Source organism: Phoenix dactylifera, chromosome 3 (assembly GCF_051530095.1).
Source record: "Phoenix dactylifera cultivar Ajwa chromosome 3, Ajwa_hap1_PhDact_Kaust_v1.1, whole genome shotgun sequence".
NCBI classification, from domain to species: domain Eukaryota; kingdom Viridiplantae; phylum Streptophyta; class Magnoliopsida; order Arecales; family Arecaceae; genus Phoenix; species Phoenix dactylifera.
Genome location: NC_143192.1, coordinates 810950 through 883038, shown reverse-complemented (window position 1 = coordinate 883038; position 72089 = coordinate 810950). Strand labels below are relative to the sequence as shown.

At 37.6% G+C, this 72089-nt stretch overlaps 2 protein-coding genes and 1 long non-coding RNA gene across 3 annotated transcripts; all 3 read left to right on the top strand.

Moving 5' to 3' along the window:
• Positions 1-49713: 49713 nt before the first annotated feature.
• Positions 49714-59017, top strand: LOC113461444 (LRR receptor-like serine/threonine-protein kinase FEI 1). The gene is made up of 4 exons (XM_088717273.2): positions 49714-49936; positions 54673-54806; positions 54971-55141; positions 58668-59017. Exons 1-4 carry the CDS (start codon positions 49735-49737, stop codon positions 58992-58994), a joined length of 834 nt encoding a protein of 277 aa, XP_088573399.2. The 5' UTR covers positions 49714-49734; the 3' UTR covers positions 58995-59017.
• LOC148714181 (uncharacterized) lies at positions 50600-52293 on the top strand. Its single transcript, XR_015976867.2, has 3 exons — positions 50600-50722; positions 51165-51270; positions 52160-52293. It is a non-coding gene; the product is annotated as an uncharacterized LOC148714181 (long non-coding RNA).
• Positions 59018-61137: 2120 nt separating the features above from the next.
• Positions 61138-71321, top strand: LOC148714180 (uncharacterized). The gene is made up of 2 exons (XM_088717339.2): positions 61138-61382; positions 70882-71321. Exons 1-2 carry the CDS (start codon positions 61260-61262, stop codon positions 70966-70968), a joined length of 210 nt encoding a protein of 69 aa, XP_088573465.1. The 5' UTR covers positions 61138-61259; the 3' UTR covers positions 70969-71321.
• Positions 71322-72089: the final 768 nt, after the last annotated feature.

The window sequence follows — 72089 nt, the reverse complement described above, 5'->3', positions numbered from 1 at the left end:
AACACTCTCCGTCTGGATCAGTAATTGTTAACAAAAAATTGAATTAAATAATTATCTAATATTTTTATTGGTTTCTTAAATATTTTATAATACTTGAAAGTTTCAGACGACCATATAGTAAACACCACGACAATAAACCCAAATATTTCAGACAATATAATATCCTCTAAATTATGTTATACATGATCCCTTTTATTTTTCTTATTTTGGCATTTTTACCTATTTTTTGGCCAAATCTCTGAAACTCAAGCGGGAACCCACTGAAATTGCTCTAACTGAAACTTCGCAGGCTCTGCCACAACTGAAACTAAAGCCAAGTTTTCAAACCTTGTTTCATGCTCAGCACCCATGTTAGTATATATATGCTACTTTTTCCTGTAATTATTATGCAATCGCTTAGTCTTATGTTGATGCATTTTGTATGTATGTTAGTCATAATTGCATTCACATGTTATATCAGATGCTATTTCTTGATAGTTGATTTTAACTTCCTTCATTTCCATATTAGGTCTTCAAACTAAATTACGATATAATTTATCTTTCATTGTCTAGATATAGTGTTCGTATGCTCTTATCCTAAGTATTGCAATGCAAATGCTGATAACTTGATTTCTGGTGCTTCACCTTTCAAATGTCATTAGTTCCCAAGTATTGCAGCGCATGTCATCACTTACGCTTCTCCTCCCTCCTCTCTTAGCACAAAAGCTTTTCATACAATACAATTCTAGTTATAAAATACATACATTTGTTGCACCACTGATCCTCAGTCCCCATGTTTCCTGGTAGGTAGCCTAATGAATTTAGTTTGTAGGGATGCAGTTCTTTCGAAATGCTACTTTCTTTTATTTATAATGGTTTTCATAATTCAAATTGCGAATTTTAAAATCATTTTGTTCCTTGCAGGCATATGCATATCCAGTAGAGTAGATGAGCTCTCTTTGAAATCACAAGCTATTATGGACTTTTTGCTTTCTATAATGTCAGGGACAGAATGCAGTTAATAGACCTAATATGTATGTACCAGGGTTCTTAGGCATCGACCTAATATGTATGTACCTAGGTTCTTAGGCAAAAATCACAGCTATATTTGTATATAGACATGGAAAGTTGTGTTTCCAGTAATCATCTTTGCTCGAATGGTATGAAAATGCAGTATCTTTTATCTTATGCCTTGTCTGATTGTGGTCAAATTTACAAAGTACATGCAAAGTGGCAGGGCAACAGAAAAAACAGATTTATACAGGTTTGGAGTCTTGGTGCTGGAAGTTTTGAGTGGGAAACGACCCACTGATTCATTATTCATTGAGAAAGACTTGAATATTCTAGGATGGGTAATTCTCTGATTACTTATTCTTTCTGCATGGAATTTTAAGGGGAGATAATTTCTTAAATATCTGATTTGATTTTCTCATACTGTCATATTTTTTTCTCTTTCTTTCTTTCTTCTTCTTCTTCTTTTATGAGGTGTCTTTCTTTGTTTCTATTTCTGTTGCAGTTGAATTTCTTGATCCTTGAGGACCGTCAAAGAGAAATAATTGATCCACACTGCGATGGCATGCAGATTGAAAGCCTGGATGCTTTGCTCTCTGTTGCCATTCAGTGTGTTTCCTCAGCTCCAGAAGAGCGGCCTACAATGCACAGAATGGTGCAATTATTGGAGTCAGAGGTTATGACACCGTGTCTGGGTGACTTTTATGACTCTAACTCAGATTAGTTGCATTTCATTTAGTTGTCAACTGCTGGTTCATATGATGAAGATACATTTGAAGGAATACATAAAATGTTTTGGACACATTTATTTTCATTCATTTATTCTTCTCCGCACATTCTGTAAATGTGTTTCCATCTGTGAACTGTTTAGCCTCGTCTCTTCTTCTCAATGGTAGAAGTGAGAAGCTTTATCTTTCCACCTCAGCATATTTCTGATTCAGTACCATGGAATGTTATTTAGTCTATTGGTCGTGAGCGGTTGAAATCTCAATCTCTCTCTCTCTCTCTCTCTCTCTCTATGCCTGCGAGCTTGTGCATGTTGATATAATGTTGAATACCAGTGGGGCCTTAAGTTTAGAGTTTGGAATTTTCCAAGGCATTTCATTATGTGTATCCAAAAAATGGCCGCGGGTGATTGAACAAGACAGTAACTAGAGGGAGATGTTAACAAGGTGAATTTGGGGAATTAGATGAAGTGGTAAGTTTGAGATGGAGGAGATGGGATTTTGAGGGATAGAGGCAGACGAGCCAGGAGGGAGAGAGAGAGAGAGAGGGTTGGGCACCAGCTGCTGACTGCTGTGGAACGTTTAAGAGAGAGAAGCACACAATGCTAGGGTGGAACACCTTTTAGTTTCCTTTCTTTTTATATTTTCCCTTTTTGTTTGGATAGTTTCCTCTCATTAGAAAGAGCAATTAGATGCGAGTCTGGATATCTCAATTTCTATTTACATTACCTTATAAAATAAAAGAGAATATATCGGATGGTTCTTGCCTGTCAAAAATTTACTGAAAAAGATGCACTTGGTTTTTCAAAGAAATTTTGTTCAAAAGAATCATATTATCAATTATATTTTTAGTAGATACCTAAAAAATATGCTTTATTTTCTATCATTCTCCTTAGTAACTGCAGAAGTCATTATCGCTCTAGTCTAACCGTTCTTCTCGCTAGTTTCCATTTTAAAATGTTTTGAAGTTTGAAGTACTTTTTAACCCACCAAGTCCATGTCCCTCTACCTATCCTCTGATACCGATTTCATGCATTCAGTTTATATTTACTATTTTTATATTTAATATTTAATTTTTTATAGTCCTTGTTTTTATTTTATTTATTTATTATGATTATTATTACTTCTTAATCTCCATTGCAAGTTCCGAAATGGCAGTATATCTAGAACATAGTATACACCCCTGCGCCCCCCCTCCCCAGCGAAAGAAATAATGTAGTTTGAAATTGTGTTTTTTAAAGAGTCTTTGGCTTGATGTGGCTTGTGGCCTGGGTTTCGACTGATGCTGGGTTGGGTGAGTAGGGATCTAGATATTCTTTTGGCACAAACCTGGACTTAGAGTGCCTTCCAATCTCAAAAATAAATAAGTAAATAGAAATAATAATGATCACTCTTGGAAAATATGTATATTCTTGTCTATGCTCGGCTGATTTTAATCATTTTTCTCATTTTCATCACTCGCTAGATTTCAAAATCATCTTGATTGAGGCTAAAAAATGTTTAGGTAATCCTCTGATCGATCTAAATCATGGTCGACTGACTACAAGGGAAAATCAAAAATATGCAAATAAGTGCATGGCATTTATTATTGTTGCTATAATAATAGATGGTTGCAAGATTATGTTGTGGCCAGACAACAAGTCTAAATGGTTAAGGCAACAAGATGTTGGCCGTTTAGGTTCCTTATTCCTTGCGGTCTTCTTGGCCCAGCTTTTCCTCCCATACTTAGGCTCTACCCTCTCTCCCCGAATGTTTCTCTCATCCACAAGCTCTATCCTCCCTTCCCGATGTTTCCTCACATTCACAGGCTCCATCCTCCCTCCATGGTTCATGCGTGTCCGCTATTCATGTCATTGCCTATATTGTATATAACACAGCGGTCGTGAATGGCATGAAAGCAAGTTGGTTGCTTATAGGTCATCCGCAAGATAGTGCAAAAGAAAAGGTATTGCGTACTAAATTTTCTATATTAAGCTTCTAAGAAGAATGAATGAATGAATGAATATATGCTTTTAACTCCTTTTTCATTCATTCATTCATTCATCCATCTATCCTTTCTTTCTCTTTTTCTTTCCTTACCTCTTCTCTCTCTCTTTTTTTTTGTATTATATTACAATAGAAGCGTTGCCATTTGTCTTCAAATGCCAAACCTCATTTTAGAATACGTACTATAGGGATGGTGACAACCATCGGTCCAATTCTATTGAAAAGATATAGTTTGTTATTTTATATTTCATCTAACACATACAATCAAGGAAATTTTGCAAAAAAAAATCTACTTCACTTTTGATTTTCCAAAATCAAGATATTTTCTTAATAAGAAACGCTTTATTTTTGCATACCTTGTTTTATGACTACTTAAAAGCTATTTATATATGTGCATCAATGTGTATTTATTTGAAGCTCATTATTCATTATACAGATATATCAATATTTGTAAGTCATGTGTTCAACCAACATTATTTAAGGCATATTTGATGTCTATATTATGTTGTAGTTTTTAGTCTGACAATAGATAGACTAATAGTATATCAATGAGCAGAAAGTAAAGTAAAATATATTATCTGTGTGGAATTCCTCCTATCAATCTTTAGAAATGATTATGTTCCTATTATGAGAAACAACAAGGCTTATATTCTGTAAACACAATTGAAGTACAAGCTATGTACCTCTTGGTGTTGAAGATTACAAATGGGTCTTGCATGCATTTCATGATCAGCCAGCAAGAAATAACATAGAAAATTATGTAAAAAATATCTTCCTCTTTCTCTTTTTACTAAATATACTTACAATCATGATCCATATCTTGCTCGTTCTAATAGAAAATGGAAAATTTTTTACCACTAATGATCGTAGATGATGTTGTAAATATTACATATTATCACAACTTTCTATGAATGTTATACTAATCATGCCTCGGTACTTGAGTTTCTATTTTGCTAATTAAAGATTTTCATTGGAAAAGTTTCAAAAAAAGGCTCTTAAGATCAAAGCAAGTTGTATCCGTGACCATAATGATCAAAGTCATTCCACCTATTTTGAAATTCCCTCATCTCCAATCATTCTTACAAAGGCCACTAATCCAAGAGGACTACATTGTTCAACTTTTTTATTTTAATGAATGAGATTTCTTATAATCCTTTTTTCTTCCTGCTCATAAGCTAAGATGCGTAAATGACATTTTTCTCAGATGGCTGCAGTCCATGCATGGTTATTGATGGCATTACTCGCAAGCATTTGCTTGGTGAAAGAAAATAATGCAGAAGATATTGGTTACGGCACTATTGGAAAAGGTGGTGGTGAAGTTCATTGTGGAGTTGGACATAAGGGGAATTGTCGTCCTCATGAAGCAGCGCCTTACCATAGACCTTGCCAGAAAAAGGATGGGTGTAGAGGAGATCCACCGAACACGGAAAAGATAGTTGAACATGATGGAAATTTGCCGAAGCCCAAAGCAGGGAAGAGAATTAAAGATGCTGAACAGTTGCTTCACTCACTTGGGCCAACTCCCATGTGAGTTTGTCAAAGTATGCAAGAGAAGGAGATAAAATCTCTTTCCTCGTTAAAAGAAGAGAAGAAGATCGATGAATTCTCGCACTTTGTCGAGTTATGTTATATCTATTTGTTGCATGATGTGTGTAGTACGTGTTGCTGGGTCATTTTGTTTACATTCTCTAAGCTACCTTCTAGGGAAGATGATGGCCCTACTGAATTTCTTAAGCTTAATTAGCCAAATTTCTTCGCATTATGGAGGAACTTGGTTTGTGTCATGTTAATAGAGTGTTTTCTTTTTATCAATTATGTAATACTACCTTGATCCACAATAAAGTACTGCTTCCTCGCAGAGGCAGCTTATTTCTTTATCTGTATCTCACATTAATCCATGTTTTAAAACCACCAGCAAATTATGCAAGAAATTAATGGGGGGGCATGACCTTTGATATTTTTTGTTCTTTTGCTTTCTTTTTAATTGATTTTGTAGTCACAACAAATATAACCCAAGCGCTTGAAAAGGTGGGAGCAAGTGGGAGCACACAAATATAAGGCTATCAAATAGTTAATTAATGCTTTAGTTCCTTGTGTTAATGCGAGCTTAATTAGGAAGGCTCCTCTCTACTGAAGGCATGCATGCAAAAGAAACTGATCTACTTGTCCCTCGTTGACTTCCATGAATTTGAATTTCCAACTGGAAACTTGTTGACAAAATCTATGCTACTTTTGATGCATCATTGACGGGATGAGGTTTGGGTGAATACACTGCCATCCCTCGTGTAAACTGCATTCAACTACTCTTATGTCAACTCTAGTTACAATAACCTCCTTGATAAATGGAGCACCATATAAATGAGGTTAAAGAAAAAAATCAAATGTTTACCGGTCATGACTAAGATATTAGGGTCGAAATCGGATCGGATATGGATCGAATACTAGTATATCCGGTTCGAGCTGGTACAGTGTACCATGAATTTGATGGTTATTGTGTGGAAGATTTATAATCTCGAATGCTGGGTTTAACTTTTCTAATCATTTTTGCGGTTGAATTTGTGTTTTTCATGGCCAGCGGTTTTTTTTTGGCACAAAATTTAGCTTGAGTACAACTTGCTTGATTTGTAAATAAGTTGAATTAGAGGTATTCTTGGTTTGTTCCACCTCAGCTTGATTCTATAGCCTATTATAAAACCGGGAAGGGAATATTGCCTTCTTGATTCTTTGTTCTAGCTAGACTTTTGGGTCCAGCTGGGATTGTTATCCTCACCCATCCCCTCTCTCTTTAGGCCATAATAAATGGGTGTAAGCATCATGGGAGACCATACCGGTTTTTCATAATACTGATAATGCCCAAAGGACCCACCCTTACTGTATTTGTCCATATAACAGAAACTTCAACCGTTATTTTATCCAAACCTGTTTGATAATATTTTAGAATTAAATAATTAATTGTATGATGGTTATAAATTATTAATAACAAAAAATAACAAATTTATTTTCTTAGATCATTATTCATTGAATGAAAATGTTAAATTCAATAACCAAGCAAGAGACTTGAATTTAAAACCCATGCCTTTTCCTTATGAATACTCTTTTATTAGGATAACTTGTGGTTTTTTTTTACATTTGTCATGAATAAGTTGAAGGGTTTTTTATTTTTGAGAAAATTTTGTGACTAACCACCACTTATTGCATTCATCTAATGAAAAGGATATAAAAGTGGCAAAAATATCACGAAGAAAGCTACAGAAAAAAGGAAAAGCATATTTTTTCTAAAAAGTTGTTACTACCACAAACATATATAATTTTGGAATTTGTACATTTAATTTTTTTATTTAATGTTAATCATTTTATTATCAAATGAAATTATGTTAATAGTTAATTCTAAATAATTAATTATAATTTGATTGTACTCAATGTAGAACTCATAATTTTTGTATGATAATATAGGTGTACTAGCTAATTGCTGATTTGCAATTGGTCTCTATTTGCAGTAATTTCAGGCAGTTTGTCGTGCATTAAGATGCTTCTACTGAAAATTTTCTAATCTTTTTCATTGTGTCTGTGCATTGAATATGCATACTTATATATTAGCCATTATAATTGGAAATCATGGGTGATGTTATCAAAATTGTATAATAAATGATTTTACATCTTTGCAGTAAATAATATTGTTGTATTTTTATGGAGAATGTAATATAAAATTATATTATATTTCCAAAATAATGTGAATATATTTTATTATTAGAGGGTGGGCTTTGGCGCAGCAGTTAGGTTGCTCCATTGTGAGCTAGGTAACACAAGTTCGAAATAGGAAAACAGTTTCTTTGCATGTGATGATAATGCAACGTATATTTGTCCTCTACAGATCTCTCAATGGAAGGAGCCTTGTGCAATGCCCTTTTTTTAATCTTATGATTTCTTGTTAAGAATGACATATATATATATATATAAAGTAATCAATTAAAAAAAAAAACTTAACATATGTATATGTTTTATGGTTTAAAACCTTGAACATCCATATCCTAGTGCATGCTTGTGTCTTCTCACTTGTTTTAATCCATTTTTCCTTCTTGTGGAGCATTCAATTGGAAAAAGAAAAAAGTATAATCATGAGATAGGCAAGATATAGATAGAATGTGTATCATCCTAATATATCTACAAATAAGTCTGTTTTATAGCATTATGAATGCAAACTTCAGTTCACAAGATTTAGTATTGTAGTTATTGATTATGATTCATTTATTGTAAAATGCAATATGTACATGAATGCACATCCCATCCAACTAGTAAGCTAAAAAAATGAATAAAATGAATACTTATTTCATAATCTATATTATTTTAATTATTATTTATAAATAAAAATCTAACTTTGTACTTTTTTATTAAAGACTAACATAATTTATGTAAAAAGTATATTTTCTAACTATAAAATTGTGATATAATTTTGTAAGTTAACTCGAAATATATATGAATTTCTTAGTAAACCTTAGGTTCTCGCAATATCCCTTAAATGAGCTGTTTATGAACACCTTGATTTCTGCTCAAATATAAATGAGCTGGCTCTTACTCAGCTTGACTTCGTTACAAGGTCAAGCAGCAATGCCTGGCTTTTTTTGAGCTTGGCTCGTGCACACTCTTAATCTCATGCGACTAGAAGAGTAACCCTCAAAGGTTCTCTGGACATGGAAATAACCTTGACAAAGAGCATTGAAAGGCAATGAGCCTCGGTTCTTCATGCGTCTAATGCTGCAACCACATATTTTGTTTGATCTTTCTATGAATTTCTTGCAAATGTATTTAGATTTAGTGTGGAATTGGGTGGCTATGCCTTGTTGGTCTTCATACTGGAATTTTATGGGCAAACCCCTTCCAAGCTAGACTTTTCCAAGCAATTTGCTTGAAACTATTGGGTTGAAATAGGGAAGAAAGAGGAATGAATTTATTATTTATCCATATTTGTTTTAGGGGACCTTTACATGGACTGTGCAAACCCTATATCAGCTGATTCAGAGTTGATAAATTGAGACATTTTAAGGTAATTCAATCTTAATGTATTGAATATTAGAACTGAACTGATGCAGAATTTTTATTTCCTATGTGACTGTTTTAGACCTGATATTTTAGAAAAATATGTATCCTTTCATTGTCTTGACAGAAAATTTGTTTTTTTTTCTTAAAAGAAAAATCCTTACATAAAAAATTCTTTAATGTATGGTGGCATAGGCATGCTACTTCAAAATTTTCAGCCCTAGGTCCTTTGATAGCCACTGAAACTTGTTCTGTTGAATGTCTTTTTTATTTACAGATTTGACTGGTAAAACCTTGCCAGACTCTCCTGTGTCCTCTGTTGTTTAGACTGTGTTTGTCATGTATTATTTTTGTCATTTGATCATATATAGCAAGCTCGGTTAGAAGTTCTGTCATTGTGGTACTATATTCTTGGACGTGTTTATGTGTTATACTAGGTATATTAATGGTGTGGAATCAGCTTTGCTGATTGGGCAGAAAGATCTGAACAATTGGAATGGGATGCGCGTCTTAATATTATTATGGGAGCTGCAAAAGGCCTTGCATACTTGCATCATGATTGTTCACCTAGAATCATACATCGTGACATTAAATCAAGCAACATATTACTAGATGGAAATTTGGAGGCTCATGTGTCTGATTTTGGACTCGCAAAACTATTGGAGGATGAAGAATCTCATATCACTACAATAGTTGCGGGAACATTTGGTTATCTTACTCCAGGTATGGGAAAACTGTGCATCCAATAAAATCAAATTGATTTCAGAAAATATAGATGTAACTTGCATCTATTCTCTTGGAAACTCTAGGGCCTAAATATTGAAATACTTGCTTTAATCTCTTGGAAGCTTTAGAATTTAATTGCTCAACTACTTGCTTTACTCTGTTTGTGAGCTCATATGATTACATGCTTGCAATTAAATTTTTTTCTAGGGGCATCATCGCAACGATGATTTTCTGTACCAGTTAAGTAGTTTTTCATGCAGCACTCTCTCACCTTCCTTGTTTTCTCTTCCTCCAACACAACTAAAACACACCTATTTGATGTTTGGTTTATTATGTTGCTAGTTGGAAGAAGAAAACAAAGGGGAATTGACAAAACATCGTACATCTTGGACTGTTCAAGCCTTCATACACCTTCGGGTACAGCTCACCTATCAATGGGACCCATAAAAACCAAGACATTAAGAGGGGCCCTTAAGTTAAATGCTACAATAACTAATGTTGGGTTGTGACCTTCACTTCCTTTTGTGCTCTTCTTGCATCAACCAATCCTGTACATGGGAATATTTGAGTTAACAGGTGGAAGACTTGGCTGGTCTTGACTGATAAGCCTCACGAATGACTAAAGAACTCTACTCAAAGCACACCATTCTTGAAAATCATCATGTACCACTCGTTTATTTAATAGTACTGTGTTCTCCTGCTTAACAAAATATATCATCCTTGTTACTTATATTGGTATGGAGGGTGAGCCTAGGTGCAACCGGTAAGGTTGCTTCGGTGAAAATTTTTTGTAATCCTTTTCATTGTGTGTGCATTGAGTATGCATGTTTATACATTAACCATTATAATTTGAAATCATGGGTAATGTTATCAAAATTATGTAATAAATAATTTTATATCTTTGAGCCAAATAACATTGTTGTGCTTTTATGGATATTATATTTCCAAAATAATGTTAAGATGTCTAGTTATTAGAGAGCAGGCGTTGGCACAGTGGTAAGGTTTCTCTATTGCGACCTAGCGTCATGGGTATGGAACACTTAACTAGAAGGCTGCGTGCATCTGATCTACCCCAAATCTTGCAATAGTGGGAGCCTCGTGCGATGGACACCATTTTTTCATTAATATTTGTATGGATTTCTCTTGTTCGTCTGCATATGGCATGCAAAATTAGGTTCCGTGTACTGGAATTTTGATTTAGTTTGCTAGGATCCATCCCATTTTACTTGAAGCAAATTTTATTTATAATGATTCCTTGGATCACTACCATGCAACCTTCGGGACCAGCACTGCAGAGACGTGTGCTTGACACATGGCCTCCTGATTCAACAAAATATGGCCTCTTATATTTCACATCAAACCATCAAAGCAATTTTTTTGTGGTTAAGTTTCAGCAAAAATGATCAAGAGTAACATGAATGTTATGCATACCCATTAGATTGGTATTTACGTCCTAAGATTTGAACATGGAACACTCTCCGTCTGGATCAGTAATTGTTAACAAAAAATTGAATTAAATAATTATCTAATATTTTTATTGGTTTCTTAAATATTTTATAATACTTGAAAGTTTCAGACGACCATATAGTAAACACCACGACAATAAACCCAAATATTTCAGACAATATAATATCCTCTAAATTATGTTATACATGATCCCTTTTATTTTTCTTATTTTGGCATTTTTACCTATTTTTTGGCCAAATCTCTGAAACTCAAGCGGGAACCCACTGACATTGCTCTAACTGAAACTTCGCAGGCTCTGCCACAACTGAAACTAAAGCCAAGTTTTCAAACCTTGTTTCATGCTCAGCACCCATGTTAGTATATATATGCTACTTTTTCCTGTAATTATTATGCAATCGCTTAGTCTTATGTTGATGCATTTTGTATGTATGTTAGTCATAATTGCATTCACATGTTATATCAGATGCTATTTCTTGATAGTTGATTTTAACTTCCTTCATTTCCATATTAGGTCTTCAAACTAAATTACGATATAATTTATCTTTCATTGTCTAGATATAGTGTTCGTATGCTCTTATCCTAAGTATTGCAATGCAAATGCTGATAACTTGATTTCTGGTGCTTCACCTTTCAAATGTCATTAGTTCCCAAGTATTGCAGCGCATGTCATCACTTACGCTTCTCCTCCCTCCTCTCTTAGCACAAAAGCTTTTCATATAATACAATTCTAGTTATAAAATACATACATTTGTTGCACCACTGATCCTTAGTCCCCATGTTTCCTGGTAGGTAGCCTAATGAATTTAGTTTGTAGGGATGCAGTTCTTTCGAAATGCTACTTTCTTTTATTTATAATGGTTTTCATAATTCAAATTGCGAATTTTAAAATCATTTTGTTCCTTGCAGGCATATGCATATCCAGTAGAGTAGATGAGCTCTCTTTGAAATCACAAGCTATTATGGACTTTTTGCTTTCTATAATGTCAGGGACAGAATGCAGTTAATAGACCTAATATGTATGTACCAGGGTTCTTAGGCATCGACCTAATATGTATGTACCTAGGTTCTTAGGCAAAAATCACAGCTATATTTGTATATAGACATGGAAAGTTGTGTTTCTAGTAATCATCTTTGCTCGAATGGTATGAAAATGCAGTATCTTTTATCTTATGCCTTGTCTGATTGTGGTCAAATTTACAAAGTACATGCAAAGTGGCAGGGCAACAGAAAAAACAGATTTATACAGGTTTGGAGTCTTGGTGCTGGAAGTTTTGAGTGGGAAACGACCCACTGATTCATTATTCATTGAGAAAGACTTGAATATTCTAGGATGGGTAATTCTCTGATTACTTATTCTTTCTGCATGGAATTTTAAGGGGAGATAATTTCTTAAATATCTGATTTGATTTTCTCATACTGTCATATTTTTTTCTCTTTCTTTCTTTCTTCTTCTTCTTCTTTTATGAGGTGTCTTTCTTTGTTTCTATTTCTGTTGCAGTTGAATTTCTTGATCCTTGAGGACCGTCAAAGAGAAATAATTGATCCACACTGCGATGGCATGCAGATTGAAAGCCTGGATGCTTTGCTCTCTGTTGCCATTCAGTGTGTTTCCTCAGCTCCAGAAGAGCGGCCTACAATGCACAGAATGGTGCAATTATTGGAGTCAGAGGTTATGACACCGTGTCTGGGTGACTTTTATGACTCTAACTCAGATTAGTTGCATTTCATTTAGTTGTCAACTGCTGGTTCATATGATGAAGATACATTTGAAGGAATACATAAAATGTCTTGGACACATTTATTTTCATTCATTTATTCTTCTCCGCACATTCTGTAAATGTGTTTCCATCTGTGAACTGTTTAGCCTCGTCTCTTCTTCTCAATGGTAGAAGTGAGAAGCTTTATCTTTCCACCTCAGCATATTTCTGATTCAGTACCATGGAATGTTATTTAGTCTATTGGTCGTGAGCGGTCGAAATCTCAATCTCTCTCTCTCTCTCTCTCTCTCTCTCTCTCTCTATGCCTGCGAGCTTGTGCATGTTGATATAATGTTGAATACCAGTGGGGCCTTAAGTTTAGAGTTTGGAATTTTCCAAGGCATTTCATTATGTGTATCCAAAAAATGGCCGCGGGTGATTGAACAAGACAGTAACTAGAGGGAGATGTTAACAAGGTGAATTTGGAGAATTAGATGAAGTGGTAAGTTTGAGATGGAGGAGATGGGATTTTGAGGGATAGAGGCAGACGAGCCAGGAGGGAGAGAGAGAGAGAGGGTTGGGCACCAGCTGCTGACTGCTGTGGAACGTTTAAGAGAGAGAAGCACACAATGCTAGGGTGGAACACCTTTTAGTTTCCTTTCTTTTTATATTTTCCCTTTTTGTTTGGATAGTTTCCTCTCATTAGAAAGAGCAATTAGATGCGAGTCTGGATATCTCAATTTCTATTTACATTACCTTATAAAATAAAAGAGAATATATCGGATGGTTCTTGCCTGTCAAAAATTTACTGAAAAAGATGCACTTGGTTTTTCAAAGAAATTTTGTTCAAAAGAATCATATTATCAATTATATTTTTAGTAGATACCTAAAAAATATGCTTTATTTTCTATCATTCTCCTTAGTAACTGCAGAAGTCATTATCTCTCTAGTCTAATCGTTCTTCTCGCTAGTTTCCATTTTAAAATGTTTTGAAGTTTGAAGAACTTTTTAACCCACCAAGTCCATGTCCCTCTACCTATCCTCTGATACCGATTTCATGCATTCAGTTTATATTTACTATTTTTATATTTAATATATAATTTTTTATAGTCCTTGTTTTTATTTTATTTATTTATTATGATTATTATTACTTCTTAATCTCCATTGCAAGTTCCGAAATGGCAGTATATCTAGAACATAGTATACACCCCTGCGCCCCCCCTCCCCAGCGAAAGAAATAATGTAGTTTGAAATTGTGTTTTTTAAAGAGTCTTTGGCTTGATGTGGCTTGTGGCCTGGGTTTCGACTGATGCTGGGTTGGGTGAGTAGGGATCTAGATATTCTTTTGGCACAAACCTGGACTTAGAGTGCCTTCCAATCTCAAAAATAAATAAGTAAATAGAAATAATAATGATCACTCTTGGAAAATATGTATATTCTTGTCTATGCTCGGCTGATTTTAATCATTTTTCTCATTTTCATCACTCGCTAGATTTCAAAATCATCTTGATTGAGGCTAAAAAATGTTTAGGTAATCCTCTGATCGATCTAAATCACGGTCGACTGACTACAAGGGAAAATCAAAAATATGCAAATAAGTGCATGGCATTTATTATTGTTGCTATAATAATAGATGGTTGCAAGATTATGTTGTGGCCAGACAACAAGTCTAAATGGTTAAGGCAACAAGATGTTGGCCGTTTAGGTTCCTTATTCCTTGCGGTCTTCTTGGCCCAGCTTTTCCTCCCATACTTAGGCTCTACCCTCTCTCCCCGAATGTTTCTCTCATCCACAAGCTCTATCCTCCCTTCCCGATGTTTCCTCACATTCACAGGCTCCATCCTCCCTCCGTGGTTCATGCGTGTCCGCTATTCATGTCATTGCCTATATTGTATATAACACAGCGGTCGTGAATGGCATGAAAGCAAGTTGGTTGCTTATAGGTCATCCGCAAGATAGTGCAAAAGAAAAGGTATTGCGTACTAAATTTTCTATATTAAGCTTCTAAGAAGAATGAATGAATGAATGAATATATGCTTTTAACTCCTTTTTCATTCATTCATTCATTCATCCATCTATCCTTTCTTTCTCTTTTTCTTTCCTTACCTCTTCTCTCTCTCTTTTTTTTTGTATTATATTACAATAGAAGCGCTGCCATTTGTCTTCAAATGCCAAACCTCATTTTAGAATACGTACTATAGGGATGGTGACAACCATCGGTCCAATTCTATTGAAAAGATATAGTTTGTTATTTTATATTTCATCTAACACATACAATCAAGGAAATTTTGCAAAAAAAAATCTACTTCACTTTTGATTTTCCAAAATCAAGATATTTTCTTAATAAGAAACGCTTTATTTTTGCATACCTTGTTTTATGACTACTTAAAAGCTATTTATATATGTGCATCAATGTGTATTTATTTGAAGCTCATTATTCATTATACAGATATATCAATATTTGTAAGTCATGTGTTCAACCAACATTATTTAAGGCATATTTGATGTCTATATTATGTTGTAGTTTTTAGTCTGACAATAGATAGACTAATAGTATATCAATGAGCAGAAAGTAAAGTAAAATATATTATCTGTGTGGAATTCCTCCTATCAATCTTTAGAAATGATTATGTTCCTATTATGAGAAACAACAAGGCTTATATTCTGTAAACACAATTGAAGTACAAGCTATGTACCTCTTGGTGTTGAAGATTACAAATGGGTCTTGCATGCATTTCATGATCAGCCAGCAAGAAATAACATAGAAAATTATGTAAAAAATATCTTCCTCTTTCTCTTTTTACTAAATATACTTACAATCATGATCCATATCTTGCTCGTTCTAATAGAAAATGGAAAATTTTTTACCACTAATGATCGTAGATGATGTTGTAAATATTACATATTATCACAACTTTCTATGAATGTTATACTAATCATGCCTCGGTACTTGAGTTTCTATTTTGCTAATTAAAGATTTTCATTGGAAAAGTTTCGAAAAAAAGGCTCTTAAGATCAAAGCAAGTTGTATCCGTGACCATAATGATCAAAGTCATTCCACCTATTTTGAAATTCCCTCATCTCCAATCATTCTTACAAAGGCCACTAATCCAAGAGGACTACATTGTTCAACTTTTTTATTTTAATGAATGAGATTTCTTATAATCCTTTTTTCTTCCTGCTCATAAGCTAAGATGCGTAAATGACATTTTTCTCAGATGGCTGCAGTCCGTGCATGGTTATTGATGGCATTACTCGCAAGCATTTGCTTGGTGAAAGAAAATAATGCAGAAGATATTGGTTACGGCACTATTGGAAAAGGTGGTGGTGAAGTTCATTGTGGAGTTGGACATAAGGGGAATTGTCGTCCTCATGAAGCAGCGCCCTACCATAGACCTTGCCAGAAAAAGGATGGGTGTAGAGGAGATCCACCGAACACGGAAAAGATAGTTGAACATGATGGAAATTTGCCGAAGCCCAAAGCAGGGAAGAGAATTAAAGATGCTGAACAGTTGCTTCACTCACTTGGGCCAACTCCCATGTGAGTTTGTCAAAGTATGCAAGAGAAGGAGATAAAATCTCTTTCCTCGTTAAAAGAAGAGAAGAAGATCGATGAATTCTCGCACTTTGTCGAGTTATGTTATATCTATTTGTTGCATGATGTGTGTAGTACGTGTTGCTGGGTCATTTTGTTTACATTCTCTAAGCTACCTTCTAGGGAAGATGATGGCCCTACTGAATTTCTTAAGCTTAATTAGCCAAATTTCTTCGCATTATGGAGGAACTTGGTTTGTGTCATGTTAATAGAGTGTTTCCTTTTTATCAATTATGTAATACTACCTTGATCCACAATAAAGTACTGCTTCCTCGCAGAGGCAGCTTATTTCTTTATCTGTATCTCACATTAATCCATGTTTTAAAACCACCAGCAAATTATGCAAGAAATTAATGGGGGGGCATGACCTTTGATATTTTTTGTTCTTTTGCTTTCTTTTTAATTGATTTTGTAGTCACAACAAATATAACCCAAGCGCTTGAAAAGGTGGGAGCAAGTGGGAGCACACAAATATAAGGCTATCAAATAGTTAATTAATGCTTTAGTTCCTTGTGTTAATGCGAGCTTAATTAGGAAGGCTCCTCTCTACTGAAGGCATGCATGCAAAAGAAACTGATCTACTTGTCCCTCGTTGACTTCCATGAATTTGAATTTCCAACTGGAAACTTGTTGACAAAATCTATGCTACTTTTGATGCATCATTGACGGGATGAGGTTTGGGTGAATACACTGCCATCCCTCCTGTAAACTGCATTCAACTACTCTTATGTCAACTCTAGTTACAATAACCTCCTTGATAAATGGAGCACCATATAAATGAGGTTAAAGAAAAAAATCAAATGTTTACCGGTCATGACTAAGATATTAGGGTCGAAATCGGATCGGATATGGATCGAATACTAGTATATCCGGTTCGAGCTGGTACAGTGTACCATGAATTTGATGGTTATTGTGTGGAAGATTTATAATCTAGAATGCTGGGTTTAATTTTTCTAATCATTTTTGCGGTTGAATTTGTGTTTTTCATGGCCAGCGTTTTTTTTTTTGGCACAAAATTTAGCTTGAGTACAACTTGCTTGATTTGTAAATAAGTTGAATTAGAGGTATTCTTGGTTTGTTCCACCTCAGCTTGATTCTATAGCCTATTATAAAACCGGGAAGGGAATATTGCCTTCTTGATTCTTTGTTCTAGCTAGACTTTTGGGTCCAGCTGGGATTGTTATCCTCACCCATCCCCTCTCTCTTTAGGCCATAATAAATGGGTGTAAGCATCATGGGAGACCATACCGGTTTTTCATAATACTGATAATGCCCAAAGGACCCACCCTTACTGTATTTGTCCATATAACAGAAACTTCAACCGTTATTTTATCCAAACCTGTTTGATAATATTTTAGAATTAAATAATTGAGGTATTCTTGGTTTGTAAATAAGTTGAATTAGAGGTATTCTTGGTTTGTTCCACCTCAGCTTGATTCTATAGCCTATTATAAAACCGGGAAGGGAATATTGCCTTCTTGATTCTTTGTTCTAGCTAGACTTTTGGGTCCAGCTGGGATTGTTATCCTCACCCATCCCCTCTCTCTTTAGGCCATAATAAATGGGTTTAAGCATCATGGGAGACCATACCGGTTTTTCATAATACTGATAATGCCCAAAGGACCCACCCTTACTGTATTTGTCCATATAACAGAAACTACAACCGTTATTTTATCCAAACCTGTTTGATTATATTTTAGAATTAAATAATTAATTGTATGATGGTTATAAATTATTAATAACAAAAAATAACAAGTTTATTTTCTTAGATCATTATTCATTGAATGAAAATGTTAAATTCAATAACCAAGCAAGAGACTTGAATTTAAAACCCATGCCTTTTCCTTGTGAATACTCTTTTATTAGGATAACTTGTGGTTTTTTTTTCATTTGTCATGAATAAGTTGAAGGGTTTTTTATTTTTGAGAAAATTTTGCGACTAACCACCACTTATTGCATTCATCTAATGAAAAGGATATAAAAGTGGCAAAAATATCACGAAGAAGGCTACAGAAAAAAGGAAAAGCATATTTTTTCTAAAAAGTTGTTACTACCACAAACATATATAATTTTGGAATTTGTACATTTAATTTTTTTATTTAATGTTAATCATTTTATTATCAAATGAAATTATGTTAATAGTTAATTTTAAATAACTAATTATAATTTGATTGTACTAAATGTAGAACTCATAATTTTTGTATGATAATATAGGTGTACTAGCTAATTGCTGATTTGCAATTGGTCTCTATTTGCAGTAATTTCAGGCAGTTTGTCGTGCATTAAGATGCTTCTACTGAAAATTTTCTAATCTTTTTCACTGTGTCTGTGCATTGAATATGCATACTTATATATTAGCCATTATAATTGGAAATCATGGGTGATGTTATCAAAATTATATAATAAATAATTTTACATCTTTGCAACAAATAATATTGTTGTATTTTTATGGAGAATGTAATATAAAATTATATTATATTTCCAAAATAATGTGAATATATTTTATTATTAGAGGGTGGGCTTTGGCGCAGCAGTAAGGTTGCCCCATTGTGAGCTAGGTATCACAAGTTTGAAATAGGAAAACAGTTTCTTTGCATGTGATGATAATGCAACGTATATTTGTCCTCTACAGATCTCTCAATGGAAGGAGCCTTGTGCAATGCCCTTTTTTTAATCTTATGATTTCTTGTTAAGAATGACATATATATATATATATAAAGTAATCAATTAAAAAAAAAACTTAACATATGTATATGTTTTATGGTTTAAAACCTTGAACATCCATATCCTAGTGCATGCTTGTGTCTTCTCACTTGTTTTAATCCATTTTTCCTTCTTGTGGAGCATTCAATTGGAAAAAGAAAAAAGTATAATCATGAGATAGGCAAGATATAGATAGAATGTGTATCATCCTAATATATCTACAAATAAGTCTGTTTTATAGCATTATGAATGCAAACTTCAGTTCACAAGATTTAGTATTGTAGTTATTGATTATGATTCATTTATTGTAAAATGCAATATGTACATGAATGCACATCCCATCCAACTAGTAAGCTAAAAAAATGAATAAAATGAATACTTATTTCATAATCTATATTATTTTAATTATTATTTATAAATAAAAATCTAACTTTGTACTTTTTTATTAAAGACTAACATAATTTATGTAAAAAGTATATTTTCTAACTATAAAATTGTGATATAATTTTGTAAGTTAACTCGAAATATATATGAATTTCTTAGTAAACCTTAGGTTCTCGCAATATCCCTTAAATGAGCTGTTTATGAACACCTTGAATTCTGCTCAAATATAAATGAGCTGGCTCTTACTCAGTTTGACTTCGTTACAAGGTCAAGCAGCGATGCCTGGCTTTTTTTGAGCTTGGCTCGTGCACACTCTTAATCTCATGCGACTAGAAGAGTAACCCTCAAAGGTTCTCTGGACATGGAAATAACCTTGACAAAGAGCATTGAAAGGCAATGAGCCTCGGTTCTTCATGCGTCTAATGCTGCAACCACATATTTTGTTTGATCTTTCTATGAATTTCTTGCAAATGTATTTAGATTTAGTGTGGAATTGGGTGGCTATGCCTTGTTGGTCTTCATACTGGAATTTTATGGGCAAACCCCTTCCAAGCTAGACTTTTCCAAGCAATTTGCTTGAAACTATTGGGTTGAAATAGGGAAGAAAGAGGAATGAATTTATTATTTATCCATATTTGTTTTAGGGGACCTTTACATGGACTGTGCAAACCCTGTATCAGCTGATACAGAGTTGATAAATTGAGACATTTTAAGGTAATTCAATCTTAATGTATTGAATATTAGAACTGAACTGATGCAGAATTTTTATTTCCTATGTGACTGTTTTAGACCTGATATTTTAGAAAAATATGTATCCTTTCATTGTCTTGACAGAAAATTTGTTTTTTTTTCCTAAAAGAAAAATCCTTATATAAAAAATTCTTTAATGTATGGTGGCATAGGCATGCTACTTCAAAATTTTCAGCCCTAAGTCCTTTGATAGCCACTGAAACTTGTTCTGTTGAATGTCTTTTTTATTTACAGATTTGACTGGTAAAACCTTGCCAGACTCTCCTGTGTCCTCTGTTGTTTAGACTGTGTTTGTCATGTATTATTTTTGTCATTTGATCATATATAGCAAGCTCGGTTAGAAGTTCTGTCATTGTGGTACTATATTCTTGGACGTGTTTATGTGTTATACTAGGTATATTAATGGTGTGGAATCTGCTTTGCTGATTGGGCAGAAAGATCTGAACAATTGGAATGGGATGCACGTCTTAATATTATTATGGGAGCTGCAAAAGGCCTTGCATACTTGCATCATGATTGTTCACCTAGAATCATACATCGTGACATTAAATCAAGCAACATATTACTAGATGGAAATTTGGAGGCTCATGTGTCTGATTTTGGACTCGCAAAACTATTGGAGGATGAAGAATCTCATATCACTACAATAGTTGCGGGAACATTTGGTTATCTTACTCCAGGTATGGGAAAACTGTGCATCCAATAAAATCAAATTGATTTCAGAAAATATAGATGTAACTTGCATCTATTCTCTTGGAAACTCTAGGGCCTAAATATTGAAATACTTGCTTTAATCTCTTGGAAGCTTTAGAATTTAATTGCTCAACTACTTGCTTCACTCTGTTTGTGAGCTCATATGATTACATGCTTGCAATTAAATTTTTTTCTAGGGGCATCATCGCAACGATGATTTTCTGTACCAGTTAAGTAGTTTTTCATGCAGCACTCTCTCACCTTCCTTGTTTTCTCTTCCTCCAACACAACTAAAACACACCTATTTGATGTTTGGTTTATTATGTTGCTAGTTGGAAGAAGAAAACAAAGGGGAATTGACAAAACATCGTACATCTTGGACTGTTCAAGCCTTCATACACCTTCGGGTACAGCTCACCTATCAATGGGACCCATAAAAACCAAGCCATTAAGAGGGGCCCTTAAGTTAAATGCTACAATAACTAATGTTGGGTTGTGACCTTCACTTCCTTTTGTGCTCTTCTTGCATCAACCAATCCTGTACATGGGAATATTTGAGTTAACAGGTGGAAGACTTGGCTGGTCTTGACTGATAAGCCTCACGAATGACTAAAGAACTCTACTCAAAGCACACCATTCTTGAAAATCATCATGTACCACTCGTTTATTTAATAGTACTGTGTTCTCCTGCTTAACAAAATATATCATCCTTGTTACTTATATTGGTATGGAGGGTGAGCCTAGGTGCAACCGGTAAGGTTGCTCCGGTGAAAATTTTTTGTAATCCTTTTCATTGTGCGTGCATTGAGTATGCATGTTTATACATTAACCATTATAATATGAAATCATGGGTAATGTTATCAAAATTATGTAATAAATAATTTTATATCTTTGAGCCAAATAACATTGTTGCGCTTTTATGGATATTATATTTCCAAAATAATGTTAAGATGTCTAGTTATTAGAGAGCGGGCGTTGGCACAGTGGTAAGGTTTCTCTATTGCGACCTAGCGTCATGGGTATGGAACACTTAACTAGAAGGCTGCGTGCATTTGATCTACCCGAAATCTTGCAATAGTGGGAGCCTCGTGCGATGGACACCATTTATTCATTAATATTTGTATGGATTTCTCTTGCTCGTCTGCATATGGCATGCAAAATTAGGTTCCGTGTACTGGAATTTTGATTTAGTTTGCTAGGATCCATCCCATTTTACTTGAAGCAAATTTTATTTATAATGATTCCTTGGATCACTACCATGCAACCTTCGGGACCAGCACTGCAGAGACGTGTGCTTGACACATGGCCTCCTGATTCAACAAAATATGGCCTCTTATATTTCACTTCAAACCATCAAAGCAATTTTTTTGGTCTACCTGTGGTTAAGTTTCAGCAAAAATGATCAAGAGTAACATGAATGTTATGCATACCCATTAGATTGGTATTTACCTCCCAAGATTTGAACATGGAACACTCTCCGTCTGGATCAGTAATTGTTAACAAAATATTGAATTAAATAATTATCTAATATTTTTATTGGTTTCTTAAACATTTTATAATACTTGAAAGTTTCAGACCACCATATAGTAAACACCACGACAATAAACCCAAATATTTCAGACAATATAATATCCTCTAAATTAAGTTATACATGATCCCTTTTATTTTTCTTATTTTGGCATTTTTACCTATTTTTTGGCCAAATCTCCGAAACTCAAGCGGGAACCCACTGAAATTGCTCTAACTGAAACTTCGCAGGCTCTGCCACAACTGAAACTAAAGCCAAGTTTTCAAACCTTGTTTCATGCTCAGCACCCATGTTAGTATATATATGCTACTTTTTTCTATAATTATTAAGCAACTGCTTATTCTTATGTCGATGCATTTTGTATGTATGCTAGTCATAATTGCATTCACATGTTATATCAAATGCTATTTCTTGATAGTTGATTTTAATTTCCTTCATTTCCATATTAGGTCTTCAAACTAAATTACGATATAATTTATCTTTCATTGTCTAGATATAGTGTTCCGTATGCTCTTATCCTAAGTATTGCAATGCAAATGCTGATAACTTGATTTCTGGTGCTTCACCTTTCAAATGTCATTAGTTCCCAAGTATTGCAGCGCATGTCATCACTTACGCTTCTCCTCCCTCCTCTCTTAGCACAAAAGCTTTTCATACAATACAATTCTAGTTATAAAATACATACATTTGTTGCACCACTGATCCTCAGTCCCCATGTTTCCTGGTAGGTAGCCTAATGAATTTAGTTTGCAGGGATGCAGTTCTTTCGAAATGCTACTTTCTTTTATTTATAATGGTTTTCATAATTCAAATTGCGAATTTTAAAATCATTTTGTTCCTCGCAGGCATATGCATATCCAGTAGAGTAGATGAGCTCTCTTTGAAATCACAAGCTATTATGCACTTTTTGCTTTCTATAATGTCAGGGACAGAATGCAGTTAATAGACCTAATATGTATGTACCAGGGTATTGGATGTATGCCCTACAAGCCAATTTTGGCTGACACATTATTAATTCTGGGATATAATTTGTACTTGACTTTATTATTATTGAATAAATGAAAGGCATCTTTTTTATTCATATTGTTATTGTGTCTATGAATCGTCCAAGGAATTAATAAGATGATGATGCATATTTTTAAGAGTTGAGAATTTGAGCCATGTATCATTAGTGATTAATTTCTAAACGCTCCTGATCGATGGATCATCACGAGGATGGTGATCGATCCGATGAGATCAGTGCACACATTACTTTCCCTATGGATGGACAAGACTCGAGTCCACGGTGTGGAGACACTGAAGTAATAGTGCAGGTGTTTGTTAGAGAACAAGGGTACTGAGCGTGACCAAGACAAGAAGTCACTTGGATGTCTATCCACTCGTCAGTGACTTGCTTGATGTTGCAATAGTGTGACTGGTCCTTTGACCTGCGGTGCTTCGGCCACTTACAGTAAGATTATTGTAGTTTGACTGCACACATGCATGGTCCCTAGCCATATGGGTCCATGCAGTGTAGATTGGCTACAGTATGTTCACTGTAGGAGTAGGGTATGCACCTATAAGGAATCTATCGACCTTGATAGATAAGGAGAGATCCTATGTGATTTATAAGACTGAGTTCGTAAGACCTCGGCCGGGGCAGTATGCACAGTGGAGAAAGAGTTTTCCACTCTCGAACTTAAGTTGAATAAATCTTCACATACGACAGACGATGGGGTTTGACGAGTTGTCCATGACCTCCATCCTGTAGGAATCCACGATAGTAGGACTGTATCACATGATAACTGCACCTAGAGGTTCATCATTCTATTCTACTGGGTAGCCACTACATGCTGCTAGGTGTCACTGGTGGATGGTGGGACTCATAGGGATTATCTTTATGATCGATAAACCCTAATGAGTAGAGTTGGAATCGTTCCAATTTATTGAAAGAAGTTTTCAATGATATTGTGATAGAGATCACAATATATCTCACTACCAGTCAGAATAAAACCTATGGGGTCACATACATTAGAGGCATTGACCGATCCGATGGTTGAATCGTGATTACGAATCACAAGTAATCAATTCGATTGATAATAAGTTGAAGAAGGAACAGAAGCAAATAATTAATTGGACTTAAAACAAGAATCCTACTTGGACTAGGATTCCTACTTGGACTGGAAATCCTATTTGGAGTAGGACTAGGATTCCTACTTGGAGTAGGATTCCTACAATCCTAATTAGATTGGGAGTTTTGAATTAAATTTGGATTCCTACTTGGAGTAGGATTTCTAGAGTCCTAATCAGATTAGGACTTCGAATTCAAATTAGAATCCTAATTGGATTAGGACTAAAATTAAACAAGTCCTAATTGGATTAGGATTTCTTAAGTCCTAATTAATTATTAATCTAATGAATCAACATGACTCCTAATTGGATTAGGATTGAAGAGTTCAATTGAGTCATGGTTCATTCAAGTTCTAATTGGATTAGGACTAGCATAGATTGAACCCAATTGATTCATGATTTGGTTAAGACCTAATTGGATTAGGACTAAGCCATAAGAGGGACACCTAATCCTCCTTAGAGGAGGATTAGGGCATCACAAGAAGGAGGGGATCACGCCCCTCCTCCTTGATTCTTTTGGTGCGGCATGAAGAGAGGGCGGCGCCCCTCTTAGGAAAGTCATCAAGAGCTCCTAAATGTTAGGAGCTCCACATGTCTTTAAAAGAGGGTGTGGGCGGTAGCTAGGGCAAGCAATTGAAGCCCTCTCCTCCCTTGTGCCGTGGCCCTCTTCCTCCCCTTTGCCTTCAGCCGCAAGCAAGGAGGAAAGCCAAAGGTGGTTGGCGGATCCTCCTCCCTCCTCCCTTCCTTCTTCCAACGCAGGAAAGGAAAAGGCTGAAATCAGGCTTTGGTTCTTCATCAAGTCTTCATCCTTCTTCTTCCTCCTCCCAAGCACAATCAAGGGTTGATTAAGAGGGAGAACATCAGCCATCAAAGTTATCTCTGCAAGAGAGCTAGCACCCCGGGGAGATAGAAAGCTTGGATCGGTTCCTGCTTCGTGTGGATACCCGTAGAGGCCGGGCACTTGAATGGCTTCAAGCAAATCTTCATCCAAAACCACGATCATCAGTTTGCGGTGATTATCTACCCGCACAAGGTGAAGATCTGATCTTCTAATGTTTTAAAAAGTTTTTAATCCTTATCTATCTACGAACGGTTTTAAACAACGTTCATGCGATGAACGGTTGATCCCGCGCATGCCTCTTCCGCTGCATCTGAAATTTTTGAAATTTTTCTGCGGCATGGGCGGGTTCTCTAACAGTGGTATCAGAGCCTAGGCTTCATAGATTAAGATAAGAATTAATTATTAATAGGCTTATTAGATCTGAAATTTAAATGATCATGCATGCTGAAAATTTTCTGTATGCAGATTTTTTTCTAGGGTGCTGATTTTTACATGCTGATTTTTATGTGATAAAAAGATGATTCTAATCGTATTGTTAATGGGATTACAAAGTTTAGAATCATGATTAGCATGATCAGCAACCTATGTCATGAGATAATCAATTAGATTTCAGATCAGAAAATTATAATTGCTGCATGTGGTGATGATCATAGGATTCAAACCCTTTTGGTATCAAATGTAATGACCTGCGATGTGATCTGTAATGTCATGTAATTTTTCAGATGCTTGCATGCATCTTATTTGATGTTTTGAGAGGCTTGCGTGCCTCCTAAAAGGAGATGTAATTTATTATTATTTTTATTTTATATCTAATTGTATTTCTGTGATGTGATGTACGTCAACGATCAAGTTGAAAACAAGGCATAAGATGAACGGCGATCTAAGCGGTTGATGGCGATGGGATCAAGAGTTGATCAAGGATCGAGTCAAGGAGGCTTGGAACCAATTCAAGAGTTGAAGATCAGTTGATCGATTGACGTGCATGTGCTTGTAATATGATCTAATTAGAATCCATGATCATCACTTATTTAAAATTTGGTTTTACTTGATGCTGCGATTATAACTGCCTGTGATGTGCCGTTTGCATGTGATGTGAATGAGAGCGGGGTAGCTAGGTTTACATGTGATGTAACAAACCCAATTGAGACCTAAACTAAAACCTCCTCAATCAAGTCAAGAGTGAACCGACATGAGCAAGTCATATTAGATTAATTGATCTAATTGGTGTCTAGGAAAGCATAAAGGTGGTTACTTAATTAGGACCTTACTCTCTAAGTAAGGGGAGCCTCCCACCTGCTTACCTGGCCAATTGTTCGATTACCTTTTATGAAGAGCTCAAGTTGCAAACACTAAGACCTGATTAACCAATATTAAATCAATAGGTCTTCCACTGTAGTAGAGCTGCTAAGGTCTTACTGATGTTGATTTGTCTCGGCTGGATACAGTGGGCAAGTTGCATTGGGGGGCTGGACCTCTCTATAGACATGAGATGTTGTAGGATAAAGGTGGGGTTGGGCACCAATAACTGTTAGGTGAGGACCCAATGACGACTTTATTCCTACGGTTATACGGTGGGTCTGACTTAACTAAGAAATGGGACCAATAACTGTTAGGTGAGGTCTTCATAGCTTAGAGACCAAGTAGCACTGCAACATGCTTGAGAAGCATTGTACAAGAGTTGTACATTCATCAATTTATGTGTCACCAATAACTGTTAGGTGAGGTGACATGTAAATCGGTGGGACCGCAGTACCCACTAGAAATTCTAGTCGTGTAGGATTTCCGTTTTCCTACCAGGGGAGTGGAAGGAAATTCGAGAAAATAGTGGAAGATACATTTGTTCTAAAAGACCCTAGAACGGATTAAGATCAAGTACAAAAGTCTAACTAGAATCTTTACTCTCTGCAGATCATAATGTCAGCCTCAAACCCTTTGACCCGTATTCTTGAGACCAACCGATTGACCGGTACCAATTACAGAGACTGGCTTAGAAATCTTAAAATTGTTCTGAGTTGCGAGAAAATAGGCTATGTGCTCGACAATGACATCCCCACATTACCAGCACGTCCGACCACTGATCAGCGTACGACGCATGAGAAGTGGACAGACGATGATATTAGGGTCAAGTGCTATATCATGGCATCCATGTCCAATGAACTACAATGCCAGCAAGAAAATATGAAGACTGCTAGGGACATACTGGCACACCTGCAAGAGTTGTATGGTGAGCAAAGTCGCACAGCTCGTTTTGAAGTGTCCAAGAGGCTCTTCAAAGCAAAGATGCGCGAGGGGCAGTCCGTCCATGATCACGGTCTGACTATGATCAAGGACCTAGAGGAGCTTGAGAAGCTCGGTATGAACATGCACAAGGAATTGCAAGTAGATCTGATCCTTCAATCTCTTTCTGATTCATTTGGTCAGTTTATAGTAAACTACCACATGAATAAGATTGAATGCACTAAGACTGAACTGATAAATATGTTGCTAACTGCCGAGGGAGCCTTGAAAGGTTCAAGGGGCAATGTCCTTGCTGCTGAGTTGACTTCTGGTTCCAAGAAAAAATCTACTTGGAAGAAAAAGAAGCCTGCTAAGAAGCAGAAGAAAGACAAGAAGCCAAAGAAGGAAGTTCAAAAGAAAAAGGCTAATGACAAAGGAAAATATTTCCACTGCAATGTCGACGGCCACTGGAAGAGGAACTGTCCTTCATACCATGAGAGCCTGAAGAACAAGAAAGGTGACACACCTTCAGAAGGTATAGACTTGCTCATAATTGAAACTAATCTAACGGTTTCTTCTACTTCTAGTTGGGTTATAGATTCTGGTTCTAGTGCTCATTTGTGCACTATCATGCAGGGTCTAAAGAAAAGTAGAAGGCTGGCGGAAGGTGCGGTAACCTTTCGGGTTGGCAATGGGGCAAAAGTTGCTGCTGTGGTTGTGGGCCCCTACCATCTGCGACTACCGTCTGGTTTTAGTTTATTACTTAGAGACTTCTATTATGTACCTGCTGCTAGCAGAAATTTGATTTCTGTTTCATGTCTAGCACAGGAAGGTCATGTTTTTATATTTGACAAAGACTGCTGTTCTATTTATTTCAGAAATAAAATAGTCACACGTGGTTTTATGATTGACAGTCTCTATCATTTGCATATGGATATATCTATAAATGTGTCTGAGCAAGAAGTGAATGCCAAAGGATCCAAAAGATCCAGGAATGAGATAAACCAAAAATATTTGTGGCACCTCAGGCTTGGCCATATTAGAGAGGACAGAATGAACAAAATGGATAAAGATGGGCTTCTCGGCTCATTGACTTCCGAGTCATATCCAGTTTGCGAGTCCTGTCTTCAAGAAAAAATGGCTAGATTGCCCTTTGTAGGATATGGGGAGAGGACCACTGAAATACTTACCCTAGTACACACAGATGTGTGTGGCCCATTCGATGTGCAAGCCAGAGGACGTTATTTGTATTTCATTACCTTTACCGATGATTATTCACGGTATGGGTATGTGTATCTTATGAGACACAAATCTGAATCTTTTGAAAAGTTCAAAGAGTTCAGAAATGAAGTAGAAAAACAAACTGGAAAATTCCTTAAGGCTCTTCGATCAGATCGAGGAGGAGAATACCTTAGTGGAGAATTCCGGGACTATCTCAAGGACAATGGCATAGTCTCACAATAGACTCCTCCGGGTACACCTCAACTCAACGGGGTGTCAGAGAGGAGAAATCGGACTCTATTGGATATGGTCCGATCCATGATGAGCTTCACTGATCTACCAATGTTTCTTTGGGGAGATGCCTTACTTACTGCAGTATATCTACTGAATAGAGTTCCCTCTAAATCCGTTCCTACCACACCGTATGAGATATGGCATGGTAAGAAACCAAGTCTTGGTCATCTCAAGATTTGGGGATGTCCGGCCCACGTCAAAAGACTACAGGCGGACAAACTAGAGGCTAGGACCATAAGTGCTCGTTTTATAGGATATCCTAAAGAGTCATTAGGATACAATTTTTACGTCTCAGAGGATCACAATGTGTTTGTGAGCCGTCATGCCATCTTCTTGGAAAACCAGTTTATCCTTGATAGAGGCAGTGGGAGAAAAATTAGGCTTGAAGAGAAAGTCTCTGAAAAGCAACGAGTCATGGATCCTATTGAACCCATTAATACAGAGCCAGTACACGATGTCTCTCAACCACCTCGTAGATCTAGTAGGGTCTCCCATCCTCCCGATAGATATTTAGGTGTACTAGAAGAGGATACCAAGGAAATGTTCCTAGTGGGAGATTGGGATCACATACAGGATCCCAAAACCTACAACGAGGTGATATCTGATATTGATTCCGAAAAATGGTTGGAAGCTATGAAATCAGAGTTAGACTTCATGCATTCCAACCAAGTCTGGACCCTAGTAGATCCACCAGAAGGTATTGTACCTATTGGATGCAAATGGATCTACAAAAGGAAGATAGGTTCGGATGGAAAGGTAGAGACCTATAAAGCAAGGCTAGTGGCGAAAGGGTATAGTCAACGCGAAGGCATTGACTATCAGGAGACCTTTTCATCTGTAGCCATGCTGAAATCCATCCGAATATTGCTTGCCATTGCAGCATTTCATGATTATGAAATCTGGCAGATGGATGTGAAAACTGCTTTCCTGAATGGATATCTTGATGAAGATATCTATATGGAACAACCTTTGGATTTCACTTCCAGTGATGGAGATCACAAGGTCTGCAAGCTGCAAAGGTCCATCTATGGACTAAAGCAAGCATCTCGGAGTTGGAACACTCGTTTCGATGATGCAATCAAAACGTTTGATTTCATCAAAAATGAAGAGGAACCGTGTGTTTACAAAAAGGTTAGTGGAAGTGCTGTCGTATTTCTCGTACTGTACGTGGACGACATCCTCCGAATAGGGAATGATATTCCCATGCTAACCTCGGTCAAGGTTTGGTTGTCAAAAGAGTTCTTCATGAAGGACCTTGGGGAAGCATCCTATATTTTGGGAATAAAAGTCTATAGAGATAGATCTAAAAAGATGCTTGGCCTATCACAGAAAATGTACATAGAGGAAGTGCTGAAAAGGTTCAGCATGGAAAACTCTAAAAGGGGTCTCTTATCCCTAAGACATGAAATTCATCTCTCCAAGAAGATGTGCCCCAACACATCTGAAGAGATTCAACGCATGAGCAAGATCCCTTATACATCAGCAATAGAGAGCCTCATGTATGCCATGCTATGTACACGACCTGATATAGCCCTTGCTGTGAGTGTCACAAGCAGATATCAGTCAAATCCAGATGAAGAATACTGGACAACTGTGAAGAATATTCTTAAGTACTTGAGAAGAACTAAAGATTTATTCTTGGTCTTTGGAGGATCATCAGAGTTAAAGGTAGAAGGGTACACAGATTTAGACTTCATGACTGACGTCGATGATAGAAAGTCAATATCTGGATATGTGTTCTTGTTCAATGGTGGTACGGTGAATTGGAAGAGTTCTAAACAACTGATCATTGCTGACTCTACTATGGAAGCTGAATACATCGCCGCATCTGAAGCTGCTAAGGAAGGCTTCTGGTTCAAGAAATTCATTGCGGAATTAGATGTAATGTCATCAGATGCCATAACACTCTACTGCGATAATAATGGCGCCATAGCTCTTGCTAAGGAGCCAAGGTCTCATCAGAAGACCAAGCATATAAAGCGGCGCTTCCATCTCATACGCGACTATGTTGAGAAGAAGTATGTCGAGGTGCAGAGAGTAGACTCCGCGGACAACGTGGCAGACCCGTTCACTAAGCAGCTAAGTCAACAAAAGACTGAAGCCCACCTTGAGAAGATGGGACTAAGATATATGACTGATTGGCTTTAGTGCAAGTGGGAGATTGTTAGATGTATGCCCTAGAAGCCAATTTTGGCTGACACATTATTAATTCTGGAACATAATTTGTACTTGACTTTATTATTATTGAATAAATGAAAGGCATCTTTTTCATTCATATTGTTATTGTGTTTATGAATTGTCCAAGGAATTAATAAGATGATGATGCATATTTTTAAGAGTTGAGAATTTGAGCCATACTACTCCTGATCGATGGATCATCACGAGGACGGTGATCGATCCGATGAGATCAGTGCACACATTACTTTCCCTATGGATGGACGAGACTCGAGTCTACGGTGTGGAGATACTGAAGTAATAGTGCAGGTGCTTGTTAGAGAACAAGGGTACTGAGCGTGACCAAGACAAGAAGTCACTTGGATGTCTATCCACTCGTCAGTGACTTGCTTGATGTTGCAATAGTGTGACGGGTCCTTTGACCTGCGGTGCTTCGGCCACTCACAGTAAGGTTATTGTAGTTTGACTGCACACATGCATGGTCCCTAGCCATATGGGTCCATGCAGTGTAGATTGGCTACAGTAGGTTCACTGTAGGAGTAGGGTATGCACCTATAAGGAATCTATCGATCTTGATAGATAAGGAGATCCTATATGATTTATAAGACTGAGTTCGTAAGACCACGGTCGGGGCAGTATGCACAGTGGAGAAAACGTTTTCCGCTCTCGAACTTAAGTCGAATAAATCTTCACATATGACAGACAATGGGGTTTGACGAGTTGTCCATGACCTCCGTCCTGCAGAATCCACGATAGTAGGACTGTATCACATGATAACTGCACCTAGAGGTTCATCATTCTATTCTACTGGGTAGCCACTACATGCTGCTAGGTGTCACTGGTGGATGGTGGGACTCATAGGGATTATCTTGATGATCGATAAACCCTAATGAGTAGAGTTGGAATCGTTCCAATTCATTGAAAGGAGTTTTCAATGATATTGTGATAGAGATCACAATATATCTCACTACCAGTCAGAATAGAACATATAGGGTCACACACACTGAAGGGATTGACCGATCCGATGGTTGAATCGTGATTAGGAATCACAAGTAATCAATTTGATTGATAATAAGTTGAAGAAGGAACAGAGGCAAATAATTAATTGGACTTAAAACAAGAATCCTACTTGGACTGGGATTCCTACTTGGACTGGAAATCCTATTTGGAGTAGGACTAGGATTCCTACTTGGAGTAGGATTCCTACAATCCTAATTAGATTAGGAGTTTTGAATTAAATTTGGATTCCTACTTGGAGTAGGATTCCTAGAGTCCTAATCGGATTAGGACTTCGAATTCAAATTAGAGTCCTAATTGGATTAGGACTAAAATTAAACAAGTCCTAATTGGATTAGAATTTCTTAAGTCCTAATTAATTATTAATCTAATGAATCAACATGGCTCCTAATTGGATTACGATTGAAAAGTTCAATTGAGTCATGGTTCATTCAAGTTCTAATTGGATTAGGACTAGCATAGATTGAACCCAATTGATTCATGATTTGGTTAAGACCTAATTGGATTAGGACTAAGCCATAAGAGGGACACCTAATCCTCCTTAGAGGAGGATTAGGGCATCACAAGAAGGAGGGGATCACGCCCCTCCTCCTTGATTCTTTTGGTGCGGCATGAAGAGAGGGCGGCGCCCCTCTTAGGGAAGTCATCAAGAGCTCCTAAATGTTAGGAGCTCCACATGTCTTTAAAAGAGGGTGTGGGCGGCAGCTAGGGCAAGCAATTGAAGCCCTCTCCTCCCTTGTGCCGTGGCCCTGTTCCTCCCCTTTGCCTTCAGCTGCAAGCAAGGAGGAAAGCCAAAGGTGGTTGGCGGATCCTCCTCCCTCCTCCCTTCCTTCTTCCAACGCAGGAAAGGAAAAGGCTGAAATCAGGCTTTGGTTCTTCATCAAGTCTTCATCCTTCTTCTTCCTCCTCCCAAGCACAATCAAGGGTTGATTAAGAGGAAGAACATCAGCCATCAAAGTTATCTCTGCAAGGGAGCTAGCACCCCGGGGAGATAGAAAGCTTGGATCGGTTCCTGCTTCGTATGGATACTTCGTAGAGGCCGGGCACTTGAATGGCTTCAAGCGAATCTTCATCCAAAACCACGATCATCAGTTTGCGGTGATCATCTACCCGCACAAGGTGAAGATCTGATCTTCTAATGTTTTAAAAAGTTTTTAATCCTTATCTATCTACGAACGGTTTTAAACAACGTTCATGCGATGAACGGTTGATCCCGCGCATGCCTCTTCCGCTGCATCTGAAATTTTTGAAATTTTTCTGCGGCATGGGCGGGTTCTCTAACACAGGGTTCTTAGGCATAGACCTAATATGTATGTACCTGGGTTCTTAGGCAAAAATCACAGCTATATTTGTATATAGACATGGAAAGTTGTGTTTCCAGTAATCATCTTTGCTCGAATGGTGTGAAAATGCAGTATCTTTTATCTTATGCCTTGTCTGATTGTGGTCAAATTTACAGAGTATATGCAAAGTGGTAGGGCAACAGAAAAAACAGATGTATACAGCTTTGGAGTCTTGGTGCTGGAAGTTTTGAGTGGGAAACGACCCACTGATTCATCATTCACTGAGAAAGACTTGAATATTCTAGGATGGGTAATTCTCTGATTACTTATTCTTTCTGCATGGAATTTTAAGGGGAGATAATTTCTTAAATATCTTTTTTGATTTTCTCATACTGTCATATTTTTTTCTCTTTCTTTCTTTCTTCTTCTTCTTCTTCTTTTATGAGGTGTCTTTTTTTGTTTCTATTTATGCTGCAGTTGAATTTCTTGGTCCTTGAGGACCGTCAAAGAGAAATAATTGATCCACACTGCGATGGCGTGCAGATTGAAAGCCTGGATGCTTTGCTCTCTGTTGCCATTCAGTGTGTTTCCTCAGCTCCAGAAGAGCGGCCTACAATGCACAGAATGGTGCAATTATTGGAGTCAGAGGTTATGACACCGTGTCTGAGTGACTTTTATGACTCTAACTCAGATTAGTTGCATTTTATTTAGTTGTCAACTGCTGGTTCATATGATGAAGATACATTTGAAGGAATACATAAAATGTTTTGGACACATTTATTTTCATTCATTTATTCTTCTCCGCACATTCTGTAAATGTGTTTCCATCTGTGAACTGTTTAGCCTCGTCTCTTCTTCTCAATGGTAGAAGTGAGAAGCTTTATCTTTCCACCTCAGCATATTTCTGAATCAGTACCATGGAATGTTATTTAGTCTATTAGTCGTGAGCGGTTGAAATCTCAATCTCTCTCTCTCTCTCTGTGTGTGTGTGCCTGCGAGCTTGTGCATGTTGATATAATGTTGAATACCAGTGGGGCCTTAAGTTTAGAGTTTGGAATTTTCCAAGGCATTTCATTCTGTGTATCCAAAAAATGGCCGCGGGTGATTGAACAAGACAGTAACTGGAGGGAGATGTTAACTAGGTGAATTTGGAGAATTGGATGAAGTGGTAAGTTTGAGATGGAGGAGATGGGATTTTGAGGGATAGAGGCAGACGAGCCAGGAGGGAGGGAGAGAGAGAGAGAGAGGGTTGGGCACCCGCTGCTGACTGCTGTGGAACGTTTAAGAGAGAGAAGCACACAATGCTAGGGTGGAACACCTTTTAGTTTCCTTTCTTTTTATATTTTTCCTTTTTGTTTGGATAGTTTCCTCTCATTAGAAAGAGCCATTAGATGCGAGTCTGGATATTTCAATTTCTATTTATATTACCTTATAAAATAAAAGAGAATATATCGGATGGTTCTTGCCTGTCAAAAATTTACTGAAAAAGATGCACTTGGTTTTTCAAAGAAATTTTGTTCAAAAGAATCATATTATCAATTATATTTTTAGTAGATACCTAAAAAATATGTTTTATTTTCTATCATTCTCCTTAGTAACTGCAGAAGTCATTATCTCTCTAGTCTAACCGTTCTTCTCGCTAGTTTCCATTTTAAAATGTATTGAAGTTTGAAGTACTTTTTAACCCACCAAGTCCATGTCCCTCTACCTATCCTCTGATACCGATTTCATGCATTCAGCTTATATTTACTATTTTTATATTTAATATTTAATTTTTTATAGTCCTTGTTTTTATTTTATTTATTTATTATGATTATTATTACTTCTTAATCTCCATTGCATGTTCCGAAATGGCAGTATATCTAGAACATAGTATACACCCATGCGCCCCCCCTCCCCAGCGAAAAAAAAAATGTAGTTTGGAATTGTGTTTTTTAAAGAGTCTCTGGCTTGATGTGGCTTGTGGCCTGGGTTTCGACTGATGCTGGGTTGGGTGAGTAGGGATCTAGATATTCTTTTGGCACAAACTTGGGCTTAGAGTGCCTTCCAATCTCAAAAATAAATAAGTAAATAGAAATAATAATGATCACTCTTGGAAAATATGTATATTCTTGTCTATGCTTGGCTGATTTTAATCATTTTTCTCATTTTCATCACTCGCTAGATTTCAAAATCATCTTGATTGAGGCTAAAAAATGTTTAGGTAATCCTCTAATCGATCTAAATCATGGTCGACTGACTACAAGGGAAAATCAATAAGTGCATGGCATTGATTATTGTTGCTATAATAATAGATGGTTGCAAGATTATGTTGTGGCCAGACAACAAGTCTAAATGGTTAAGGCAACAAGATTTTGGTTGTTTAGGTTCCTTATTCCTTGCGGTCTTCTTGGCCCAGCTTTTCCTCCCATACTTAGGCTCTACCCTCTCTCCCCGAATGTTTCTCTCATCCACAAGCTCTATCCTCCCTTCCCGATGTTTCCTCACATTCACAGGCTCCATCCTCCCTCTGTGGTTCATGCGTGTCCGCTATTCATGTCATTGCCTATATTGTATATAACACAGCGGTCGTGAATGGCATGAAAGCAAGTTAGTTGCTTATAGGTCATCCGCAAGATAGTGCAAAAGAAAAGGTATTGCGTACTAAATTTTCTATATTAAGCTTCTAAGAAGAATGAATGAATGAATGAATATATGCTTTTAACTCCTTTTTCATTCATTCATTCATTCATCCATCTATCCTTTCTTTCTCTTTTTCTTTCCTTACCTCTTCTCTCTCTCTTTTTTTTTGTATTATATTACAATAGAAGCGCTGCCATTTGTCTTCAAATGCCAAACCTCATTTTAGAATACGTACTATAGGGATGGTGACAACCATCGGTCCAATTCTATTGAAAAGATATAGTTTGTTATTTTATATTTCATCTAACACATACAATCAAGGGAATTTTGCAAAAAAAAATCTACTTCACTTTTGATTTTCCAAAATCAAGATATTTTCTTAATAAGAAACGCTTTATTTTTGCATACCTTGTTTTATGACTACTTAAAAGCTATTTATATATTTGCATCAATGTGTATTTATTTGAAGCTCATTATTCATTATACAGTTATATCAATATCTGTAAGTCATGTGTTCAACCAAAATTATTTTAAGGAATATTTGATGTCTATATTATGTTGTAGTTTTTAGTCTGACAATAGATAGACTAATAGTATATCAATGAGCAGAAAGTAAAGTAAAATATATTATCTGTGTGGAATTCCTCCTAATAATCTTTAGAAATGATTATGTTCCTATTATGAGAAACAACAAGGCTTATATTCTGTAAACACAATTGAAGTACAAGCTATGTACCTCTTGGTGTTGAAGATTACAAATGGGTCTTGCATGCGTTTCATGATCAGCCAGCAAGAAATAACATAGAAAATTATGTAAAAAATATCTTCCTCTTTCTCTTTTTACTAAATATACTTACAATCGTGATCCATATCTTGCTCGTTCTAATAGAAAATGGAAATTTTTTTACCACTAATGATCGTAGATGATGTTGTAAATATTACATATTATAGAATGTTATACTAATCAGGCCTCGGTACTTGAGTTTCTATTTTGCTAATTAAAGATTTTCCTTGGAAAAGTTTCGAAAAAAAGGCTCTTAAGATCAAAGCAAGTTGTATCCATGACCATAATAATCAAAGTCATTCCTCCTATTTTGAAATTCCCTCATCTCCAATCATTCTTACAAAGGCCACTAATCCAAGAGGACTACATTGTTCAACTTTTTTATTTTAATGAATGAGATTTCTTATAATCCTTTTTTCTTCCTGCTCATAAGCTAAGATGCGTAAATGACATTTTTCTCAGATGGCTGCAGTCCATGCATGGTTATTGATGGCATTACTCGCAAGCATTTGCTTGGTGAAAGAAAATAATGCTGAAGATATTGGTTACGGCACTATTGGAAAAGGTGGTGGTGATGTTCATTGTGGAGTTGGACATAAGGGGAATTGTCGTCCTCATGAAGCAGCGCCTTACCATAGACCTTGCGAGAAAAAGGATGGGTGTAGAGGAGATCCACCGAACACGGAAAAGATAGTTGAACATGATGGAAATTTGCCGAAGCCCAAAGCAGGGAAGAGAATTAAAGATGCTGAACAGTTGCTTCACTCACTTGGGCCAACTCCCATGTGAGTTTGTCAAAGCATGCAAGAGAAGGAGATAAAATCTCTTTCCTCGTTAAAACAAGAGAAGAAGATCGATGAATTCTCGCACTTTTTCGAGTTATGTTATATCTATTTGTTGCGTGATGTGTGTAGTACGTGTTGCTGGGTCATTTTGTTTACATTCTCTAAGCTGCCTTCTAGGGAAGATGATGGCCCTACTGAATTTCTTAAGCTTAATTAGCCAAATTTCCTCACATTATGGAGGAACTTGGTTTGTATCATGTTAACAAAGTGTTTCCTTTTTATCAATTATGTAATACTACCTTGATCCACAATAAAGTACTGCTTCCTCGCAGAGGCAGCTTATTTCTTTATCTGTATCTCAAATTAATCCATGTTTTAAAACCACCAGCAAATTATGCAGGAAATTAATGGGGGGGGCATGACCTTTGATATTTTTTGTTCTTTTGCTTTCTTTTTAATTGATTATGTAGTCACAACAAATATAACCCAAGCGCTTGAAAAGATGGGAGCAAGTGGGAGCACACAAATATAAGGCTATCAAACAGTTAATTAATGCTTTAGTTCCTTGTGTTAATGCGAGCTTAATTAGGAAGGCTCCTCTCTACTGAAGGCATGCATGCAAAAGAAACTGATCTACTTGTCCCTCGTTGACTTCCATGAATTTGAATTTCCAACTGGAAACTTGTTGACAAAATCTATGCTACTTTTGATGCATCATTGACAGGATGAGGCTTGGGTGCATACACTGCCATCCCTCGTGTAAACTGCATTCAGCTACTCTTATGTCAACTCTAGTTACAATAACCTCCTTGATAAATGTAGCACCATATAAACGAGGTTAAAGAAAAAAATCAAATGTTTACCGGTCATGACTAAGATATTAGGGTCGAAATCGGATCGGATATGGATCGAATACTAGTATATCCGGTTCGGGCTGGCATAGTGTACCATGAATTTGACGGTTATTGTGTGGAAGATTTATAATCTTGAATACTGGCTTTAACTTTTCTAATCATTTTTGCAGTTGAATTTGTGTTTTTCATGGCCAGCATTTTTTTTTGGCACAAAATTTAGCTTGAGTACAACTTGCTTGATTTGTAAATAAGTTGAATTAGAGGTATTCTTGGTTTGTTCCACCTCAGCTTGATTCTATAGCCTATTATAAAACCGGGAAGGGAATATTGCCTTCTTGATTCTTTGTTCTAGCTAGACTTTTGGGTCCAGCTGGGATTGTTATCCTCACCTACCCCCTCTCTCTTTAGGCCATAATAAATGGGTGTAAGCATCATGGGGGACCATACCGATTTTTCATAATACTGATAATGCCCAAAGGACCCACCCTTACTGTATTTGTCCATATAACAGAAACTTCAACCGTTATTTTATCCAAACCCATTTGATAATATTTTAGAATTAAATAATTAACTGTATGATGGTTATAAATTATTAATAACAAAAAATAACAAGTTTATTTTCTTAGATCATTATTCATTGAATGAAAATGTTAAATTCAATAACCAAGCAAGAGACTTGAATTTAAAACCCATGCCTTTTCCTTATGAATACTCTTTTATTAGGATAACTTGTGGGTTTTTTTTTCATTTGTCATGAATAAGTTGAAGTGTTTTTTATTTTTGAGAAAATTTTGTGACTAACCACCACTTATTGCATTCATCTAATGAAAAGGATATAAAAGTGGCAAAAATATCACAAAGAAAGCTACAGAAAAAAGGAAAAGCATATTTTTTCTAAAAAGTTGTTACTACTACAAACATATATAATTTTGGAATTTGTACATTTAATTTTTTTATTTAATGTTAATCATTTTATTATCAATTGAAATTATGTTAATAGTTAATTTTAAATAATTAATTATAATTTGATTGTACTAAATGTAGAACTCATAATTTTTGTATGATAATGTAGGTGTACTGGCTAATTGCTGATTTGCAATTGATCTCTATTTGCAGTAATTTCAGGTAGTTTGTCGTGCATTAAGATGCTTCTACTGAAAATTTTCTAATCTTTTTCATTGTGTCTGTGCATTAAATATGCATACTTATATATTAGCCATTATAATTGGAAATCATGGGTGATGTTATCAAAATTATATAATAAATGATTTTACATCCTTGCAACAAATAATATTGTTGTATTTTTATGGAGAATGTAATATAAAATTATATTATATTTCCAAAATAATGTGAATATATTTTATTATTAGAGGGTGGGCTTTGGCGCAACAGTAAGGTTGCTCCATTGTGAGCTAGGTATCACAAGTTTGAAATAGGAAAACAGTTTCTTTGCATGTGATGATAATGCAACGTATATTTGACCTCTACAGATCTCTCAATGGAAGGAGCCTTGTGCAATGCCCTTTTTTTAATCTTATGATTTCTTGTTAAGCATGACATATATATATATATATAATAGTAATCCATTAAAAAAAAACTTAACATATGTATATGTTTTATGGTTTAAAACCTTGAACATCCATCTCCTAGTGCATGCTTGTGTCTTCTCACTTGTTTTAATCCATTTTTCCTTCTTGTGGAGCATTCAAATGGAAAAAGAAAAAAGTATAATCATAAGATAGGCAAGATATAGATAGAATGTGTATCATCCTAATATATCTACAAATAAGTCTGTTTTATAGCATTATGAATGCAAACTTCAGTTCACAAGATTTAGTATTGTAGTTATTGATTATGATTCATTTATTGTAAAATGCAATATGTACATGAATGCACATACCATCCAACTAGTAAGCTAAAAAAATGAATAAAATGAATACTTATTTCATAATCTATATTATTTTAATTATTATTTATAAATAAAAATCTAACTTTGTACTTTTTTATTAAAGACTAACATAATTTATGTCACGCCCCCGCCTCTGCGAGGCACGTGAGGCACTCAGTGCCCACGTGGGGGCCACATGAGGGGGGAATATGGGGCTCCCTTGCCAAATATTGTCCGGTTCCGGAGCTTCACGCAAGCGTCCTTCACCCCTCCCCGATTTTGTTTTCAACCTAAAACGCGTCTGCAGGATTTGGAGATACCCGCCTCATATGCTCGGGCTTTGGAACGAGTCTTTCCGATGTGGGATTATTGGGCCTCACACCCTTTCCGCCATCGGACAAGAAACGTCCTCAGCTCTGATACCATCAAATCTGTCATGCCCCGAGCCCGAGGCGCGGCAGACGCCGCACGCCCACACGGTGGGTCGCACAGGCGTGCAAGGCAGCAGATCATATCGAAGCAAATACAGATGTTCGAAACTTATTTGAGAATAATCACAGATGCTTAAAATTGACATAAATAATTAAAGTCATTCAAAAGCAGTCTTATAAAATTCCAAAATAACATTTGCTAACATATTTCAAATGTCCAAACTAATCTAACTAAAATGCCACTAATCGAAGAAATCATCGGAAAATCTAACGCACTCCCCAATCCCGTGTGATCAAGCCTCTGAATCTAAAAAACAGAGAAAATAAAATAATGAGCTACACTAGCCCAGTAAGCAACAAAATATCCCAAAGTGGGATCAGAGCATCTCAGATCAAAATACAAGATAATGTCTGGAATAAATCATAAATATCATTGCTTTGCTGTTTTCAAAATTTATTATCATTTTTTTGAAAACTCTGATACCAGAATCTCAACATGATAGGCTACGGCCACTAACCCAGTGGCATGGGCTGCACAGAGAGCCAGAAACTACTATTGTTAGTCACCAGTGGTAACGGTGTCCAGAAACCACTATTCTAATCATCGGTGGCACGGTGTCGAAATCGGTTCCTCATAGATTACAAGTCGACATGTCCAATGTAGAATCCCCATTGGCGGGGCCAGAACAGAACAGATCATAGCCATGCTGAGAATGCATATATATAAAAATAGATTTCATAAACTGTACAGTCATATTTCACGGATTTCAGAGCATATAACATGATTTTCAAATAAAATTTAACATGCCAGACCCATTTTACAAAATACAAAACATATTTCAAAATCTAATCTAGTAATAATTATTTTACCAATTAATTTAGAAAAATGTACTTTGAAGCATTAAGTTACTTACCTCTTCTCGCTTAATTCCTACTTATCTGGCAGGCGGATCAGGTTCACCTGTTAACATTTAATTAATTTCTTTGTAAATTTCAGAGCTAAGCAAAACCAAAAATAATACTATTGGACATGGCCCAACAGGATTCGGGTTTCGGGTTTCGGGTTCGGATTCGGATTCCGGGCTCAGATCTGAACTGGGTTTCGAGTTTCGGATTTTCTTTTTATTTTTTTTGTTTCGGGTTTCGAGTTCGGACCGGGCCGAAGTTGGGCCCGCGGTGAACAGGGCCCATGCTTGGCCCCGTTCGGCCCATAAGGGCCCTCATCTTCCCCAACCCCCCCCCCCCCCATGAACAGGGGAGATAGAAACCGAGAGAAGGGAGAGGAAAGAGGGTAGAGGGCCGGCCTGGGTGGCCGGAGGCCACCTCTCGGTCGACGGCCAGCAGGCCGCAGTGGCGGCCGGTGGTCGTTGCGGTGGCCAGGGTCAAGAATCAACCGAGAACAGTCTCGGTTCATGGGGCCAAAACAGAGGGAGGAAAGCATGCTATTTGGCATGGAATCAAGAGCAAAAGAGGGCTTACCGGTGGTGGCAGAGGCAGTGGGAGGAAGATCTCGGCCGCTGGTGCTCGATCCGATGGTCAAGCCGCAGTGGCGGCGGTGCTTTCCGAAGAGGAAGGAGATCCAGAAATAGGGGAGGCTCGGATGGTAATGGTGGATGGCCGAGGCGGCTCACCGGCTCCTCCGGGGGACAAACGGGGCAAGGGTGCCGCGGGTATCCCGCCGCACCCCCACCAGTCAAACCGCGGCCAATTCACGGCCGCGGATCTCGCTCGACTGTCGCGATTTTTGCGGTGGAGGGCCGTTACGATGGGGCGATAAAACACCCATCTTTCCTTCCCCTAGGGCCACCTCCGAGCCTCCTCTTCTTCCTCTCCTCCCTCTCCTCTCCCTCTCCTTCCTCTGCCCCGAGGCACGGCAGACGCCGCACGCCCGCACGGCGGGTCGCACAGGCGTGCAAGGCAGCAGATAATATCGAAGCAAATACAGATGTTCAAAACTTATTTGAGGATAATCACAGATGCTTGAAATTGACATAAATAATTAAAGTCATTCAAAAGCAGTCCTATAAAATTCCAAAATAACAATTGCTAACATATTTCAAATGTCCAAACTAATCTAAATAAAATGCCAATAATCGAAGAAATCATCGAAAAATCTAACGCACTCCCCAATCCCGTGCGATCAAGCCTCTGAATCTGAAAATAGAGAAAATAAAATAATGAGTTACACTAGCCCAGTAAGCAACAAAATACCCCAAAGTGGGGTCAGAGCATATCAGATCAAAATACAGGATAATGTCTAGAATAAATCATAAATATCATTATTTTGCTGTTTTCAAAATTTATTATTATTTTTCCAAAAAATCTGATATCAGAATCTCAACATGATAGGCTACGGCCACTAACCCTGTGGCATGGATTGCACAGAGTGCCAGAAACCACTATTGTTAGTTACCGGTGGCAACGGTGTCCAGAAACCACTATTCTAATCACCGATGGCGCGATGTCGAAATCGGTTCCTCATAGATTACAAGTCGATAGGTCCAACGTATAATCCCCATTGGCGGGGCCGGAACAGAACAGAACAAATCATAGCCATGCTGAGAATGCATATATATAAAAATAGATTTCATAAACTGTACAGTCATATTTCACGGATTTCAGAGCATATAACATGATTTTCAAATAAAATTTAACATGCCAGACCCATTTTACTAAATACAAAACATATTTCAAAATCTAATCCAATAATAATTATTTTACCAAATAATTTAGAAAAATGCACTTTGAAGCATTAAGTTACTTACCTCTTCTCGCTTAAATCCTACTTCAGGCAGGCGGATCAGGTTCACCTGTTAACATTTAATTCATTTTTTCGTAAATTTCAGAGCTAAGCAAAACCAAAAGTAATACTATTGGACATGGCCCAACAGGTTCGGGTTTCGGATTTCGGATTTTCTTTTTTTTTGTTTCGGATTTCGGGTTCGGACCGGGCCCAAGTTGGGCCCATGGTGAACAGGGCCCATGCTTGGCCCCGTTCGGCCCGTAAGGGCCCTCATCTTCCCCAACCCCCCCCCCCCCCCCCATGAACAGGGAAGATAGAAACCGATAGAAGGGAGAGGAAAGAGGGTAGAGGACCGGCCTGGGTGGCCGAAGGCCACCTCTCAGTCGACGGCCAGCAGGCCGCAGTGGCGGCTGGTGGCCGTTGCGGTGGCTGGGGTCAAGAATCAACCGAGAACGGTCTCGGATCATGGGGCCAAAATAGAGGGAGGAAAGCATGCTATTTGGCATGGAATCAAGGGCAAAAGAGGGCTTACCGGCGGTGGCAGAGGCAGTGGGAGGAAGATCTCGGCCGCCGATGCTCGATCCGATGGTCAAGCGGCGGTGGCGACGGTGCTTTCCGAAGAGGAAGGAGATCCAGAAACAGGGGAGGCTCGGATGATGGTGGTGGATGGCCGAGGCAGCTCACCGGCGACTTGGGAAGAGGGAGCAGAGGAAGGAGAGGGAGGAGAGGAAGAAGAGGGGGCTCGGAGGTGGCCCTAGGGGAAGAAAAGATGGGGGTTTTATTGCCCCATCGTAACGGCCCTCCGCCGCGAAAATCGCGGCGGTCGAGCGAGATCCGCAGCCGTGAATTGTCCCCCGGAGGTGCCGGAGAGGATCGCAATCGCGATCCTTTGTTTCGGTTCCTCCCAAATCGAATCGGGGCTGAAGTCGGCGAGGGCTGCCGACTTCAACCCCGTATCTCACATTCTTCCTCCCTAAAAAAAAATTCGTCCTCGAAATTTAACATACCTTAGCTTGCAAAAAAGGTCCGAATATTTTTCCTTCATCTCATCCTCCAGCTCCCACGTAGCCTCACATTCTGAGCAACCCTACCGGTCTTTGATGCTCTGCTTTAACTTGCTGACATGTCAAACATCGAGCCACAAATTGTGCAATTTCTCTCTTCATATTATTCCACCAAAATATACCTTTCAAATCCTTATACATCTTAGTACCCCCAGGATGTACTGTATATCCAGTATTATGAGCTTCCCTCATAATTTCATTCTTTAAATCGGAGTCATTTGGAATACAAATTCTGTTCCTGAATCTCAATGATCCATCCTCATGAAGTCTGAACTCTGACTGAGAACCTGATTCAATATCACTTCTAAGCTTTTGCAACTAAGGGTCATCTGCTTGAGCAATTCTGATCCTCTCTATCAAGGTAGGTTGGACACGTAGGTTTGCCAAATGTGCATCAGGGTCATGCCAACATACCTCAATTTCTGCTCTCCTCAGATCTTCCAGAATTCTTCTCTGAAAGGTGAGTAAGGCAGCAATACTACTAGTGGATTTTCTACTCAGTGCATCTGCTACCACATTAGCTTTTCCCGGATGGTAATGAATAGCCAAATCATAATCCTTCAGTAACTCTAACCATCTTCTCTATCTCATGTTTAGTTCCTTCTGGGTAAAAAGGTATTTCAAACTTTTGTGATCAGTGTATACCTTACAAGATTCACCATATAAATAATGTCTCCAAATTTTTAATGCAAACACATCAAGATCATGAATGGGGTAGTTCTCCTCATATGACTTTAATTGTCGGGAAGCATATGCAATCACCTTATCATTCTGTATCAGCACACAACCCAATCCTTTCTTTGAGGCATTACTGTAGATGGTATAACCTTCACCACTAGAAGGAAGGGTAAGGATGGGAGCTGACACCAAATGTTGCTTAAGCTCCTGGAAGCTCTGTTCACATTGATCTGACCACTCAAACTTAACTCCTTTACGAGTTAGTCGAGTCAAAGGTGCAGCAATAGAGGAAAAACCCTCAACAAATCATCTATAATATCCTGCTAGGCCTAAAAAACTGCGAATCTCAGTAACAATGTTGGGCCTGCTCCAGTTGACCACTGCCTCGATCTTCTTTGGATCCATATAGATACCCTCTTTAGATATTACATGCCCTAGGAACATCACACTGTCTAGCCAAAATTTACTTTTCTTCAACTTACCATACAACTGCTCTTGCCTTAGGGTTTCCAGTACTAATCTCAAATGCTGCTCGTGCTCGGCCTGACTCCCAGAATAGATCAAGATATCATAAATAAAGACCACTACAAATTTGTCCAGAAAGGGTCTGAATACCCTGTTCATCAGATCCATAAAAGCTGCAGGGGCATTTGTCAGTCCAAAAGGCATGACCAAAAATTCATAGTGCCCATAACGAGTACGAAAAGTAGTTTTAGGCACATCTTCAGCCCTTATCTTTAATTGATGATACCCAGAATGAAGATCAATTTTGGAGAATATCTGAGCACCCTTTAACTGATCAAATAAGTCATCAATTCTTGATAGAGGATACTTGTTCTTTATTGTTACTTTATTTATCTCTCGATAATCAATACATAATCTCATACTACCATCCTTCTTCTTTACAAATAAGACTGGAGCTCCCCAAGGTGAAATACTAGGTCTGATGAAACCCTTATTAAGAAGATCCTGCAACTGCTTCTTTAATTCTTTCATTTCAGCTGGAGCCATTCTATAGGAGGTCTTAGATATTGGTGTAGTACCAGGAATCAAATCAATTGCAAATTCAATTTCTCTATCTGGTGGCAAGCTAGGAAGGTCTTCCGGAAAGACATCAGGGTATTCATTCACTACTCGGATATCTTCCAATCTTTGATCCGATTGTCTAGTATTAACCACTGTGGCAATATACGCCATACTCTCCTTTCTAAGCAGCCGCTTAATTTGCATAGCGGAGACAACTCGAGGGGAGCTATAAGCACCACTACCTACGAAGCTGAATTTAGTATCTCCGGGGATCTGAAAGTTTACCTGTTTCTCATGGCAGTTAATGGTGGCAAATTGTGATGCTAACCAGTCCATACCGAGGATTATGTCAAAGTCATGCATATCTATAACTATCAAATCAGCATGCAAGTCTCTACCTACTATCTGAATCGGACAAGTATTGCAGACCTGGTTACCAATCATCCCGCTCCCGGCAGGAATGCTAACATGCAGGTCGTACTCTAATTGCACACAAGGCAGGTCATGTTTTTGCACAAATGTAGATGACACAAAGGAATGCATAGCACCAGAATCAAATAATGTATGAGTATAAATAAAAGCAACTGGCAATGTACCTGACACCACAGTGTTGGATGCCTGAGCATCCTACTGAGTCAGTGCATAAATACGACCATGTGTGCGCGGTCTCCCCCCTTTCTGCTGCTTAGGATAAGAAGGCTGAGCTGACTGAGCCGGAGCAGGAGAAATTTGCACTTGCTAGGTTCTTGTAGTTAGAAGCCTCTGAACTGATCAAAGGTCCTGTTGAGGACACTCAGCTACCTTATGACCCTGCTGGCCGCATCTGAAACAAGCACCGGATAATCGTCTACAGTGTTCAGTCTTATGCATACCACCACATGCATCACACTTATGCTTCTCTTGCTGAATAGTTTTTCCATAAGATCCTTGCTTCCCTGATTGCCAAGATTGATTATGAGATGTTGCAGTCTTGCTAGAACTCTGTCCACTGCGAGCATCATAATCTCTACTTCTCTTCTTTTGTTTCCTATCTTTGGTATCATATGTTTCTTTCCAGACAATTTTCAGATTCTTAGCCCTGTCTACCAGATCATCGTAGTTTGTCGAGTGTACTGCGGCCAAACTCCGACGTAAGTGAGGCTTCAATCCTTCTTCAAATCTCCTCATCCGGGACTCTGCATCCATGACGAGGGTGGGAGCAAACCGAGATAGCCTATCAAACTCTGCTTCATACTCATCCACAGTCATAGTTCCTTCATTTAGATTGAGAAATTCCCTTTCTAGCTCCCTCAGGCGACTGGAGGGAAAATACTTGGAGTAGAATGCTGTGTGGAATCTCTGCCAGGTAAGTGCCTCCTGCTCGGTGCCAATGTACGCCCCACAGACATCCACCAATGATGACCTCGGTCCTGGAGCATATAGGTGGTAAATCTGACCTTCTCTTCATCGGTGCACTCCATTGCCCTGAAGGCTTTCTCCATTTCATCTATCCAGGTTTCAGCCTCTTGAGGACTAGTGGTGCCTTTAAAAGCCGAAGGTGTCATTCTCTTGAATTCTGCTATACTCCTTCTTTGCTCACGAGGAGCAACATCCTGCTGGACTGGTTGCTGAGGTTGTTGCCTCTGTTGGCGTACTAACCCGATGACCTCCTTGATCAGTTCGAACACCCGAGTTTGATTTCCAACGACAGCTTCCGGAGTCATTGTTGATTGACCCTGGGGCCCTAAGCTTTGCGAAGCCTCGTCCGCTTGGTTAGCAGGGACCCTTCCCCGAGAGCCCCTAACCATCCGATTCAGGCTACGGACACGATGAGGCGGCATTCTGATTTAGTAAAAATATAAATATCATAAAATCATCCAAACAGAATAATACGAAATAGTTAATAAAACAAATGAACATTATCCCCTTATCTGGTTCCTACCCATCTCTCAACCTTTCTGACGGATCCTAGGAATCCTAAAACATAGGCTAAATATAATTATTTCAGTTACAATCCCTAGTGATTTTAAACCTGAGCTCTGATACCACCAAATGTCACGCCCCCGCCTCTGCGAGGCACATGAGGCACTCAGTGCCTACGTGGGGGCCACATGAGGGGGGAATACGGGGCTCCCCTGCCAGATATTATCCGGTTCCGAGGCTTCATGCAAGCGTCCTTCACCCCTCCCCGATGTTGTTTTCCATCCAAAATGCGTCTGCAGGATTTGGAGACACCCGCCTCATATGCCCGGGCTCTGGAACGAGTCTTTCCAATGTGGGATTATTGGGCCTCACAATTTATGTAAAAAGGATATTTTCTAACTATAAAATTGTGATATAATTTTGTAAGTTAACTCGAAATATATATGAATTTCTTAGTAAACCTTAGATTCTCGCAATATCCCTTAAATGAGCTGTTTATGAACACCTTGATTTCTGCTCAAATATAAATGAGCTGGCTCTTACTCAGCTTGACTTCGTTACAAGGTCAAGCGATGCCTGGCTTTTTTTGAGCTTGGCTCGTGCACACTCTTAATCTCATGCGACTAGAAGAGTAACCCTCAAAGGTTCTCTGGACATGGAAATAACCTTGACAAAGAGCATTGAAAGGCAATGAGCCTCGGTTCTTCATGGGTCTAATGCTGCAACCACATATTTTGTTTGATCTTTCTATGAATTTCTTGCAAATGTATTTAGATTTAGTGTGGAATTGGGTGGCTATGCCTTGTTGGTCTTCATACTGGAATTTTATGGGCAAACCCCTTCCAAGCTAGACTTTTCCAAGCAATTTGCTTGAAACTATTGGGTTGAAATAGGGAAGAAAGAGGAATGAATTTATTATTTATCCATATTTGTTTTAGGGGACCTTTACATGGACTGTGCAAACCCTGTATCAGCTGATACAGAGTTGATAAATTGAGACATTTTAAGGTAATTCAATCTTGATGTATTGAATATTAGAACTGAACTGATGCAGAATTTTTATTTCCTATGTGACTATTTTAGACCTGATATTTTAGAAAAATATGTATCCTTTCATTGTCTTGACAGAAAATTTGTGCTTTTTTCTTAAAAGAAAAATCCTTATATAAAAAATTCTTTAATGTATGGTGGCATAGGCATGCTACTTCAAAATTTTCAGCCCTAAGTCCTTTGATAGCCACTGAAACTTGTTCTGTTGAATGTCTTTTTTATTTACAGATTTGACTGGTAAAACCTTGCCAGACTCTCCTGTGTCCTCTGTTGTTTAGACTGTGTTTGTCATGTATTATTTTTGTCATTTGATCATATATAGCAAGCTCGGTTAGAAGTTCTGTCATTGTGGTACTATATTCTTGGACGTGTTTATGTGTTATACTAGGTATATTAATGGTGTGGAATCTGCTTTGCTGATTGGGCAAAAAGATTTGAACAATTGGAATGGGATGCGCGTCTTAATATTATTATGGGAGCTGCAAAAGGCCTTGCATACTTGCATCATGATTGTTCACCTAGAATCATACATCGTGACATTAAATCAAGCAACATATTACTAGATGGAAATTTGGAGGCTCATGTGTCTGATTTTGGACTCGCAAAACTATTGGAGGATGAAGAATCTCATATCACTACAATAGTTGTTGGAACATTTGGTTATCTTGCTCCAGGTATGGGAAAACTATGCATCCAATAAAATCAAATTGATTTCAGAAAATATAGATGTAACTTGCAACTATTCTCTTGGAAACTCTAGGGCCTAAATATTGAAATACTTGCTTTAATCTCTTGGAAGCTTTAGAATTTAATTGCTCAACTACTTGCTTTACTCTGTTTGTGAGCTCATATGATTACATGCTTGCAATTAAATTTTTTTCTAGGGGCATCATCGCAACGATGATTTTCTGTACCAGTTAAGTAGTTTTTCATGCAGCACTCTCTCACCTTCCTTGTTTTCTCTTCCTCCAACACAACTAAAACACACCTATTTGATGTTTGGTTTATTATGTTGCTAGTTGGAAGAAGAAAACAAAGAGGAATTGACAAAACATCGTACATCTTGGACTGTTCAAGCCTTCATACACCTTCGGATACAGCTCACCTATCAATGGGACCCATAAAAACCAAGCCATTATGTAAGGGCCCACATTTCATTGGGCTTTGGGCACCAACCCAACCCATGAGAAAGGGGGAGGGAGACTCCCGATCGGGTCTTCTCCCTTCCCTGTTTCAAACTATCCCTTCTCCCCAAATCTACCGAAAGGAAAGGAAAAAAAAAAGAAAAAAAAAGAAGAAGAGGGAAATGGGGATCAATCTTACCTAAATGGATAAAAGACCCTTTTTCCCCTCTTCCTAGGGCATCAACCGAGAGCCCCTCAAAAAAAAAATAAAGGGGATCCATGAGAAGCTTGGGTGGTTTGCCATCGGGCTTGCCGGAGAAGCTCGCCGGAGGCAAGGTGAGTACCCTCTCCTCCTTCTCCTTCATCTTTGGGCCATTTCTTCTTTGGGAATATGACCAGTAAGCCGCCGGATTGAGGAGAACCAAGCCTCCTCTCGGTGACTTGGTGCCTTCTTCCGTTCAGCCGGCCGTCGCCGGGCATGGCACACCGCCGGCACCGCCACGGGCTGACGACCATGGTGCGTCGCCAGCCGTTGGCCGCCTGCTGCCGAGCACCTTCCCCCTTTCCGTTGGGAAGAATGAAGAAGGGAGAGAGAGAGGGAGGGAGGGAGATCCACTCGGTTCTCTCTCTTCTTTCTTTGCCCTTCTCTTCTCCCTCTAGTTTCTCTCTCTAGTTGGGGCTCTCTCTCTCTAAACTTCGATCTAGGAAGATTATTGTTTTGAGAGTTCTGGATTGTCATATAGTTTGGATAAGTTTTAATGATGATTTGATTCTGTAGGGAAACAATCTATTGGACCAGAGGACGCTGAGCGGAGTCCTGCGCATTCCGGTTTATAGATCGCCATGAGGGCGGGTAATTAGTATGTCTGAGTTTTCAATAAAGGGTAAAGATCCTTGTACGCCAACCCTGCATGATTTTTTATACTTAGATATGTATGATATGCTATGATCCAGACAAATTAAAAATAATTTTATATTAAATTATATTTTGATCGTATTGGCTTGTGGTTGATATTATGATCATATTCGCTTGTGGTTGGTATCATGATGGATGCATGCATGCGCAATCCTACACCTACATGATGGACTGATGGATGTGGTGCTCTAAACTAACCATGCGATATTGGTTGCCCCGTCTGGAAAGGTGACCGTGGTTAGTTTAAAGCCGAAAATAAATAAAAAAAAATTGATGTGTGGATGTAAACTGGATTGTATGAAAAAGGGACTTTGGGTTTATCTTGTTATTATGGCAGGTCCCGTCACAAGCTAAAAATGTGGTACTTTGGTAGGCCCCCTCACAGGCTAGAAATGTGGAACTATAATGTGCAGGCCCCGCCACAGGCTGAAAATGTGATACTTTGGCAGGCCCCATCACAGGCTAGAAATGTGGAACTATAATGTGCAGGCCCTGCCACAGGCTAAAAATGTGATAATTTGGTTGCCCCACCACAGGCTGAAAAATGTGACCGAGATTTGACCCAAAGTCAAAAAGATAATTAATCTGGATCAAGTTGAAGAAAAGGCATTGAAACTATAATACAGGTTTATGAGCTATCATATGCTATATCATTCTTGTATGGCTGGACTTTTATTGATGTTTGATGTACATACTTAAATCTATTATTTGAGCTTTGATAGCCGGTTTATGATTCATGATATGTGCTTCAACTTGTCGTAGTTTTCAGATTTATATTATTATTGTGTTGGTGTGGATGTGTAGGGATTCTTACTGAGCTGTGAAGCTCATCCCCTTTTCTTCTTTCTTTTTATCAGAGTTGCAGGATGCTTAGATTTGGATGGGATGGGCGCAGAGTGCAAGTATCAGAGTCATTAGCTAGTTAGTTTGTTTATCCTTCTTTGATGTCGATGAACATTTGAAGATCTTGTAATTGAATTAATTTGTTTATTTGGACATGTCGGACTTGTTTATTTGAATTACTAAATTAATTATGGATTTATTGGAATTTTTGTTAATCATAGGCCTTGCATGATCTTTAGGGCACTGCTCTAGGGCTCATGCGGCCGGTCGCGTACCGGACCCGGGTGCTGGGTTCAGGGCGTGACACATTAAGAGGGGCCCTAGAGTTAAATGCTACAATAACTAATGTTGGGTTGTGACCTTCACTTCCTTTTGTGCTCTTCTTGCATCAACCAATCCTGTACATGGGAATATTTGAGTTAACAGGTGGAAGACTTGGCTGGTCTTGACTGATAAGCCTCACGAATGACTAAAGAACTCTACTCAAAGCACACCATTCTTGAAAATCATCATGTACCACTCGTTTATTTAATAGGACTGTGTTCTCCTGCTTAACAAAATAAATCATCCTTGTTACTTATATTGGTATGGAGGGTGAGCCTAGGTGCAACCGGTAAGTTTGCTTCGGTGAAAATTTTTTGTAATCCTTTTCATTGTGTGTGCATTGAGTATGCATGTTTATACATTAACCATTATAATTTGAAATCATGGGTAATGTTATCAAAATTATGTAATAAATAATTTTATATCTTTGAGCCAAATAACATTGTTGTGCTTTTATGGATATTATATTTCCAAAATAATATTAAGATGTCTAGTTATTAGAAAGCGGGCGTTGGCACAGTGGTAAGGTTTCTCTATTGCGACCTAACGTCATGGGTATGGAACACTTAACTAGAAGGCTGCGTGCATTTGATCTACCCCACATCTTGCAATAGTGGGAGCCTCGTGCGATAGACACCATTTTTTCATTAATATTTGTATGGATTTCTCTTGTTCGTCGGCATATGTCATGCAAAATTAGGTTCCGTGTACTGGAATTTTGATTTAGTTTGCTATGATCCATCCCATTTTACTTGAAGCAAATTTTATTTATAATGATTCCTTGGATCACTACCATGCAACCTTCGGGACCAGCACTGCAGAAACGTGTGCTTGACACATGGCCTCCTGATTCAACAAAATATGGCCTCTTATATTTGACATCAAACCATCAAAGCAATTTTTTTGGTCTACCTGTGGTTAAGTTTCAGCCAAAATGATCAAGAGTAACATGAATGTTATGCATACCCATTAGATTGGTATTTACCTCCCAAGATTTGAACATGGAACACTCTCCATTTGGATCAGTAATTGTTAACAAAAAATTGAATTAAATAATTATCTAATATTTTTATTGGTTTCTTAAACATTTTATAATACTTGAAAGTTTCAAGCCACCATATAGTGAACACCACGACAATAAATCCAAATATTTCAGACAATATAATATCCTCTAAATTATGTTATACATGATCCCTTTTATTTTTCTTATTTTGGCATTTTTACCTATTTTTTGGCCAAATCTCCGAAACTCAAGCGGGAACCCACTGAAATTGCTCTAACTGAAACTTCGCAGGCTCTGCCACAACTGGAACTAAAGCCAAGTTTTCAAACCTTGTTTCATGCTCAGCACCCATGTTAGTATATATATGCTACTTTTTTCTGTAATTATTAAGCAATTGATTAGTCTTATGTTGATGCATTTTGTATGTATGTTAGTCATAATTGCATTCACATGTTATATCAGATGCTATTTCTTGATAGTTGATTTTAATTTCCTTCATTTCCATATTAGGTCTTCAAACTAAATTATGATATAATTTATCTTTCATTGTCTAGATATAGTGTTCCGTATGCTCTTATCCTAAGTATTGCAATGCAAATGCTGATAACTTGATTTATGGTGCTTCACCTTTCAAATGTCATTAGTTCCCAAGTATTGCAACGCATGTCATCACTTACGCTTCTCCTCCCTCTTCTCTTAGCACAAAAGCTTTTCATATAATACAATTCTAGTTATAAAATACATACATTTGTTGCACCACTGATCCTCAGTCCCCGTGTTTCCAGGTAGGTAGCCTAATGAATTTAGTTTGTAGGGATGCAGTTCTTTCGAAATGCTACTTTCTTTTATTTATAATGATTTTCATAATTCAAATTGTGAATTTTAAAATCATTTTGTTCCTCACAGGCATATGCATATCCAGTAGAGTAGATGAGCTCTCTTTGAAATCGCAAGCTATTATGGACTTTTTGCTTTCTATAATGTCAGGGACAGAATGCAGTTAATAGACCTAATGTGTATGTACCAGGGTTCTTAGGCATAGACCTAATATGTATGTACCTGGGTTCTTAGGCAAAAATCACAGCTATATTTGTATATAGACATGGAAAGTTGTGTTTCCAGTAATCATCTTTGCTCGAATGGTGTGAAAATGGAATATATTTTATCTTATGCCTTGTCTAATTGTGGTCAAATTTACAGAGTACATGCAAAGTGGTAGGGCAACAGAAAAAACAGATGTATACAGCTTTGGAGTCTTGGTGCTGGAAGTTTTGAGTGGGAAACGACCCACTGATTCATCATTCATTGAGAAAGACTTGAATATTCTAGGATGGGTAATTCTCTGATTACTTATTCTTTCTGCATGCAAGTTTAAGGGGAGATAATTTCTTAAATATCTGATTTGATTTTCTCATACTGTCATATTTTTTTCTCTTTCTTTCTTTCTTCTTCTTCTTCTTTTATGAGGTGTCTTTCTTTGTTTCTATTTCTGCTGCAGTTGAATTTCTTGGTCCTTGAGGACCGTCAAAGAGAAATAATTGATCCACACTGCGATGGCGTGCAAATTGAAAGCCTGGATGCTTTGCTCTCTGTTGCCATTCAGTGTGTTTCCTCAGCTCCAGAAGAGCGGCCTACAATGCACAGAGTGGTGCAATTATTGGAGTCAGAGGTTATGACACCGTGTCTGAGTGACTTTTATGACTCTAACTCAGATTAATTGCATTTCATTTAGTTGTCAACTGCTGGTTCATATGATGAAGATACATTTCAAGGAATACATAAAATGTTTTGGACACATTTATTTTCATTCATTTATTCTTCTCCGTACATTCTATAAATGTGTTTCCATCTGTGAACTGTTTAGCCTCGTCTCTTCTTCTCAATGGTAGAAGTGAGAAGTTTTATCTTTCTATCTCAGCATATTTCTGATTCAGTACCTTGGAATGTTATTTAGTCTGTTGGTCGTGAGCGGTTGAAATCTCTCTCTCTCTCTCTCTGCCTGCGAGCCTGTGCGTGTTGATATAATGCTGAATTCTAGTGAGGCCTTAAGTTTGAGTTTGGAATTTTCCAAGGCATTTCGCTGTGTATCCAAAAAATGGCCGCGGGTGATTTCGAGGGATAGAGGCAGAGGAGAAATAGATGAAGTGGTAAGTTTGAGAAATGCAACAACTCACGGAGTGTTAGTGGCAGCTTCTCCTTCCTTGACCAAAGGGTGTACCCTGAGTGGTGGGCCGCGTGGGCAACCACCCAGTTGGCCCTCCCATTGGCTTTTTTGAATACATGCTTGGCCTGGAAGGTCCTCCCATCTCTCATCATCATCCCCATGTCACGGATCAAGGGGTGGTATGTGCCGTCACCCCTCGACACCCTCTGAATCCATCCGATAATCATGGCCAAGTCGTCCTCCAGAATGATCGAACTAACCTGCAGCACCACCCGCACATGACGCAGACCCGCCCAGGCAGCTCGCAGCTCTGCGTCCAGAACCGACGTGTCAAATAACTGGCAACCACCTGCTGCCACCACCCTAGAGTGTGGGTCCCATATGACAACGCCTGCACCGCCCTGCGTACCGTCATCCAGCACCGATCCGTCGAAATTGACCTTGAGGAAACTCGAAAGTGAGGGCTCCCAAGTGAAAAATACCGTCTGAGGAGCTGCCGGAGTAGAAGGGAAACCCGAGGTGTCTCGAGTTATCAAAGGTCTATCTGAAGAAAGGATGGGCCTGATCTCCGTGGCCTGTGCTCGAGCAAAATATCAGATGGTTCTTGCGTGTCAAAAATTTACCGAAAAAGATGCTTGGTTTTTCAAAGAAATTTTGTTCGGAAGAATCATATTATCAATTATATTTTTAGTACATACCTAAAAAATATGCTTTATGTTCTATCATTCTCCTTAGTAACTGCAGAAGTCATTATCTCTCTAGACTAACCGTTCTTCTCACTAGTTTTCATTTTAAAATGTTTTGAAGTTTGAAGTACTTTTTAACCCACCAAGTCCATGTCCCCCTACCTTTCCTCTGATACCGATTTCATGCATTCAGTTTATATTTACTATTTTTATATTTAATATATTTAATTATTTATAATCATTGTTTTTATTTTATTTATTTATTATGATTATTATTACTTCCTAATCTTCATTGCAACTTCCAAAATGGCAGTATATCTGAAACATAGTATACACCCCCGCGCCCCCCCTCCCCAGCGCAAAAAAAAAGTAGTTTGAAATTGTGTTTTTTAAAGAGTCTCTGGCTTGATTTGGCTTGTGGCCTGGGTTTCGACTGATGCTGGGTTGGGTGAGTAGGGATCTAGATATTCTTTCGGCACAAAGTTGGACTTAGAGTACCTTCCAATCTCAAAAATAAATAAGTAAATAGAAATAATAATGATCACTCTTGGAAAATATGTATATTCTTGTCTATGCTCGGCTGATTTTAATCTTTTTTATCATTTTCATCACTCGCTAGATTTCAGAATCATCTTGATTGAGGCTAAAAAATGTTTAGGTAATCCTCTAATCTATCTAAATCATGGTTGACTCTGACTACAAGGGAAAATCAAAAATATGCAAATAAGTGCATGCAATTGATTATTGTTCCTATAATAATAGATGGTTGCAAGATTATATTGTGGCATGACAACAAGTCTAAATGGTTAAGGCAACAAGATGTTGGCCGTTTAGGTTCCTTATTCCTTGCGGTCTTCTTGGCCCAGCTTTTCCTCCCATACTTAGGCTCTACCCCCTCTCCCCGAATTTTTCTCTCATCCACAAGCTCTATCCTCCCTTCCCAATGTTTCCTCACATTCACAAGCTCCATCCTCCCTTCGTGGTTCATGCGTGTCCACTATTCATGTCATTGCCTCTATTGTATATAACACAGCGGTCGTGAATGGCATGAAAGCAAGTTGGTTGCTTATAGGTCATCCGCAAGATAGTGCAAAAGAAAAGGTATTGTGTACTAAATTTTCTATACCAAGTTTCTAAGAAGAATGAATGAATGAATGAATATATGCTTTTAACTCCTTTTTCATTCATTCATTCATCCATCTATCCTTTCTTTCTCTTTTTCTTTCCTTACCTCTTCTCTCTCTCTCTCTCTCTCTTGTATTATATTACAATAGAGGCACTGCCATTTGTCTTCAAATGCCAAACCTCATTTCAGAATACGTACTATAGGGATGGTGACAACCATCGGTCCAATTCTATTGGAAAGATATAGTTTGTTATTTTATATTTCATCTAACACATACAATCAAGGGAATTTTGCAAAAAAAATCTACTTCACTTTTGATTTTCCAAAATCAAGATTTTTTCTTAATAAGAAACGCTTTATTTTTGCATACATTGTTTTATGACTACTTAAAAGCTATTTATATATGTGCATCAATGTGTATTTATTTGAAGCTCATTATTCATTATACAGATATATCAATATCTGTAAGTCATGTGTTCAACCAACATTATTTAAAGCATATTTGATGTCTATATTATGTTGTAGTTTTTAGTCTGACAATAGATAGACTAATAGTATATCAATGAGCAGAAAGTAAAGTAAAATATATTATCTGTGTGGAATTCCTCCTATCAATCTTTAGAAATGATTATGTTCCTATTATGAGAAACAACAAGGCTTATATTCTGTAAACACAATTGTAGTACAAGCTATGTACCACTTGGTGTTGAAGATTACAAATGGGTCTTGCATGCATTTCATGATCAGCCAACAAGAAATAACATAGAAAATTATGTAAAAAATATCTTCCTCTTTCTCTTTTTACTAAATATACTTACAATCATGATCCATATCTTGCTCGTTCTAATAGAAAATGGAAAATTTTTTACCACTAATGATCGTAGATGATGTTGTAAATATTACATATTATCACAACTTTCTATGAATGTTATACTAATCATGCCTCGGTACTTGAGTTTCTATTTTGCTAATTAAAGATTTTCCTTGGAAAAGTTTCGAAAAAAAGGGTCTTAAGATCAAAGCAAGTTGTATCCGTGACCATAATGATCAAAGTCATTCCACCTATTTTAAAATTCCCTCATCTCCAATCATTCTTACAAAGGCCACTAATCCAAGAGGACTACATTGTTCAACTTTTTTATTTTAATGAATGAGATTTCTTATAATCCTTTTTTTCTTCCTGCTCATAAGCTAAGATGCGTAAATGACATTTTCTCAGATGGCTGCAGTCCGTGCATGGTTATTGATGGCATTACTCGCAAGCATTTGCTTGGTGAAAGAAAATAATGCAGAAGATATTGGTTACGGCACTATTGGAAAAGGTGGTGGTGATGTTCATTGTGGAGTTGGACATAAGGGGAATTGTCGTCCTCATGAAGCAGCGCCTTACCATAGACCTTGCGAGAAAAAGGATGGGTGTAGAGGAGATACACCGAACACGGAAAAGATAGTTGAACATGATGGAAATTTGCCGAAGCCCAAAGCAGGGAAGAGAATTAAAGATGCTGAACAGTTGCTTCACTCACTTGGGCCAACTCCCATGTGAGTTTGTCAAAGCATGCAAGAGAAGGAGATAAAATCTCTTTCCTTGTTAAAACAAGAGAAGAAGATCGATGAATTCTCGCACTTTGTCGAGTTATGTTATATCTATTTGTTGCGTGATGTGTGTGGTACGTGTTGCTGGGTCATTTTGTTTACATTCTCTAAGCTGCCTTCTAGGGAAGATGATGGCCCTACTGAATTTCTTAAGCTTAATTAGCCAAATTTCCTCACATTATGGAGGAACTTGGTTTGTGTCATGTTAACAAAGTGTTTCCTTTTTATCAATTATGTAATACTACCTTGATCCACAATAAAGTACTGCTTCCTCGCAGAGGCAGCTTATTTCTTTATCTGTATCTCACATTAATCCATGTTTTAAAACCACCAGCAAATTATGCAGGAAATTAATGGGGGGGCATGACCTTTGATATTTTTTGTTCTTTTGCTTTCTTTTTAATTGATTATGTAGTCACAACAAATATAACCCAGCGCTTGAAAAGATGGGAGCAAGTGGGAGCACACAAATATAAGGCTATCAAACAGTTAATTAATGCTTTAGTTCCTTGTGTTAATGCGAGCTTGATTAGGAAGGCTCCTCTCTACTGAAGGCATGCATGCAAAAGAAACTGATCTACTTGTCCCTCGTTGACTTCCATGAATTTGAATTTCCAACTGGAAACTTGTTGACAAAATCTATGCTACTTTTGATGCATCATTGACGGGATGAGGCTTGGGTGAATACACTGCCATCCCTCGTGTAAACTGCATTCAGCTACTCTTATGTCAACTCTAGAACGAGGTTAAAGAAAAACTCAAATTTACGGGTCATAACTAAGATATTAGGGTCGAAATTAGATCATATACGGATCGAATACTAGTATATCCATATCCATATTTATTTTGTTTTATGAATACAGATATGGATGCTAGTAGAATGCAAAAATTCATATCTATATTTGTTTTAAACGGATATGAATACAAATTGGATACCAAAAATATGTATATAAATATGGATAAAAGTCGGATCATTAAACTTCATGACCATAGAATCAAAGATATTACTAAGTAAATGATAAGTCAAGTTAATAATATATTAATGTGGTCATTTATTTGTTTAAAAAAAAGTTTAAAAGTATTATATAAAATTAAATAGAGTTACAAATGGAATCGGATATTCGGATATCCATATCTCTATTCGGATATTGGTTGGATGCTTAAATTTTTATCCAATTTTCTTTGAATAGTTTCAGATATGAAAATAAATTTTAATAGTTATTGCACATATTATTTATATTAAAAGTTCTGATCTTGAATGCATATATGTGATGAGTTATGAGTGCACGTATTTCTAAACAGAAAGAAGTTTGTTCATTGGGCCAAAGGTGAAGGCATTTGAAAATTTGAGAGGCATTTCTAGAAAAATAATAGTTTCCAATTCCATGGTATGTAATTATTTACGAGTAATAGATTTTTAAGATAGTGTTAAAATTTGAAAAAAAATATAATTGATTTATTATTTTGATTCTTTTATTTGTTGATAGTCATTATGAGACTTGAATAAAGTCAATACTTATGCATATGATGATCTTTGTAAAATATTAGACAATCTTCGAAGCTTATCACAATGTATCTCTCTGCTGTACGGTAAATTCAATTTGAGTTCACACGATGGATTATAACTTCTCATGGAGGTATCAAAAAGTTCACAGCTAACTTCTTCCATCTCATGCTCAGCAACGGCCATCCCAAAAAAATTTCTATAAAAAAACAATTTTGAACTCCTTCAACTTTTTATTTTAATAATTTATCCTCGGAGCTTACTTATACATTTTTAATTTTCATCTTTTCTAACTCTAAAAGCTTAAATGGTTTAGTGAGTTGGATAGTCAAGTTGGAAATTTAAAATTATTCAAATTTTAAATAAATTAGATTGAGTTGGATCTGAATTCAGAAAATTTAGATCTAGCTTTGAAAATAGAACGTGTCCAATTTGATGGCTCTGTAGGTAGTTTAAATTGAGTCAGATCGAGTTGGATCGGATGAGTTAATCCGACCCATCTGCGTTCTAGGACGAGCGATATCCATGTTCTACCAGAAAAACAGAAGTGTGACCCGCTTTCCGAAAAGAGGAGTGTGTATATAATAAAATGGAAACCACGGGAAAACGCCGTTGTTTGGTCAAAGGTTCCGGTGTGATATCCCAGGGAGAGGAATATAGGAGGGAGAGAAGAGGACGAGGAAAGGGTGAGGCAGGGTTCCGAAGGCAAAGATGACGCGGGGGAAGCAGAAGATCGAGGCGCAGAGGAAGAATGCGGAGAGGAATCAGAAGTCCAAGGGCTCCCAGCTCGAGGCCAGGGCCGTCGGCCTCAAAGTTGGCTGCCCCATCTGCAAGGTATCTAGCTCTATATCCATCCAAACCCTAGCTCTGAATTCGCCCCCATGGGAATTAATCCTCGTTCGGAAACTTAAATTGTGAGTAACCATTACGTTAGATCCATGATTCAGCGAAAATAGCACATCAAAATCGAATCTTAATGTGTTTTTATGTAATATGTCAGTTCTAACTTTAGAAATCCATGCCCTGGGTTATGATATCCCATTAGATGAAATCCATGGTTCAGTAGAAAAAGCGAGCGAGCCAAGATCGAATCTTGATGCGTTTTATTGTCCCCAACCCTATCCCTCTAAACCCTAGCTCTGAATTCGTGTCCATGGGAATTTAGTCCTCGTTCAAAAACTGAAATTGATGATTATCCATTAGATTACATTTTTTGAATGAGCAGAAATAGAAGAGCATCGAGATAAAATCTTTTTGTGATTATATGATGGATCTCTTCATGCGGAAATACCTGTTTGTTTACATGATAGGCATGTAACCTTTTCTTTAATTAGACACTTCATGGTGGCGCACTGGGAAAATCTATAATTCAGCAAACACAGCATATCTAAATCGAACCATTTTCTGGTTTGTATTGTGCATCTGTTCTAGCTTTATGGTTCATGTGCCTGTTCTGATTTTTTTTTTTTTTTACTTTTACTATCACAATTTCTTGTTTCTGTTTTTCTGATTGTAAGGGAGGCAAAAGCTACCCATTTCATTGAGTATCATGATTTTTTTGTTTTTTGGGTTTTCCTAATAGATCGTGTAATGATGATGGATCAGTGTTCGTGTTGTATGGTCTTTTGAAAAAGGGAGGGAAAAAGAGGAAGAAGATGATCAGTTGGATGAATCATTGGTTGCCTAAAGTTTCATCATTTGATTGAGAGATTACCTGCATTCCCGTTAAAACTGTCAATTTATGAATACCTATGGGACTGGATTCTCTACAGTTTTTTTCTTCACTGTTTGATGATCGGTCCTTGAAAATCCTATGTAAGTGTAGCATGACATCATTGGCCTTAAAACAACCAAGAAAAGATGAACTATTGCATCATTTCCCGTGCTTAGAATTTGAACCTGTTCCCATCCCCTTGTTTTTTATTTTTTTGGGAAGATCCTTTGTTGGTGGCGTTAGTGTTGACTATTAAGGGATTTTACATGTTCTTTGGTGCTTGTAATGATATTTGAATGATAATTACCTGCAATGCAGTCATCTACATTATTTAACGGCAGTTGGCATGCCATAGATCTCATGTTGATTGGTAGAACATTCATATCTACCGAGGACCGTCAGTAGTGGTCATCACTTTTATGTTTGAACATGTTCACTTGCAATATTGGAAAGCTGATGCCCAGGTGTGTGATACTTAGGAAAGTCGTTTTTGCATGTTTGGTTAACCATGGGAAAGTGGCATAGGAGGCACACTTTCTAGAGTGATTTATGTTTGGTTGAGCATTTGCTTTTCTAAAAAAGTGGTATAAAATATTTGTTATGCCCTTAGAATTAGATACAATATTCTTACTTACAATATTTGGAACACCAATATCAGTAGTATCAACAGAATGTTGAGAGTTGTGACATGGATGTCTCTACTGGAGCTTCACTGCCTAACTTGGTTTGCAAACTAGGAATGCTTGAATTAGGAGATAGATCATTGTCAATAGCTTCATAACCATCCCTTCTCATAACATCATGCGAATTATTTTTGAAATAATCATTGGCAACAAAGCATTTTAAGTTTGAAGCAGAGTTAGTCATGTAAGGTGGCTGCACACATTCCAAACTATTTGAAGAGACCAAGTTTGATCCATTTTAGTATGATGTCTTAAGGGTATTTTTGGAAAAAAATTATCACAATTTCCAGCCTGTGTGAAAGTGGCTTTCCCATGTCCATGTGGTTTTTTTTAATAAAATATGGAAAAGTTATTCTCATGGAAAAGCTACTTTCCTATCTTGCTTCTTTGAAATCTCCAACCAAACATGAGCAAATTTTTTTTTTTTGCTGCTGACCACACTTCCTCCCTCCTTTTCCCATGAGCCAAACGAGTCCTATGATATAAAAATTAGGTTAGACCCGAGTTTGGGAATGATATAATTCATCAGAATTATCGGGTCTGTGGGCCGATTCAAGTCTATGAAGGCCCATATTCACCTACAAGATAGGACTAGATATTTATTGCTGTTGGTTCTGGGTTTGGTTGCCAATGAGCAATGATATTTGGTGAGCTAAATTCCACTTCATGTAGTTAAAATAATTTATCATAACACTTCCAAATATAATTAATAAAATTAATAAGAAATATGAATGCTATAGGAGTAAATGTATAAATGATATATTGGGTAAATTATCCGTATAGAATAGGACCATGTTGGGCTGAGTGCATAAAAATAAACCACGTGCACAAGGATTAAGGATCTTGTTTATCCTACTTCATCGTGGTAGACTGTACTGGGTTAGAGAGAAATCATGTCTTGTAGTGCATTTGAGATCTAGCGTCTCTCCTGAGCAAACCATTATGTCCTAGATCTTAGGGTGGATTGGCACTCAATGACACCAACTTTTTAATATATATATATATATATATATAGAGGATTGATAACCTACTCTCTGTTATGGTAGGTTATCAATCTACCCATTTTTCATTAGACAAAAAATACCCTTACTTTTTATAACTTTTAAGGGTACTTTATGTCTTTTTACAATCTCACATGTACTCACCCTCTTAACCCCTCCAATTAATGCTCTCTCCCTCTCTCTCTCTCTCTCTCATACATATACATATACATACACATACATACATACACACACACATACATACATACACATACATACATACATACACATACATACACACATACATACACACACACATACATACATACATAGATATACATACATACATATACATACATACATACATACATATACATACATGCATACGTATGTATGTACATACATGCGTACACACACACACACACCGGAGAGAGAGAGAGGGAGAGAGCATTAATTGGGGGTTGAGAGGGTGAGTTAATGTGAGATTGTAAAAAGACATAAAGCACCCTTAAAAGTTACAAAAAATAAGGGTATTTTTTATCCAATGAAAAATGGGTAGATTGATAACCTACCATAACAGAGAGTAGGTTATCAATCCCCATATATATATATATATATATATATATATATATATATATATATATATATATATATATATATATATATATATATATATTCTCTTTGTTCTTTTTTTAATTATTGTTCCGGTCCATCTTGGTATCATCTCAATCAAGGTCCGCCGTACCGGTCCGGATCGGCGTACCGGTGGCCGGCCGGACCGGTACGGTACCGGTCCGGACCACTTTCTTTCCCATCAAAAAAAAAAAAAAAACCACAGCGAGGCGCTGTGGTTCCCCCCCTCCCAAAAAAAACACCGTACCGGTGCGAACCGGCCGGTTCGCACCGGTACGAGGCCGGTACCAAGCGGTACCGGCCGGTACGGTCTCCGTACCGGCCGGTTCACAGAAGAAAACCGGAAATACCGGTACCGTACCGGCCGGTTCACAGAAGAAAACCGGAAATACCGGTTTTCATCTGTGTCCGGTACCGGTCAGGGACCGGACCGGTACGTACCGGCCGGTACGGACCGGTACGTACCGGCCGGTACGGACCGGTACGTACCGGCCGGTACGGACCGGTACGTACCGGCCGGTACGGACCGGTACGGCATTCCTTGATCTCAATATTGTATTGACCTCATCCAAGACCACGATGGACCACTGTACCGGGAGTGAAACCATTGCATACACATGTTGCATGATTAAGTTGGGTATAATTTCATTGGAACCAAGCTAGACCAAAAAGTTCTATTGGTTTATCTTTGGACTCTTGCCTGGCATGTAGGCCTATGAATCTGAATTAGGTCAGGGTCGATGGGGTTTTAGTGACGGCCTTTGACCTAAATTTTGACTATGCCAACTACCTTTTATAATGTTTGTTGTCTACGAGGTCCGTTGTACTAGTATCGAAACTTGTACAAGTTGGTAGGAGGTATGCTATGGTATTGGTTTGGTATGGTATTAATACTTGGTACACCTTGATGTATCTGTCGGTTGAGTGATATGGAATTTTGATTATTTTTTTTTCTTTTCTCATTTTTTTTTGAATTTTGTAGTTAAGATTTTTTGTTGGTTTGTTGTCGAATATGTCATTTTAATCTTGTTTCTTTGTCTTTTATCATGAAATAGAATTGGGATCTATCCAACCAATGTATTTTTAAGTAAAAACACATACCATACAACAAATTGAATCGATTTTAATGTATTTAAAGTATAAAATACATACTGATGTTTAAAATCTGGTGGAATGTCAATATGACTAGGAGACGTTGGGATCGTAATAGTTTTCTGGAGGAGTGTCAAACTAATACTCCAAGAGATCTATGTTGCGATAAGCCTCCATGATCTTTTTGTAGTCCATTGGATAACTGCTCTGGGAGGAGTCATGCAACTCTGAAACTAAGCTGGCCATCCAAAGATGTCTATAACAAATTTCAATCCGAAAGATGGTTGAGGTTGTGAAGTATAGTAGTTGCTTGAGTACGATGTCTCAAGTATACGGGTCATAGGTTGTCGGTATGGAATAGGGTTCGATATGCTGCTGGAATCAGATACATCTAGGGATTCATGTGCAATGTTATCTACTGCAGTGGCATCACCTTTCAAACAATCATGAGGAGCCTGTCTCTTGTATGCAATGGTGTCCTCGTGGGTTTTATCAGGTCGTGCACCGTGGTCTCTATCTTGTGTGGCATAAGTAAATTGGGACTCATCGGTGAATCGACGACTATCTTGGGGTTGAGTCATAAACTATGATGCCCTGTGCCTCACTATCTTCCCGATCGCCAGATGAATTGTCATTGCTAGTATCACATGATGATCTAGTCTCTAAATTAGAGTGAATGGATTCCTCGAGAATTTCCTAAGAAGACGCAACCACCTTTTCTTTGATTTTCTTGCTGGTCTAAACAGTTACCTTGTAGCCTTGACTCTGTTGGGAGGATCGAGTGGACCATCTACCTTGACTAGACAGGTATCGTGATGATCTCTCCTCAGCATCTCTTGATCGAACTGCTATGAGGATGTCTCCAACATGGAGCCATGCGACGATCGATTGTCCCTTGCCTCATGTGGATGATCAGCTAGAACTGAGTTCAGAATATGTCATTTTGCCCATCCTAGCCTCTCTAACTATGAAACTAGCTGGTCGAGAAGGCAATCTTGCCTTATCCAGCTTTGGCTTCTATTGCTGGCCCTCAAGCTACCTAATCATCGGATCCTCTTCATCATGCATGAGGTCGTTATGAAGTGGATTGTTGTACTTCAACTTGACTTTCTCTTCATACGCTAGATCATTCAACCTCTTCTACATGAGATAGTTCCTCTGTTTACTGTGGATGAGGGTGAAGGTAGACCAGTTGCGCTCACGGACACTAAAGGAGGTTGTTTATGAGAGGTTCCAGATTGTCAACCATCTTAGTTTCTCGAATGACAGGTCAAAATGGAACCTCCATTTAGCTATAAAAGCATTCAAGAAAACTATATGTTGGACACTACTAAATACTAATTGTATAACATCCAAATAATAGTTGTTGTTCGTATCTTAAAATACATGGACTCATTCTCTGTTTGCTTGCTACAGCTGCCAAGCTGTCGAAGCTGGTTGATCCCTTCCTAAACATTTTTGTCTGTGGAAGAGATACATCATACATGCTATATGACATCAATCATTTACATGAGTTGACAAAATTGACAAAGTTAACTCACCTTTTTTAAACATAGAGCAGTGACCCTCTGATCAGGCTCGATCTTATAAATAATATTGTGTAGAACAACCAAAAGTTCCTCATCTATACCTATCCTAAGGACAATTTATTGGACTCTCAGGTTCAGATAGTAGGCTATCAATATAGTTTACTATTGATTTGGTATAACAGCTGTACCCAGAACACAACGGTATATAATGAACGGGTACATGAGTGAAATTATCTGCTAAATGCAATTCCTTATTGATCTGATAATATTACCTCTGGTTAATTAATCCTACCTCTGGTCAATGATGGCATTATACTCCTGCACATGCCTTGGATCGGCCTATCTGATTTGGGCCTTGGTAGCCATTATCATATGGTAGAGGAAGTCCATCTGTCAGTATCTCTTGTTATCCATTGCGCTTAGCACTCCATAATGGCTTGATAACCTTCACAATCTTATTAGCCTGCTGCCAAAACTGTTGGCTCGTTACCAAGCCCGCCATATGACTTCTCTCAATTTTGGCTTGGGCGTATATGCTCTCTTGCCACTTGTCATCGACGAACGTTTGATGTAGGCCTGCTTTATTCTCAATAAGGATATTGAGTGCAATCTAGTTTGTTACAAACCGTGTGACTACTAATCTCAAGATGTCATCTTTTGTGTACTTCATCATCAAAGTAAATATCCATATGCGGTTGTAGATGAACTGTGTGATGGATTGGGCTGACTCCATGACTTGCTTCACTTTGTGAATCTTCCCGATGTCTATCGACATGAGATCAATGCAATGTGCAGCACATGGGGTTTAGAATATATGCGGCTGCCTGTCCATCAAGATCTCCCTGCCAGCTTTGTATTGTGGATCATTTTCAGTGACTATCTGCATGACATTATGCTCTCCTACCTGATCAGTCACTTTCTTTATCAATCTGAGGATGTAGTGAACGTTATGCACCTAACATAGACACTATGCATATTTCTTTTCTCAGAGTATTATTATTTAATTATTTTTTAAAAAATAGTGAATTTTTACTGTAATGTAAAAAATTAGTTTTCTACTTCAAAAAGTACTTTTGAATTATCCCTACATAATACTATTTTTCATAATACTTTTATTATTTAGATATTTTTTTATATTTTATTTTAAAATATTTTTTTAATATAAAATATTTATAAAATTAATTGGACTTTGAATCTGTGTAGCACTCTATTAAGAATGCTACATATATTTTTTTTCAACCCACGAGAATACACAAAACCCTACTTATTTTTCAAATATTTATTCAAATTTGTGCATGTACATGATCATGCCTAAACTTAAATAAATTGATCTCAAACTTTGATGGAATATCATGCATACCCCTAATCATGCTGCTGAATTTACAGAAATTTTTTGACAATTATTTTATTTTTTATTTTTTAATTTAAAAATGTATTTTTAATTTATAATTTTATAGACTTAATGAAAAATCATGATTTTGGTGGGATTGTGTAGGTCATCCATATCATGAGATCATGTCAAAATTGAAAAATTTAGCATGATCCTCATTTTTTCATTTTATTGCCATTGTTTGGTCTCTAAACAAAAAGAAAAAAGCTTAAAATGAGAAGGGGGAGAGGCATTTTACCTAAGTTGAACTTCAATTCGGCATGAAATTGTCCGGTGCTTTTGTTGGAATTTTCTGGATTTAAAAAATATGTGCGAGAGGTTGAGAAGGCACGGGAAGCATTCTTAGTGCCTTTCTCTCAATTATTGAAGGTGGGGGGGGGGGGCATGGAGCCCAAACCTACACTGTACCAGTGCGAACCGAGTTTCCTTGATTTTTCAAACCAAGGGGCAAAACCATTCTGGTTCGCCCTCAGTACGGTTCGGAATGCCTCGAACCGGACAGTGTGGGACAGTATGGTGAACTTTGGTTGTCTACTTATGTTGAATTAGGACTTTCAAGAAAAGCATTGACATCCGTGAAAAGATGTTTTGGCTATGTATGTGCTTGACCTCAAGAGGTAGCTGCATCATGTTTAATAGCCAATTCTTGAGGAACTTGATGTTGTTCAGAAGGACAAGAGAGATAAATACTAGAAGAATTGCAGTGTTGAGTTGCGAAAAGGTCTCTGTGCCCCTTTTTGTTACCCACCATGAAGACATTATTGTTAAGCATTATTGCTACCCTAGGGTTTTGGACCTATTGATTCGTTCCTAGGCTATTCTATAGGAAAATATTAGTTGGTGACTACTCAAGAGAGTTGTTTGGGTTCCTCTGATGTCCAAGTTAGAGTTTGCTGCGGATATTCTCATAGATGAGTTTGGGAGAATTCTTGTTAGTCGATACATCTCTTTCCATAGGTATTAAGTAGCCAGGCAAAGAGCTAATGCAGCCGCAGCAGTTCTCTTCAAATGATCTGCTAGGGAAGGAAAGAAATTGAGCCTAAATAGAGTACTTTTCCAAACTCACATAATGTATGAACATCAGAATATCAAATGGTTGAAATTTTCATCTTCAAAAAAGCAAAGGTGACTTGCGGACATTTTTGGAGATCGTACTAACTTGTGACTATACTTATATTATCTGTAATCTATGAATCAGTTCCTTTATGCATCAAGTTTACATCATGTTGCATGATGCATCAGCATTATCTATTTATTTTTAGGCAGCAATCATAATGCGCATATTTAGGAACATGGTACCTCTCAAGGAATTGATTTAACCCATGAATACATTTTGACCATGTCGATCTAGTGATTTTATTCTTCTGCCTTAGTAGCCAGGTTGCATCGTAGTCACCATTTCCAGTGCTTATTAGTTACTTTTTAGTTTATAGATCATTTTTATGGATGGTGTCATGAACTTCCCTTTAAGCTGGTTTTGAATAAGTAGTGTGTTATACTATCTCTTTTAATACATAGGATGCTAGCTAATTTTCTGTTGGTACTAAAAGTTTAATTGCTTTTCTTAGTTTTGGGCCAGGTCCATCCACAAGTTGGTTCCTTGATGTAAAATTGTTCAAGCCCAACTCACTTGAATGCAAACTAAGTGGGTAAAACATTACTAATTTACCATTCCCATGAATATCTTGGCCATTTGGTGGGGGACACCATGAAAATCAAATACATAGAATTTAACCTATGAGATACAATTAAGTGATTTTTGTTTAAATTTTATTATTTCTTGGGTTGGGAACATGCACCTGTTTTATATACCTATTTGGTTGTACCTTTTAGCATAGACATTATTTAAATACTTAGCGATATCACCCACCTTTTTGAAAGAAAAGGAATCCTAGGGATGACTGAGAATTCTATTGAGATATCCATCGTATCCATATTTTAAGAAGTTTCTATATCCAGCAATGGTAAAAAAAAGGTTCTTGCTATATAGCTAAAGCAATCATCTCATACAACATAAGGTCAACTTATGTGTATATGTATTTGTGCATCCTTTCATTTGTACATTAATTATTATAACTCGGTCAAAAAAATCTCAAGACTCTTAATATGTTTGATAAGAGCTGACGCATCTGAGATACATCCTATACTTTCTGGCATTGGCAGATAACATGTTACTAGACAGACGAGTTGCAGTTCTCCTCATAAATGGATATAGATGCAGTGCTCCCTCCCTTCTACTGCCTTACCTTCTTTTTGCCCTTTATGTTCCTCTTTAAATTTTTCATGTGCCTAAACTCAAGTGGTATTTCCAGGTGCAACTGGCAAACCATAAGCAGCTTGTGGACCATTATGCATCAAAGCACCCCAAGGAGAAGCCTCCTAGTGAGTCAGGTGGTTAGTCATCAGGAAGTGCAACAAATTCTAGTGTGCATGCTGAACCGAGCTGTATGAACTTGAAACGTAGTTCACTTTGATGGCCTGCCCCTTCCCTTTGCTTTTTCTTCTTTCGGCTCTGGAGAAGAAACCAACACTGTTGATATTGGATCCGGGAATAACTTTGCCTTGCGAATGCAGTTGTCTTTGCACTGCTCCCAATGCTCGTGTCATATTCAGAAAAATCATCAGCTGCTACAAGCCCAGTATGTGTTAATATATACGGTGTTAACGAAAATTATGTAACGTGTTGTCTTTGCTTGAGCTCCCACTGGAACAGTCATATATTCTATCGCTTTGCTCCTGTTGATTTGTGGTACTTGGCTTTGTGTTGTGGGTCCGCAGGATAAGAAAATCACTCGAGAAAGATGGAACATACCCATCACCAACTTACAGTAACAGCATTTAACAGCTTATCTACTGCTTTTCAGAACCTGACATACCATTCTCCAACCAAAGTTGATTGCCTCTTTCTACTGATGTGTTAGCTGGTGACTGGCTTGTGCCGGAGCCATATTCTTTTTATGTCAGTATATCGGAACTCGGTGGGACCTTTGAAGGTACAATTTTTATTTACACCAATTTCATGCGAAATCAAAACTGACAATGTTCTATACCTCCCGAAGTAGTTTACTGGTTCATTATAATATCGAGTTACGATCCTCATGAGGACCATAAATGGCTGTATGATTGTGGCATTTAGTGTTCGATTGCAAGAAGACTTCCCGGTGTCACCCGTTCTTAAAGAATCAAAGGAATTCTGAAAGTGTCACTTTGTGCATATGGATTGCATCATAAGAGAAAAAAATCTCAGTTGCCATTTCATTCACTTTATGGCGGCCATACGTTCAACAATCTGGTGCAGGTCACATGGCTGGACTGAAATTTCTCTACTGCAAGCACTAGTTTGTAACTTTTGTATAAGCATTATCATGCTCCATGATGATACTTAAGGACCCAACTTCAGGTACGGACACCCAAATTCTCCCGTTTACATTCTGTTGTGATGAATCCTTGCAAAAAATAATCTCTGGTAGATGCACAATGTTTGATCTCTAACATTTCTCACATGTTCGGAAATCGTCAT

Excerpts from the sequence above, each read along its gene's own strand:
- LOC113461444 (XM_088717273.2), top strand. The coding sequence starts at position 49,735 with ATGGGAGCTGCAAAAGGCCTTGCATACTTGCATCATGATTGTTCACCT. Across the intron at positions 54,807-54,970 it reads ACTTGAATATTCTAGGATGG|TTGAATTTCTTGGTCCTTGA; the intron begins GTAATTCTCTGA and ends TTTCTGCTGCAG. Across the intron at positions 55,142-58,667 it reads TGCAATTATTGGAGTCAGAG|ATGGCTGCAGTCCGTGCATG; the intron begins GTTATGACACCG and ends ACATTTTCTCAG.
- LOC148714180 (XM_088717339.2), top strand. The coding sequence starts at position 61,260 with ATGACGCGGGGGAAGCAGAAGATCGAGGCGCAGAGGAAGAATGCGGAG. Across the intron at positions 61,383-70,881 it reads TTGGCTGCCCCATCTGCAAG|GTGCAACTGGCAAACCATAA; the intron begins GTATCTAGCTCT and ends TGGTATTTCCAG.